The sequence below is a fragment of the Nannobrachium achirus genome (assembly GCF_963921795.1).
Source record: "Nannobrachium achirus genome assembly, chromosome: 12".
NCBI lineage: Eukaryota > Metazoa > Chordata > Actinopteri > Myctophiformes > Myctophidae > Nannobrachium > Nannobrachium achirus.
Window position 1 is genome coordinate 13,790,086 of NC_137832.1, and position 72,089 is coordinate 13,862,174.

A 72,089-nucleotide genomic window follows, 5' to 3' on the forward strand; every position below is an offset into this window, starting at 1 on the left:
ATATATCATGCCTGTTGTTCGCGAAGGCGCGCGTGCAAGACACCAGTCATGTTGCCATAGTATACCTTAGCTTTTTTCTGAACTGACGCCACTGTTTCAGCTTATGGCATGATTTGATAGAAAACAACACACTCACCCACCCACCCGCACGCACGCACGCACGCACGCACGCACGCACGCACACACACACACACACACGCACTCATGTTGCTGCAGGCGTGTGTGTGTGTGTGTGTGTGTGTGTGTGTGTGTGTGTGTGTGTGTGTGTGTGTGTGTGACTGTGTGTGCGTGCCTCTCGTCTTGTCTGTATTAAAAATAATAAATAGGCCTACACTTTTAACAAAGACAGTTCTAGGATGTTGAACAGGGACGTGCAGAGAATGTTAGAGAGACGGGCTGAAATTTCTAAAAGGGCCTTTTGGTGAAAATATCAAAAATAGCAGACCTCCAAGCTCACAACGCGTCGCAGTTGGAGGTCTGCTATTGGGTGAGATTGGAGGTCGGCTATTTTCGGTGCTTGATACCACACTGAACTAAGCATAATCAAGTGAATACTGGAGATGTGGCATAACAGCATGGATCTCTACACAGAGAGGGCCATTCTTTCAACATATTCTGCATTCAAATTCAGGAGAGTTTGGACAAGGCAGGTCTCCTGAATGCTCTCTTGAATGCTGCCTTCAGGAATGGCATGGAAAGAGGGCATTTGCATTTCTTTCACCCTTGTAAAAACTGCATTCATGGTCTGGAGAGGGCACTTTTTTTACAGACGGGTGAAAGGGCATGTCTATGTGTGCGCGTGCCTGATGTTGAAAGCCTAGTGGGAAAACCCCCACCTCAGGTCTAAAATACACATTTGGTCCAGAAAAGAAAATATTTTACTGGAAGTGTTAGCTACTCTACACCGAATCTAGACCCTTGTATCACTTAAACCACTCTCTAGAATAAAAGGTAGACTATTATTGCCACCTACTGGACTGGTGGGCACATATCATCACATCCTCCTTCCTTTAAGATCAATTAAAGATGGCAAGATCACACTAGATCAGTTAAGAGCAGCCTTGGAGATCTACTAAGAGGAAAGCCAATTAGCTGGGTCTAGCAGGGCTAAAACCAAACTAAGGCAGGGCCGTCGTACATATTTTTGGGAGGGGGGTCAAGATCAAAGACCTGGGCTCGGTTTTTCAAGGAAAATTATTCATTTTTTTTTAAGTAAGTTAAAAACAGTTCTACACGTTGGCAGAACCATTTAGGCTTAATTTAATAGGGTTTATATAAAGCATGATATCTTAATCTTACCTTGGGAGAAAGTTATTTCACAGTCACTCAAATCTTTCCTACACAAACTAGACTGCTCCTGAGTCCCGTTCAACAACAACACCAAGTCTGAACTGAAGTAAACAGGAAGCACAGACAGGTAGTATTAGCAAACGAATATAGCAATAATTATGTCAAAAAGACTAAGACTAGGCTCCGATAGAGCTCGCCTAGAGCGGCACTTCAGGCTCCTCCAGCGCTGCAAACAATAATGAATAATACTAATACGACAAACGCGATTCTCTCACTTTCAGTAGGGTATTGATATTGATAACTGAACAGACCAGATCATTGGCAGATGCCAGCTCCAAATCTGTGGACTGTAGCTGATCGGATAGGGTTTTTGTGAGGCTGAAGACGCTTTCCAGCATAGTGACATGAGAACAAACTGTCCATATAGTATGGTTTACATGGAAGTCAGTCAGTTGTCTTTCACATATTCATATATATTTCATTTATTTATTCCATGAACAGAAGAGGAAGTCTGCACACTGTTTACAAGCTCCAGCAACAACTTTATTTACAGAAGAGGAAGTCCGCACACTGTTTACAAGCTCCAGCGACAACTTTATTTAAATAAAGTTGTCGCTGGAGCTTGTAAACAGTGTGCGGACTTCCTCTTCTGTTCATGGTGCGTATTTTTGGTCCAGCACCTGTAAATATTTTGGAGATGTGTGTGCTTCATCCTCTGCTCTCATTTATTTATTCCATCAATATTTTTCATCACAATTTCATTGTGTTTGCTAGAGCCGTCCCTGCTACACACGTATCCACCACTCCGCTCCATAGTGTCATGGTGTACACAGTGTCGTAGTAAATCAGCGTCGTGCATATTCTGAAGAAAACCTGGACACTTCACATTCAGTAACTGCATGGGTCTTGTGATCAAAATAAGAATTATAATGGTGTGTAAAAAACAAAAATGTGCTTAAGGACATGTTGATGACCCCTGCTTATATTTCAGTAGAAGGAGGTTTATGAGTCTCAAGGTAATAGGACAATAAAACCAACCGTTAACTCCACGTTGTTGCAACATCCCTTTTCACTGACAAACACGCGACAAAGGCTCACCTAGCATAACCTTTGAGGATCCTTTCTGACCTGGAATTATTTTATACTTTAGCTATTGAAAAATAGCAGATCTACAAAAATGTTTGCAAAATCTGAAAATGTTTGCAAAATCTGAAAATTGTTGAATATATATATTTTTTAAAGTGAACATTTGAAACTCAAACATTCGCTTCTGGGGGGTCCCGGGAACAACATATTTTGAGACGGGTCGTGCCAAATATACATATATAATTCTAGGGGTCCTTGACAGCGCGGCGCTGTGAGCTTGTATATCTGCTATTTCTTAAAATAATGTTTAAAGTAATAATGCGTCATAATGCGTTCCCGGTCTTAATGGGTTAAATGCCCTTATTAGGACCAGTGGTTCTCAAACCTTTTCAGGCTGTGACCCCCAAAATCATATTTGAACCTGGGGGACCACTCCCCCCCAACCCTGACAAGCACTTGGAATTGTAAAGTTAGGGAGGCATTACATTTACATTTTGACTTAGTTCAACAGATACTGTAAATATTTGGAAAATAGCAGATCTACAAGCAGGTCCAATGTTTCCAAGGTGATGTTTTTTACCTGTGAGGAAGACAATAAATGTTTAAGACGACATAAAAAGTAAGACATAAACACAAGCCGCACTGCGGCGGTAACTTGAAAGCCTTAAACCGCCTTATCGACTGGAGATAACAGTCAAGTGTTAAAATAATGCTCTATTGTCCTTTTCTGGGCGTAGTTGTAAAACACTGCATGGGTTGAAATGATACTGTTGAGGTACGGTACTGTCAAATTCTCTCTCTTTTTTATTATCGTCATGGTATGTTGCAGTGACAGTACCTTTGAGGGCCTCATATACTTGCATTTCGTCACTTTCTTAAATTATGGCATTGGCCTGAGGGTTTTTTTTTTCTTTCATATATTTTTCTTAATCATTGCACCCAAAGAATTTATAACAATCTTTGACTATTAATATAGAAATAACACTGTCTGTCAGTTATGTAACATAAGAGGATTAATTAATAGAATTAAAATGGGATTAACCCGGACCAGATTTTTTTTTTTTTTTTTTTAATAGGACCATTCATTTAAGACAATTTTACTTCTTGTAATGTAAGGGGGCTTGAGCCCCTATATAGGGGCGTGACTTGGGGGCATCACATTTGTTCACACTTAACCTTAAATTCAGTTATTTTGAATAGTCAGGGAAAATGAGCAGAATGCCTGTCAAATCTGGGAATACATTCCTTACCAAACAATTTCTTCACCAATGTGTTCGTAAAGGTGTCTAGTAACATCTAACAAAGATTGAAATTCAACATCCCTAGGAAAATCTTTGTCAGCTAGGGTAATTCTGGGTCTCATTCACTTACTATACACTATACTATAAGGGAAACAATTACTCCCAAAAAAAAATATGCTTTAAGTGGGATGTGAGGGGTCTAACTAGGTGTTTTTAATTATTCTGAATCCTTTGCAAGCATTTGTTTTGCACGAAAAACATTCCTTGGGCTAAAAATGGACCCCCATACCACAGTGGGTAGTCATTTTTTCCCTTATAGTATAGAGACCCAGAATTACCCTAGCTGTCAAAAAATTTCCTAGGGATGTTGAATTTCAATCTTTGTTAGATATGTTACTAGACACCTTTACGAACACATTGGTGAAGAAATTGTTTGGTAAGGAATTTATTCCCAGGTTTTTATTAATATTCCCTGACTAGAATGGCTGCTTGCTTGATTCTCTCGCAAACACCTGGCAACGCTGGTGGCGGTGGTGATTAGTTGTACTGTGACCTGTAAGAGACAGTCATAGACAAGGCAGTCAGTCATAAAGATCTGCTCCAAGGCTAGAATAGTCTTGGATTTTTACATTTTCTTCTTTTCTTTCAGTTAGTTTTTATATATTTTTAGAGCGTATTTAGTCGTTTTTTTCCCCCCGTTATAGTTGTCGTTAACTATAATTACGTTGAATCTGCTCCTCCGCCGCATGGTAACAGAGAGAGAAAGCAGCCATAGGAAGCAGCCATCAGGATGCTGAAGAAGCTGTTTCTAGGGGTGTTGGGCTTTTCGGGGTGCCTGGTGGTGGGCATCCTGCTGGGGCACTACGCCATCCAGAAGAGCGCCCCCCCGTCGCCCCCCTGGCTGCAGGGGGTGGTGCGGGACCTGGACCAGGACATGCTCCGGGACTTTTTGGAACAGGTGGACACCGGGCAGATACAGGAGAACCTCAGGTGAGCAGCAGTGGTGTAAATCAGTGGTTTTCAGTCCGTGACCCCCAAAATAATCATATTTCAACCCCACTCTAACAAGCAATAAAAGTTGAGGCATTACATTTTGCATATTGTTGTTGATGTACTGACCTATTATCTTGCTTATTATAGTGATGTACTGTATTACCTGCTTATTGTAAGCCGCTTTGGATTAAAAGCGTCTGCTAAATGCCTAAACTGTAAAGTAACTGTAACTGTATAACACGGTTCTATTGTGAAAATAGCAGATCTACACGCTTGTGAGCGTGTAGATCGGCTATTTTCAACATTTTTGCCTCTAATATATGACAATTTGGCCAATATTTAATTTGCCGTTTTAGAGGTATTAAAAAGTCCTTAAATTGTCACTTGTGCAGATACCCTCTATACACTTAAACTTTATGTTGGTTTGTTTACTGTTGAGTGAGAAAACAATGTTGCACATTAAGTTAATCATCTGGGGACGCCCCAAAATAATTTGGGGACCCCTCTGTGGGTCACGACCCACAGATTTTTAACCAATGGTGTAAATAGTCCTGACATGTGTTACTTAAACGGGAATACCACTCATTTTCAACTTTGAACTATATCATTAATATAGTTAGGACTATTGTGTGGAAATTCAAATCTGATGACCCCACAAATTGATTGTGGGGTCATGTGATCAGTGACATCATGAAGATGTACTCTTTGGCTTGCAGAGTACACCTTCATGATGTCACAGATCACATGAACCCACAATCAAACACTTTTTTTTTTCAAAGGACATAGTTCAATGTTGAAAATGAGTGGTATTCCCCTTTAAGTAAAAGTATCAACACTGCAATGTAGACATACTTTGTTTCAAGTGAAAGTCTGGAATTCTAAATTGACTTTAGTACAAGTACAAAAGTATTGGTATCAAAATGTACTTAAAGTACCAAATGTAAAAGTAGGCCTACTCATTATGCAGAATCTTCCAATTCAAAAATCTTTAGAAAATAGCAGATCTACAAGCTCGCAATGTGTTACATTGCAAGGCATTGTGAGCTTCTAGATCGTCTATTTTGAAATGGACGAAATGTATAGGGCTGAAGTGGTTACGTTTATTTATTTTGTGTAATAATAATACAAATCTACAAAGTATCTAGTAACTATAGTTTTCAAATAAATGTAGTGGAGCAAAAGTTCAATATTTTGATCCAAAATATAAGTATAAGTACAAATACCTCAATTGTACAGAAGTACAGCACTCAAGTAAAAGTAGCCTACTTACCGTAGTTACTTTACACCAACGGACAAGCCGGCTGAACAGTTGGTAGCCACGCCCCTCCTTCAGCAAACCCTACTTTATCATCAATTCTAAAATAAATAGGACTATAGTTTAACAAAACGCACATCATGGTGATTGAAACAAGACTTTAAACTAGCGACTGGAACCATAACGTTTTTATGACAATGTTTATCATGGTAAGAAAATGAAGTGTAAAGTTCAGCAAAAATGCATTCACTCCAATTAAATGGAGAACATATGCCTTTTTGTACCAGCAGGAGGGAAACAGCTAAACTAGCGGCCATTCATAGGAAGTTGTACTTCCGTGTTGGTCTCATCTTAATTCTGCTGAACTATATAGCATCGCAGTGGGCGTGGTTTACTGGTGCCACTAAAATTCTCCGTTCATTTCCTCATAGACTTTCACGAAAATATTTATAACAATTATGTTAAGCCAAGAACCAAGCCATCCAGAATGTGAGTGAATCATGACCCTTTGTTTCTGTGAAAATAAATTGAAAATAGCTAAACAAAGTGTATTTATTAAATGTAGTATATCAAATAATGAAATATTAAAATATGTTTTTATATAGGGTCAAAGGTTTTATGGTTGTGATTCACTGAGATCCTGGATGGCTTGGTTCTAGGCTTAACATAACTGTTATAAATAATTTTGGAAAAGTCTATGGGGAAAATGAATGGGAGATTTTTTGTGGCACCAGTAAACCACTTCCGCTGCGATGCTCTATCCCCCTGGTGCATGTTCATGTTGTGTTGTTACCATAGACTGTAGAAAAATATGGACGAAATGACGCCATTGGTTTCTATGCAGCGCAAACGGCCCTTTTCCACGCCTTGAAATGGGTGTCGCCATCATAGAAATAAATAGAATTGTAATGCTACCAGAGATGCTATTGGCTGCCAACGGTCACGTGCAACGCAAGGATACTTGGGAGAATGTGTTGAGCTCTGCCGAAAATACAGCAGACGAAGAAGAAAACGTGGATCGCCCACAACAAGCCAACAACAACGCAACAACAACAACACACAGCCTATTTTTCTACAGTCTATGACACAGACGGACCGCAGTGACAGTAAATGTCCGAATAACTTTTTAATTTTGCCACGGAGATTTGAGCACCGAAACGTTTGGACTCTGGAGTAGCCGCTGCAGCCGCCGCTAACCAAGCCTGGGTTCCCGAGGCTACCGCTAACCTGACCGGCCGTCTAGGACTCTGTACCCCGCATGGAAGCCTTGTTGAGGACTCCACTTTTGAAAGTGCCCGTGTAGTTCCGCTGGGTCTTATAATAATCCAGTTGTCCACTAGCCCCATATAGAACCTCACCCGTCGCTGCATACTGTTGTGTCTCGAGGTTATATGGGGCTAATTGTCCACTAGACTTTTCACAAAGCAAAGAGGCATTCGTCCAGAGAAATATGCATGTGTTTATTCATATTTATTAACAGGGATTTGTGATGTTTATAGGACTGAGGTTGCATTCATAGTTCATAGTGCATTCATAGTTCTCAGTCACACCTCTTAACAAAAGCTGACAACAATTTGACACCTATGTTAACAATGCGATTAATGTAGGAATGGATGCAATATGCATATGAATTGTCCATTGTGACTACAGTCTGTGATTGTGACATGCTAAGTAGCCAGCCTACAGTAGAAGAGAAGCTGGATTCACGAATGGATTCATGAACTAATTATTGAGCTGACATGCAGTATCGTGGGTTAATTATTCCGGGAGGCTAAAGAGGTTATTTCAATCAGCGATCGTAAATGCGCTTGATTCATGTCATTTGTTTGATTGAGTTTTTTTTTTACAGTAGCAGGCCTACATCATTCAGCATATTCCTCCTCTTTGATTCAGTCAATTTCATTCTGGTTTATATTTTGGAAATAAAATGTGAGATCAACCTATGTCTATTTGTGTGCGTTCCTATGCAAATTTGTGTGACATTTGTATGTGTGAGTGAATGTAAGTGCTAACTTAGTTTGACGTGCTGCAGACTGTTCTATTGACAATTATACTGTAGCCTCAGTGTTATTTTCAAATGTTTTAATTAATACCATTTGGTGAGGCTAAATGTTGAGTGTTTCTTTTTAGTTTTATATTATATTATAGGCTATACCACTTTATATACGAGTGGTTACTTGGGAGAAATACATTATTACCTAATAGCCGTTCTAAACCTACAAAAAGCCAGATAATTGCCATAACATCACGTCGCCGAAGTCTGCTATGACCAACTTCAAATTCCAAAAGAGCTCCCGACCGAGATCTCCCATCCTGGCTCCAACAACAGGTATATGAGGTATGGCAAGAATTATACAGGATAGCAGGACATGCAACTTCATATAAAAAGTGCTGTTTTCAGTTTCCAAAATGTTACATGAAATATTTGATAAATGGTCTGAAGTAGGCCTATAAAGTAAGTCTGTGGTAGGCATATGATTGACAAATTATCAAGAATGCTATATGCCAATGTTAAAGAGGAGTTTATAAAATAATATAGGCTTCCCTTGGCTTAGAACATAGGCTATTTTGGCTGTAAGTGGCCACTAATATGTTGTCTGGTGTCGATATGTTTATGTAGGGCTATTAGCTTAATGGCATGCCATACTTGCACAAATCAAGACGAGAAAAAACAAATAAAGACGCATTGTTTTGGTGGCATTATATATAGGCTTGTTACACAATCGGGCAGTAGGTAGCCTTCATAATAAATAAATACCAAGTCGTGTATTTGTGGCTGATATGCCTATAAGAGTAAATACATTGTAGGCGAATTAACAAAAACGATGTTTTAACATTTATATAATTATAGAGAATATATGTGTGTTTATTTATGTCCTCACTCATTTTAATAGCTCTGGATTAAGCGTCTGCTAAATGTACATTGTAACCTGGGTTTGTATAATAGATTTATTTTGTAAAAATGTTTACACGCCGTTGTACAAAATAAACCGATCTAGCTAACAGTGCGTCGCATTACGACGAGTTGTTAGATCTGCTCTGCTCTGGGTAACCGAATTGTGCATCAGTGCATGCAGGCTGGCCGCAGATCAGTTTCATCAGAAGTCGGCCCCGCCCCCACCCTGCAACTTTATAATTTATTTTAAAATACATTGGACCAAATTTCGACAAAACGCATATGATGGTGATTGAAAGGCTAGCGATAACTAGCGATAGGAACCATAAAGTATTCATGAAAATGTTAATTAAGGTTAGAACACGAAAGGGGAAAATGAATGGGATCCAATGGTGAACAATTCTTTTTGCTATCGGCCGAGGGGGAAAACAGCGCAACTAGCGGCCAATCATAGGAAGTTTTACTTCCGTATTGGAGTCATTTTAAATCGGCAGAACTTGCCCCTTGGTTGTTACAGAGAGCTGACCAAAACCCCCCACATGGCCACCACGGCCGGTGACGAGCGCACAGTGCAGTACCTCCTTAACAGGTGGAGGGACCCCCAGAGCGGGCTGGACGACGCCTGGACAGAAAACTACCTGGTCTACCTGTCCTTCCCTGACCCCCAGACCCCCAACCGGGTCACTGTGGGTGAGTGCTCCTTAAACTGACTCATAGTTTTCAATGTTTGTGTATGTTTTGTAATAATAATCAATCTACAAAGTAACTAGTAACTTTTATATATATATATACTAGCCCTCCCCCCGTGGTGTGAAGCAGACAGACTGTGATGTTGCTCTCTCTGGAACTGCCCCCTCCCCCTCACTCCATCTCTGCTTGCAGGCAGTTGGGACTGGGAGTGCGCTGCTTGTTGACGCCCATTTGTGATGTAAATCGCATCACAGGACAAAGCCGCCTACAGGCCAAAATTTGGGAAAATATTTTAAACATTTGGGGATTATGAGAAGTAGAGACACATCTGAAGGTGGAAAAGTAGATGGTCAGCAAGGCTCAGGCGTTATTGATTTTTGCATTATGTTTTTTAGACAATTGAACAACTGATGAACGTGGAGTTGCAGATGGAGGGAGACACTGTTTTTGTGGTAACCCATTTCAATTAGGTAGTTTGATATGTGGCGGAGAGAGTCGCAGCCCCAGCCTGAAGCCTCAAAAGTCTAGTATCTGCCCTTGTTCCATAGGGATGTCCCTTTGGATGGATGGTTAAGATATTGGACTTTCACGTGGGAGACCTGGGTTCGAAACCGGGTGGGGAGGTTCGGATCACGTCCGTTACATTGGTGCCGTGACCCGGATCCGGGCTTCCCCGTAGGAGGAGGTCAAAGGGGGGTTCGGAGGTGGGGTTCGGATCACCTCCGTTACATATATATATATGTTACAGGGTAACTGGGTAACTCAGGGAGACTGTGGTAAGAGCGCTCGTTTTGTAGTTCACCACACACTAATCACCACCAGATGGCGACGCAGCCATTCAATAGTGAAGGCGCTGACGTCACTCGTTTGCGACTCTCTTTCTTTATTTACTAGCCTAGCCTAGCCTAGCCTAGCTTAGCCATTAGCTCCATTGTAGTCACTTGGACAGGGCGTTTATCGTGGGCTTGCCCAGGCCTTACGGCCTGGGCATAAATATAACGATTGCATTCACCACGGCTTTGTAACCTCCGCCGGCCGCGCGGCCCTGGCCCGCTCTTTGCGGCCACTCGCGCCTGCGGCGCTCGGGGGCGAAGAGCAGGACCAAGGTCCGCTGGCCTTCGCGCCGCTTGCAATGTCGTGGACAATCGAGTGGCTCCGCCTGGAGGACGTTGTTGTGGCGACCGCTTGTTCCGCCCTGTGCGGCACGGCAAGCGCTCCGTTTCTCTAATTCTCTGAGACGCAAAAAAACCGTGACATATATATATATATATATATATATAAATAAATGTAGTGGAGTAAAAGTACAATATTTGCCTCTGAGATGTAGTGGAGTAGAAGTAAAAGTAAAGGCACTCAAGTAAAGTACAAATACCTCAAAAACTGCTGACAGGGCACGGTGGCGCAGTTGGTAGTGCTGTTGCCTCAGAGGTAGAAGGTGTCAGGTGATAGTGTCAGGTGATAAGAAGCAGCCTGCACACTCCTTATGCATTGAATGACCCATTATTGTGCTCAGTTCGGGGCTTTCCCCAGGTTGTCAGAGGGAGAGTAGCACCCAGGATTACAGCACTGGGTTACAAAGTCATGGGATAAATATTAGGAGAAAAAAAATACATATCAATTTGGGAGCAAAAAAGACATATCAATTTGGGAGGACATGGACCTCCCAAATTGATATGTACTTGGCCGTGGACACGAAGCGACACGAAGCAAGCTTGTAGATCTATTTTTGATAGCCAATGTATGGGTAAAGGGGTTGAATTGAAATGACTGTGATGCTGTATGAACACATGTTGCTGAGGACCCCCTGGAATCCCCCCACCCAAAACATTGATGCTGACCTTCAAAGCAGCCAAAGGTATTGCTCCTCCATACCTCCAAAATCTGATCAACCCCTACACCCCCACCCGTTCACTTAGATCAGCCAACACAGGGATGCACAGTTTGCCCTCCTGGCCCCCAAGCTGTGGAATAAACTCCCTGTTGCACCGACTCACTCGCTAGCTGTCTCCGTGGACTGAAGACTCACCTTTTCAGACTCCACCTAAACCCATAGCACTACTGAAACACTCAATGACCATACATGAAGCTAGTTAGCATTTGTTTTTAGGTTTTTTAGAATCCTTTTTTCTTTACAGATTATATGTTTTTTTAGATTGATATTCATATGCATTTGTTATATTGTTGTTGATGTTCTGACACGTTATCTTGGTTATTATAGTGATGTATTATCTGCTTATTGTAAGTCGCTTTGGATCAAAAGCATCTGCTAAATGCCTAAACTGTAAACTGTAAACTGCAAGTCACCGGACCTCATTTTGAGAACCACTGAGCCAGTAGATCGGCCAGTAGACCCATCTGCACGCTCACATGCAGCACTGCACCGCGTCACATCGCCACTTGTCGTTGTGATCTTTTGAGCGTTGTCAAGGTTAAAGGAGTGAACTGTGTGTTTCAGTGGCTCCGTCCGGCGCTGTGCTCTACACGGCCAGAGAGAGGGAGAAAGGTTACGGACCGGACGCCGATCAGGACCAGCCTGACGTAGTACAGCCCTACGCAGCCTACAGCCCCGCTGGGCACCCCCAGGTACCTAGAGATGTGATGTTTCAACTCTTCACTATTTAATGCTCTTTTCCTGAAAATGAAGGTTTTTCTCGGGTAAATCCCCTCATACTTATCCCTCATACCCATGTTTATAGATACCATCTCTCAGAGGAACATTTGCATATATTCCCCCGGCCAGCCAGCCCCCCCTTCCAGATTTTCACACCATCAGTCCTTGCAGTCCTACTCCCCCCTCCCCACAGTTGATGATCCTTGACAAATCTCAGAGATGGTATCTATAAACATGGGTATGCAGGATAAGTATAATGGGATTTACCCGAGAAAAACCTTCCCATATTCAATGTTTTTCACACCAGCAAATGCAGGTTTCTTTTAGCCTGATTTCAGACTCTGCGCTGAGCTAGAGTCTGACATTGTCCCATTGACAAGAGATTTCAAAGGGGAGGGGATTTGAAATTTGAAATTCCCAATCACAAGAGATCTGGTGGTGACTTGTGTGTACAAAAAAACTGTCCACTAGAGGCCGCCACAAGAGGACATTGTCAACAGATTTGAAATCTGTTTAACATTTGGGCAAATCTAAAAGTGCTGCGTACAATAAGCATCTTAATTTGTCATTTTAGAGGTATTAAAAAGTACTTAAATTATCATTTTAGAAATATACCCTCAGTCTATACACTTAAACTTTATGTTGGTTTGTTTACTGTTGCATGAGAAAACAATGTTTCACATTAAGTTAACCAACTTAATGTGGGGTCCCGATCCACAGTTTGAGAACCACTGCTTTACACCACTGTGTGCTTCTTTCAGGGGAAGCTGGTCTATGCTAACTATGGCAGAGTCAGTGACTACCAGCGTCTGAACCAGACGGTTGACCTGAGAGGAACCATCGCCATCACCAGATACGGAGGGGCGGGAAGAGCCGACAAAGTGGGTGGGCCAATCAAAACATACCGCTGCTGTCCAATCAAAACACACCGAAAACTCACCACTGCTGTCCGATCAAAACACACCACTGCTGTCCTATCAAAACACACCTTTTTTGACCGGTGCTGACCACTCCTATATGTGGCTTTGTGTGTGTGTATCTATGTCTGTATGTCCGTCCTGCAAAGCTGGGCTTTGGCCAAGCCAAGTTTCTGGGACTTAGGTCTCACAATGAAAACTGGTGGACGTTTGTACATACTGTATAGGAATTTTGACCGTACGACAGTAGGAACTTTATGTACACATGGGGGAAGTAATTCAATTGGGATCCATTTATTATAATCAAATTATTGTCTTAGGAATGTAACAAAAACACAAATAAATAAATCTATAACCGAAGTCTCCATGGGGTGACTAATCGATAGAAAAAAAAGTCATTTGGGGGATGAAATATTCCTTTAAATTGGTAACCATTTTTTTTCTTCTTTTTTTTTTGCCCCCTACTTCTCTCTGAAATGACTTCTGTGCACATGCAGGCCATCAACGCGGCCCCCTACGGAGTGAGCGGAGTGCTGGTCTACACCGACCCTCTGGACATCAACGACGGCCTCATGTCCGACCTCAACGAGACGTACCCGTACTCCTGGTACATGCCCCCCTCCGGGGTGGAGCGAGGCTCCTTCTGCACCCACTATGGAGACATGCTCACACCCTACCTGGCTGCCAGAGGTAGCTAACAATATGTGTCCTATGTCCTATATGTCCAATATGACATATTGGACATATAGGACTTAGGACACATATTGAATATATAGGACATTGAATATGTCCAATATGTCCGTCCAATATGTCCAATAAGGAGACATGCTCACACTGCCAGAGGTAGCTAACGTGCAGCTCTACAAGCTCACGATGCGTCACAATACTAACTGAGCAGTTGACGTGAGGTCGGCAGAAAGAAATGAGGGCGAACGTGTTTTGGGGCGAGCGATCTGGTTACCGCTAACGACATCAAGGTTCAAGGTTCAAGGTTGTACTTTATTTTTACGTCTTTTGTACAGGTACATAAGAGTAAAATTCATTTTTGATCGGCATCCTTACAGACAATGCAGTGATATATATATAAAATTTGTTCGGCTAGCGATTCCTTTTGCCCTGGACCGTAACAGGCTATTTTTGACACAGCGTTCGTTGTACAGGGCTTGGATTAACGTTCGGCTGTCCGCACGACCCTCTGCAGGGCCTTGCGGTTTAGGTCTGTGCAGCCGCCGTCCTAACATGTCCTATTATGTCCTATTATGTCCTACAGATGTGCCGTTTCAACTTCAGCATTTACTGCTCTTTTCCTGAAAATGTCCACAGGTTTCTTTCCTTGTTTTGCCTTTCCAATTTTTATGGAGAATGGAGCGTATTTTTGCAGAAACATGCAAATGGTAGGAGAAACCACCCCATTCTCATTGAAAAGCAGAATCCACCTTCATAGGTAAACTTAAACTTCCAAGTCAGAGAAGCTCAAATCGGATGAAAATCTGCTGTCTTGCCAATGGCAGGACGTGTGAAGTTTTGAAATGGCACATCTGTATAATATACAGATTGTTGTACAGCTATACCTCTGTGAGCATGTCTCCATATATTGGACATATCATGTCCAATATATGGAGACATGCTCACAGAGGTAGCTGTACAACATGTCCAATATGTCCATTATGGAGACATGCTCACAGAGGTACCATTGTTTTGGTTTGAGATTGGCACATTTCCTGGGGCAATCTGCCCAGATCATGCATGTCACATGTGTCTTCTTTTTTAATCTCAAAAAACGCCTGCAATGTAGTGCATTTGAAACTACATTGCAGTGCACATCATGGGGTGATCACTGCTTGCCTCCTGTGAATTGTTTTATTTTAATTTTTGTTTATTTTATTTTTATTTCGTTGCTGAGTGAGGTCAGGAGACAAAGTGACATGAGTGAGATGAAAAAACCAGAGTGAAATGTGCCAATGTCAACCAGAAACATCGATAGCTATAACGATAGGCCTATGTCCTTTATGGAGATATGCTAACAACATGTCCAAATGCATGTAGGGATCAAAACAGACCAACACAGTCACACTGTGTCAACTTTTTTGTGTCAAACAAAAGTATTTTATCGTTAGGCCTATACTCTATTTATCACAATGACAGTTCCACATGCAGTAAATGTTTTTTTTTTTTTTTTTTTGATAACTTCTCTAAATACTTTTTTTTTATTTTTTTATTGTTATACTTTCCAAAATCTCATGGGCGCTAGGACCCCACTGCGGCATTTGTTTTGGAGTGGTACTTTTATTTGTTGTTTTTGTTTCAAACTGAATTTTAGAAATGGCAACTATAATGTGAATTCTAGAAATGGTTTTCAACGCGCAACTCTTTAACTCTGCTTTCATCTGCTCCGGTAGGAGACTACGCCGATGACCCAGGCATCAAACTATTGTCTAGGGAATGCTACAAAAACTAAAATATGCTCCATGAATTCAAGGCTTCGTAATTGGTCAAAAATTACTACTAATCTTTTAATGTTAATTAAGGCTGAGCACGGCTCTGTTTTGCAGAGGACACCTACAGAATACCAGTGGAAAACATTACCGGCGTCCCGCCTATTCCAATCCAACCAATCGGATTTGAGGACGCCTATGCTTTGATCTGGTACGTGTACGTGAGAAAGTCTTACTTCTTGGATTGGTAGGCTATAATATGACCCCTCCCCTCCCACCAAACCCCCAAACATAAAGATTGGTTGTTATTGAATTCTCCTGCATGTGATTGGTTGTTGCAGTGCTTTGGGCGGAGCTCCGGCACCCGCTGAGTGGCAGGGAGCGTTCAACTGCACCTACAACCTCGGAGCTCCAGGATTCACCCCTACATCTCCCTTCAACAACAGGTAGAGACATTAGAACTACATCTCCCTTCAACAATAGGTAGAGACAATAGAACTACATCTCCCTTCAACAGCAGGTAGAGACAATAGAACTACATCTCCCTTCAACAAGAGGTAGGCCCTAGAGTAGAACTACATCTCCCTTCAACAGCAGGTAGAGACAATAGAACTACATCTCCCTTCAACAAGATCTATCTATCTATCTATCTAGGTCGTCCTCAGACGAGCCCTCCATCGTTGTTTCCAGTCATCTCGGTTCTCCATACATCTGGCCAGCTCATTGGTGTTCTGTGTCCCTACGTCTTCCTTGAGTACGTCCACGTATGTTTTTGTGGGACGTCCTCGCGACCGGTGCCCATGTGTTGGCTCCCACAGTACCAATTTGCTGGCTGGAAGCTCCTGGTGTCTTTGGCAGTGTCCTGCTAGTCTCATTCTTCTGGTGGCAATTTTCTCGCTTACCTTTGGTATTCCCTCATACAGGCTCCTGTTTGTAACATGTGCACTCCTGTTGATGTTGAGTACTGCACGCAACATTCTAGTGTAGCACCCGTCTAGAGACTTCTGCAGGGTTGGCTTCAGGGTCCAGCATTCACTGCCATAGAGGAGAACAGACTCCACCGTTGCAAAGAAGAAGCTAAGTTTGATTTGGCGGGGGAGGTTAGAGTTCCATACACTGTTCATGCCGTTCAGGGCCCTCCAAGCGAGTGCCTTCCTTACTTTAAGGTCTTTCTCAGTTGAGTCGACCCATGCGCCCAGGTACTTGAAGTCCTTGACTTCCTTCAACACAGCTCCTTCTGTTGTTGTCAGAGGTGAGTGATCAGGTAGGTTATAGGTGATAACCTCAGTTTTCTTAGCATTTAGCCTGAGACCAACTTTGGCACACTCTATCTCCACCCTGTTCAGGAGTTCTTGTGCTTGTTCCATGCTGTCGGAGAGCAGGCTGATGTCGTCCGCATAGTCCAGGTCTGTCAGAACTACTGCGGGATGCCGCCTTGACCTCCTTGGTGTTAGCGTGAAGCCAAGCTCTTGTTCTCGTCCCCCTATGGCTTTCCTGAGCGCATAGTCTAGAACTATGATGAAGAGGTAGGGGGCTAGGGTGTCTCCTTGCATTACACCACCTCCTCTATTAATCTCCTTAATGCCAGGATCTGTGCTACGGTTGTTCTCTCCTCTCGAAAACCATTTTGGTTCTCTCTCAGGTGAGGGTCGATGGCATGCCGTATCCTGTTCAGTATCATTCGGTTGAAGACCTTAGCAGTGATACATGTCAGGCTGATGCCTCTGTAGTTGTCTGGCTTTGAGAGGTCTCCAGCTTTAGGCACCGGGATGATGTTAGACAGAGACCATATTTCAGGTTGCTTGTTGTGCTGTAGAGCATTGTTGCAAAAGTCTAGGATGAGGTTTTCTAGGTCGCAGTTCTTCAAGACCTCTGGGGGTATGCCATCCGGCCCAGCACTTTTTCCCTCTCTCAGGGTGGATTTTGCCCTGGCGAGCTCGCTGATTGTGAAGGGTCCATCGTCGATGTTCAGGCCCTGGAGGACTGTCGGTATATTTTCCTCCTCTCCCTCTTCCACTGATGTTCCCAGGAGCCTCTGGAAGTGGTCGAACCATGTTGCCACCCTCTCCTCTGGGCTGTGTCCCTCCACCTGGCCCTCCTTGGCCCTCTTCCGCCCTGTCATCTCATTTATTACCTTCCAGGCCTCCCCGTATTGCCTTTCACCTTGCGCTGCCTGCACTCTTCGCACACTTTCCATCACTTCTTCCCCTTTGATGGTGTCGTAGGTGCTGAAGAGAGACTGTTTGGCTTCGTTCAGTGTCTCGCGACCCTCCTCTGTTGGTTCACGCTCAAAGTTGAGTCGTGCTTCCTCCATCCTGCCTCGTGCTGCTACAACCTTCGGGTGACTGGACCGTGGTGGTGCTCTTACTCTGTTCAGCACTGGCACGCACAGTCTGGTCGCCTCCTCATTCGCTGTGATGAATCTCCCATATTCACGGCTGGGCTCCTCTCCCCTATCCAGCTGCCGAAAGCGCTTCCTGACTTCCTCTGTGTACCTGGTTTGGAGGCCCGGATTGGTCGTGAATGCCTTCCAGTCATGCCGAATCTTGGGGCTTGGCTTGGGGACCCTGAGGCTCAGTCGCACCCTCATGGAGACCACACGGTGATCAGAGCCTACAGAGCTGAACGTGCTGTATGGCTCAGCGTTCAGGATGGAATTCCTCCACTTTTGCCTCACTAGGATATAGTCCAACTGATATAGCCTAGGTAGCTCCCCAGGCCTTGAGGCTCGGTCTCGGAAGGTCCATCTCTTCCCTGTTCTCTTCCGGAACATGGTGTTCGCTGCCAGGAGCTGGTGTTCCATGAGAAGGGCTGTGAGGTATGCGCCGTTGCGGTTGGTAGACTCATGGTATGGGAATGGTGCATCCTCCTGTCCAATCCTGGCGTTGAAGTCGCCAAGGATTGCTTCTAGTGTCTCTGTCTCTCTCTGGAGGTTGAACATGAAGTCTGCGGCCAAACCGAGGTCAACCTCTTCAACAAGAGGTAGAGTAGAACTACATCTCCCTTCAGCAACAGCTAGAGTAGAACTACATCTCCCTTCAGCAACAGGTAGAGTTGAACTACATTTCATTTATGATCATGGTTGAAATGGAGTTTGAAGTTTCAGTGGGTTTGTATAGGAAGGGGCCGTGTCTGATAAAATTAAAATCAAATATCTAAATACTGAATCAAGCAACTTCTGAGGCGAAATACAAAAGCCAGAGTAGATGTTAAAATGACCCCAAATATGTTTGAAAGTTAAATGTTCTTCTGTTCCAGTGATGTGAAACTGGATGTGTACAACCGTGGAGAATTGAAGAACTCCGCCAATGTGATGGGAGTGATCCGAGGGAGCGTGGAACCAGGTGTGTGATTTCCATACTTTCAGGAATCCCACTAATAGCTAGACTGAAGTAACTAAAGGGGGTCATATTTGCATGTTTGGAATTGGAACAGCGGAAATCAATAATATATAGGCCTATCCGTATTCCGATATTAACTTGCGGGCCGCATTAAGTTAAGGTGGCCCCCGGCCCGCTTGTTGCCCATGTAGGCTATGCTCTAACGCAGTGGTTCTCAACCTGTGGGTCGGGACCCCCAGGAGGGTCCCCAAATGATTTCGGGGGGTCCCCAGATATTGTACTATCACTCAACAGTAAAAAAAACAACATCAAGTTTAAGTGTAAAGACTCTGTTGAGGGTATATGCACATTTCTAAAGTGACATTTTAACCCTGCAAGGCCCACTGTCGCTTTTTGGTCACATTTATGTTTTTATCAAAAAAAGAGTTTAAATACTTTGTTTTCTTTTTTCACATAGACATCACCATTGGATCCTATTGTTTAGTATTACAATGCAATTGGCAACGATATTTGCATTTAATTGTGTTGAAAAATCCAACCAAGTCTCTCTGCGTCACTTAACCATATCAAATCTAGGTTTTTACACTTATTAAATCATCTTTGACATAGCTCATGATACTGTGTGTGTTCACAGACAGGTATGTGATCTATGGGAACCACAGGGACAGCTGGGTGCACGGTGCCATCGACCCCAGCAGTGGAACGTCTGTCATGTTGGAGCTGACCAGGGTGCTGGGGACCCTGGTGAAACAAGGTGAGTTAAAGGTTCTACACCATGCATTTAAAAATAATTAATATAATATTGTTTATGTCCCAAAAACGTTTTTCAAAAGGTTTGAGGCTAAATTACCACTCCTGAAAACAGAGCCCCAGTCATTTCTGCCTGGCTTTCAGAGCATTTTCAGCTGCAGTACCACCTTGTCCTGAGTGGGAGGACTGCGCTAATATGACAGTTTTGGCTCAGCAGTTCTGCCCACCCATCCCCAACCACAGATATAAAAAGCTAGATACCTCCTCCGCCACTGCAGTTCATTGGTGCGACTGGTCAAACACCGCTGGCGGAAGTGCGTAACTGTGGAACTGCGGAAGGCACTCTGCCCCCTCCAATGGGAAAGAGGTAGTCCTGCCTGTCCTGCATCTGATTGGCCTACCGAGCTTCCCATTCTGTGACGCACAAGGAAGCGTCCTTCAGAATTCCCAAGAGCCCCGCCTTAGAATTCTGGAGGCTTGCATAGAGTTATTGGGAGGCTTGCCAGCTCTCTTTGACCAACCCCAGCCCCCCCCCCCCCCCCCCCCCCCCCCCACACCGGGGGGAGGTATCTAGCTTTTTATATCTGTGTCCCCAACCCTCTCCCAGCTCCTCCCATCTCACATAGACAGGCGAGAAGTGAGACCCCCCCCCCCACCCCCTCCCTTACCTTAGCCCCACCCCCTATTTCCCCCTACTCTGTACATATAATGTTTTATAATTGCGATGATATTTGATTTTTTTTTTTTTTTTTTTTTCTATTTGTGATGTCCATGAATTGAATACCAAGGACCTCCGATGTAAATAAGACTGTACAAGGTCTTATTTGGGGTGTTCCTTTTAGGCAAGGTGTTTAACAATACAATTTTTTGTTTTGACTATACTTGTACTGTTCTTCATTTTTTTCTAATAAAATATTCAATCAATCAATCAATACCAGGTAGGGGTGTAACGATACATTTTAATAGCGATTCGATACATATCACGATACATGGTTGACGATACGATACATGGACGATATTGGTTCATTCATGGCGATACGATACGATTCGATTTAATGATTTAAAATCGATATAGTAACTATTAAGCAAAGAAATTAAATCTGTGTGAAAGGTGTGGATAGTGCAGGTTTTTAAGGGAAACATGTATTATTATGGATATAAATAAGTAAACACAGTGATTATCTGCCAAATACATGGACATTATATGTTGACAAACCTGCACCTTGACATGAATCCAGAGATTACACACATTTATCGATAGACCAGTGTAGCTATATGGAAAGAAAAGTAATTAAACCCCTCCTTTTCGTTTTTTCTTCTTAAAAATACTAAATATAATGCACAAGTAGGCAGTATCGATACAATCGATTCTTTGCACTGCCGATTCGATACGATACAAAATAAAACGATACGATTCGATTTTAGCTGTTTTCATTTCGATATACTTCGATTTTTTAAGTTAAAAACGATATTTCGATACAGTTACTATATCGTTACATCCCTAATACCAGGGTGCTGGTGACCCTGCATCCTTTTTTTTTAAAACAGGACAAAAAAATAAGTATTTTCATAAATATTGAACCAATGAAACATTTTAACAAGAAGACCTGGTGACTAAATAATAACTAAATGTTTATCCATTGGATAAAGGAGGGAAAAAAACAAGATTATTTTGTTTTGTTAAGGTTTGTTTTTTCATGCATTTTTAGGCAAATGGAGACCTCGCAGATCCATCATCTTTGGAAGCTGGGGGGCAGAAGAGTTTGGTCTCATTGGCTCTGCAGAGTACACTGAGGTAGTGTTGATTTCCTCGACTAAAACTATGACGAAAAATTTTTGTCGACTACCTTTTTTGCTGACGAAAACTGAATAAAATTAAATAGAAACTAAGCTATGACGACTAAAACTAAGGCTAAATATATTGACAAAAAAAATAGACTAAAAGCTCTGCTTCCTGGCTTTTCCCTAAGAGTGACTGTTTCTACACCATACTACAACATAGCTGTCTGTCTCAAACCAGGGGTCTTCAACAGGGGGTCCAGGACCCCTAGGGGGCCCTCAGAGTTACTACAGGGGGTCCTCCAAATCGTTTTATATTAACAACTTGAACCCTAGTGTCCATATTCTGAGAACTGTAGCCAAAGCTCACAACGGCGTTGTGAGCTTGTAGATCGGCTATTTTCGGCAAAGAGGTTTGGTGTAGAGGGGAAAAAGAGCATACAGAGTAAAAGGTCAAGTTTATTAGGTCATGATGACTCAAGTGGTTAAATATCTGAAAACACAAATTGGCATGAATCCAAAATACACTGATGATCATGCTGTCAGACAATACAATTATATGGAATCTGTGAACAGGTTGTGGGGGTCCCTGCTTCTCTCAACTAAGGGGTCCTTGGCCTGAAAACGTTGAAGACCCCTGCCATACAACATAGCTGTCTGTCTCTGAACCATACAACATAACTGTCTGTCTCTGAACCATACAACCTAACTGTCTGTACCTTAACTGTTCCTTCTCCATCAGCAATATCATGCCAAACTGAGCGAGCGCACCGTAGCCTACATCAACGTGGACATATCAGTGTTTGGTAAGGACCTACGGTATACTGACTTCCTGTTTCATATATGATAAATGAGCCTTAATTAAAATAAATAAACAGAAACACTGACATGCAATGCTTTGCTCTTCAGCCAACGCCACGCTCAGAGCTTCCGCCATGCCGTCGACACAGAGCGTCATCTTCACCGCCGCTAAACAGGTGAGAGGTCACAGGTGAAAGGTCACAGGTCAGAGCAACACACTAAACAGGTCAGAGGGTCACAGGTGAGAGGACATAACCGGTGGTTCTCAAATGTTTGACAGAACTTTTTCAGCTAAGACTAAAAGACTAAGATCTTGATATTTAGTCGATTAAGAAGACTAGTCTAAGACTAAGCAATCTCAGATGACTAAAACAAGACTAAAATTAAAGACTCTCAAATGACTAAAACAGGACTAAAACTAAAGACTATGACTAAATCCAAATATGCTGTCAAAATGAACACTGCATGTGTTCATAATGTCATAATACACGTGTTGTATGTTCATAATGTCAGTAATACATGTGTTGTATGCTCAGGTCAAAGCTCCTGGACTGGATTCTGTGTCTGTCTATGACAACTGGGTCAAAGTGAACAACAGAAGCAGCCCAGAACATGGAACCATCCCCAGGTACTGACTGGTGTCAGGGTATAGCTTTGGAAATGTACCCTTCATGCCAGTGGTACTCCACGTTTTTCAGGCCAAGGACCCCTTAGCTCAGAGAGAGATGAAGCAGGGAAGTAGGACTTCCGACATAAACAAGACCGTCAAAGGACTTATTTGGGATGCTCCTTTTAGGCAGGGTGTTTAACTGTACTTGTACTGTACTACATTTTGTGTTATTGTATTGACTATACTTGTACTGTTCTCCATTTTTGTCTAATAAAAATATTCAATCAATCAATCAAACCCCTATATGGCCGCTGTGCATACAGCCTATTGTTTACTTGTTTTCACAGAATGGGTTTCCTGAGTGGAGCGGGCAGTGACTACGCAGCCTTCGTCCACTACCTGGGGATCACATCCATGGACATTGCTTACACATATGACCGGGTAAGATCGGCAGATTGCCCCGCAGATTTGTTTATTAAGTGTGTTATTTTGCATGCATTTATTGATCCTCTTATGTTTTCTTATTTGCCTACAATGAGTCTGTAAGTATAACTCCCTCTTGTGGCTGTTTGTGGTAAAATGGAATGGAATGGAAACTATTGTCTTTGTGCGTGTGTACCGGTATGTGTACTGAACGTCAAGTATCCAGGTTTCATTCAGAATATGCATGAAACTTACTTGCTATGACACTATATACTGGTAGCACATCTCTATTTTGATTGTCTTAAGTACCGGCTCTTATGCCTTAACTTGAAGGCCTGTCCATACTGTTTCCGACCACCGAACCTTTCGTCGGAAAGGTCCGGTTCAACTACAACACTACTTCACTCGCATCTTCTGAAAAGCATTACCTCGAATTAGAATTCGGAAAGCTGCATGTCGGAAAGTCGCAAACTCTCAGACGAAAAGTTTGGTGGTCGGAGACAGTATGGACAGGCCTTTAAGTTAAGGCATAAGAGCTGGTACTTAAGACAAGCAAAATAGAGCCCCTAGGAGTCCAACTAGTACTAGTGGTTCTCAAATTTGCAAGGACCCCCATAACTTTGAGAAGAGTTACAGATCTGTAATGGTAATTCTCTTCATTTTTTTCTGGTAATATTATTGTCCGGTCATATTTTTGACCAAAATGTCCACCACAAGCCAGCATGGCAATGACCCCTGAAATGGACCTTTGTCTTACACAGACAAAAACAAAGGCTCGAATTTACCCTGCGTACCACACAGCGTATGACACCTTCGACTACGCCTCCAGGTTCATCGACCCCGGTGAGGAGCCATACTTTTATTGTTGTGACCTACTTTTATCGTTGTGACTACTTTTATTGTTGTGACTAGGCATGTAACGATTCACCCAACTCACGATACAATTCAAATCGTGATACATGGTTTACTATACAACTTTTCACAATTTTTAAACACGAAATTGGCGATGCCTGGATGGCGTTGTAATGCCTGATTTTACACTTGGTTGCATGCCGAAAATAGCCGATCTACAAGCTCACAACGTGTCGCGGCACAAGACACGTTGTGAGCTTGTTGATCTGCTATTTTCAGAGCGCAACACCCGAGAGCAACCAAACTTAAAATGACTTGTCTTTTAGTTCTACTGGATCTCTTTAGTCCATCCCTGGCTTTGTATTCTAGTTTTTTATTTGTTGACAAAATTATCAATATGTTTCGTTATGCTAGGATGACTAAAACTAAGTTCAGTCATCATTGCTTAGTTTTTGTTATGTTTTTTTTTTTCTGTAAAAAAGGCAGACATTTTCCGTCATAGTTTTAGTCGACTAAATCAACACTGTGGTTTGTTCGTTTGTTGGTTTGTTTTGCCAGGGTTCGTCAGTCACCAGGCCGTTGCCAGGACAGCAGGGAACGTCCTGATCCGATTGGCTGACAGTCTGGTGCTGCCGCTGAACTGCAGTGACTACGCCGAGACTCTGGAGGCGTACCTGGACACAGCCCTGGAACTCTACCAGACCACGCTTTCTGAAAACAACATCTCCATGGGTAGGAGGCCGTGTCTGAACCAGTCTCTATGGGTACGAGGCAGTGTCTGAACCAGTCTCTATGGGTAGGAGGCAGTGTCTGAACCAGTCTCTATGGGTAGGAGGCAGTGTCTGAACCAGTCTCTATGGGTAGGAGGCAGTGTCTGAACCAGTCTCTATGGGTAGGAGGCAGTGTCTAAACCAGTGTCTATGGGTAGGAGCCTAGGAGGCAGTGGCAGTGTTTAAAACAGTTCCATGGGAGGCAGTGTCTGAACCAGTTTCTATGTCTACACCAAGCTGTGCTCAAACCTTTTCATGTCAAGGACCCCCAAATGTATATGCATGTCTGTGCGTGAAACAAATGTTGTGATTGGTTGCAATGAGGGAGGTACATACAATTTAAAAACCCACATTTGTGTTGACTGTTGATCAAATGTTTCAATAAGACCTTTTTTTCAACTATTTATTTTTTAAATAGCAGGCCTACAAGCTCAGAACATGTTGCGACGTGACACGTTTTTCACCAACTCTACATAATTTAGCTGGGGACCACCTGGAACCCCCTCAAGGACCACAGCTGGTCCCCGGCCCACTGGTTGAGAGCCACTGAGATAGGGTGTTCAGTCATGCCAGACGTTTCCTTTCAGAACCTCTACAGAGAGCAGTGGTCTTGTTCCGCTCTGCAGCCAAAGGTTTGGACCAGCTGATACGAGAGACTGATCTGGCCAACGAAACGTGAGGACACGCACGCAAGCACACACACACACACACACACACACACACACACACACACACACACACACACACACACACACACACACACACACACACACACACACACACACAAATGAATGTGCACGCACAAGCAAGCATACACATGTGTGGCAGTACACACACACACACAAAAGCATGCATTATGTGCACACACGCCTGAAAATGTGCAAATGACACACTTAACACATCTGGTGCCAACCCCGAGTTTCCCGAGTTTGTATTGATACCAACGCTGTGCCAACCCCGAGTTTCCCGAGTTTGGGCCGTTTTTGAATTTTTTTTTTTTTTTTTTTTTTTCAAATTCTTTTTTTTTCCAAAAAAATTTTTGGACCTCCAGAAATGTATTAGGCATGATCGCGATCGCGAAATTGCATGTTTAACCCCCATACCAACCCATTCTTTCAAACATGGCAGCCATGTTTGTTTACATCTGAAGAAAACATAATGGCCCATAAATCATGAATGCCTGAACGGATTTCCAAGCAGATTTTTTTGTTTGAAAGCTGTGAACAGCATCTACACACGTGGTGCATCATCTAGGCATGGGCGTGCACTTTTTACACAATTGCACAATTACATGGAAGTCTATTGTAACCATGGCAACGCGAGACATTGAAGAGAAAAAATCATTGCAACATATCAGCGGGTGCCCACGAGGTGTCTACGCGACAATTTCTTTGATGTCCCAGGAGGCCCACGACGCGTTGACGTGTTTACTGTATTTTCAGTATTAACTTTAAACCTCACCTTTAGGTTGTGGCTGCGCCTGGATGTAGCCGCTTAGCCGCTAGTCGCTTCGAGTCGACGCTGGGAGCTTCGCGCGGCCGTTTTTGTCCGTATACTCCAATGCATTTCCTCATCTTTAAAGCCCTTTATCTCCGATGTTTGTTTTATGGCTAAAACTGTGGCCGCGTGCGGCATAATGTCCAAATTTTGATCGGCAATGAACAGCTATGATCAACACTAGCCCTTACTGTATGTTACACAATTACATCCTGTCTGCGCTCATGTGACCAAGTGACGTCATCGCGCATGCATTGACGCAAAGGGGCCTTGTCTTCTTCTATGGAAGTCTATGGAGTGACTTTGGGCACTTAGCTGGGGCTCTGGTGCCCCTTGTGGGCATCCGATGTGTTAAAGGAGTAGTTCACCCCCCAAATGACTTTGTTTTCTATTGATTACTCACACCATGGAGACTTGAGTTCAATAATATTTTTTGGAATTTTTCGCATTCCTAAGACCAACATTTGATTATAGTAAATGTACCTCCATTGATTCCAGAAGGGGACCCAAATGCATTCGGGTCCCCATCCGGAATCAAAGTGGGTACATTCATTGTAATCACATTTTTGTCTTAGGAATGCGACAAAAAAATCTAAATATTATGTTGCTCAAGTCTCCATGGCGTGAGTAATCAATAGAAATAAAGTCATTTTGGGGTGAACTAGTCCTTTAACATAATAATGACCAATGTTGGGGAGCATTTAACATGTAGCTGAACTGCTGGTAGTTCAACTACAATTCAAGCTACAATAATATGTGACATATAGTAGTACTTTTATTTGATCTTACTGAGTTCTTGTACCAGAACCCTTTTTGAAAGTCAAGACCAAGAATAGAATGTCCAGGTCAGATACAGTATCTGAAAATGAAGCTAAATGTGTTAGTGAATGAAAAGGCTGCCGTTTTCCTGGGGTGTAGTTTGTTCCAACACAACTGTCATGGTTAAGTATACTGTGGTTGTACACTGATACTCATTATGTGTCATACTGTCTACCAAATTCATGCAGTTTTAACATACTGCAGCACTATGTGTTCTGTTTCAAGTTTCAATAAAATGTGATTGTGTCAAGGCTCATCAATATGTCTGTACACGGACAAATGTCTACGTGGTAAGACTTGGCCTCGACCATGGCATATTTTCGATTTTCAGTTTTACACAGGAAAAGAGTGTTTAGGAAATGAGTGTTAGGAAATTACCTGTAACGGTCATTTAGGGCAGTGGTTCTCAACCTTTTCAGGCTTTTACCCCCAAAATAACCATATTTTATCATGGTGATGACCCCTGGTGTGTGTGTGTGTGTGTGTGTGTGTGTGTGTGTGTGTGTGTGTGTGTGTGTGTGTGTGTGCTTGCGTGCGTGCGTGCGTGCGTGCGTGCGTGCGTGCGTGCGTGCGTGCGTCCTCAGACCGCTGAAGGTGCGTAGCATCAACGACCAGCTCATGCTGTTGGATCGCTCCTTCTTGGATCCCGTGGCGTTCCCTCACAAATACGCCTTCAGGTGAATACCAGCAGTCACTGTTAGCTTAGCCTCACGTCACCAGACTTTTCACCGCGGAGGAAAGCATTAGAATGTCCTTATTCTGGGGGTGGTGGCGCAGTAGCTTAATCTGTAACCATTTTACATTTTTTATGCTATCTTTTCTCAATCTTGCACTTGACTTAGGCCTATTTGTTTATTTGGTGCAGGATTTAAAAGGACATTTTGTGTGACCTGTCACCTGACATACTGTACCATGTGACCTGTCACATTGGGTGACCTGTAATATTGGGTGTTCTGTCACATCGGTTGACCTGTCTATTAGGTGTTCCGTCACATTGTGTGACCTTTCACATCATGTGACCTGTTATATTAGGTGTTCTGTCACATCATGTGACCTGTCATATTAGGTGTTTTGTCACATTGTGTGACCTGTCATATTAGATGTTCTGTCACATCGCGTGACCTGTCACGTCGTGTGACCTGTCACATCGTGTGACCTGTAATATCGTGTGACCTGTCATATTGTGGTGTGTCCAGACATGTCCTGTGGGCGTCCAGCGACGCGGGTCAACCCACCTTCCCGGGTTTGGCCGACGCCTTTGTCGCCGCCCGCTCCTCGGGACTGCGTGCTGATTGGCTGGAGGTCCACCGCCACGTGTCCATCCTGAGCCAGGCCATAGAGGGCGCCGCACACACCCTGATGGACGTCATTTAGGAGGCGGAGCCAGAGCAACGCACCAATCAACACTCACCCATCCTATCTAGGAGGCCAGAGCAACGCACTCACTTATCGTCGTTGTCGGGTGAAAACCTTTGCATTTATCATTTTAAAAATTATTCAAACTAGTGAAAACAGCAGATCTACAAGCACACAACGCCTCCCACTGCAAGTCGTTGTGTGCTTGTAGATCTGCTGTTTTCACTACTTTTGGGCGACGGCCTGGTATGATGAAGCAGGGCTTTACTTTGCGAAAGAACATACAAATTTGAAACTTGGAGATACGAGGTTTCCACACGAAAACAACGTTATGCTATATACAAGTGGTTCTCAACCAGGTATCTGTAGTGTAGATGTTAAGAGACGTTATGTGACATATTTAAAATAGCGTCTTACTAGAGACAGATTCACCAATACTTTGTCAATAGTGTATCTCAGTTATTTGATTGGTTAATATTTGATTGATGAATGAATGCATCTGACCACATTGTTATCAGTGTCATCTGATACAAAAGCACATTATTTTGATTATTACATTTGATGATTAGGGTTAGGGTTAAGAAATGGAATAGGCTATATCTCTGAAAATCAATGTTCAAAACAGTTGAATAAGTGAATTGATTCAGTAGTTTTAATTTGTATCCTAGTCTAGCTGTTTCACTTCTTACACAAGCATGTTGTGATGTGTATGTGTTCTAGTTTTATGCCGTTTTATACATTTTAAATAAAAGTGAATTAAAAAATAAGAGGATAGATTGATACCTTTATTATCCCAAGGGGGAAAATCAGTCGCCCGGAGGCAGTACAGCAGTTTAAGGTTTAAAAAAAGTACTGTTGTGTACAGTAAAAATAGCAAGTTACAGAGAAATAAGAATTTATAGGCTACATAAAGTGTCAAAACAGTTAACACTCATAAGTAGGGGTGTAACGATATCGTTTGCAAAAGCAAAATATCGTACCGTTTTGGATTGGTATCGTATTGTTTTAAAATTCGGGAATCGGTATCAAATTATTTTGCAATGCAAATAATTGATTGTATGGAAACTAAGTATTTGTGCCTTGTATTTGGTAATGTTAAGAGGGAAAATGAAAAAGAGGGGTCTAATTACCTTTCCATTCCATATAGATACTATCGTATCGATAAATGTGAGTAATCTCTGTGTTCATGTCAAGGTGCACGTTATTTGTCCATAATGTGTTGAAATATAATGTCCATGTATTTGCTAGATAATCACAGGGTTTACTTCCTTAATAATAGATTTGTTACACGTTTTACACAGATTTCATTTCTTTGCTAAATAGTTACTACATCGATTTTAAATTATTGAATCGAATCGCATTGTATCGCCATGAATGAACAAATACCGTCCATGTATCGTAGCGTTAACCATGTATCGTGATATGTATCGGATCGCTGTTAAAATGTATCGTTACACCCCTAAGTGTTACTCACACACAAATAGCAATACTTAAAGCACAGCTTATCAAAACAGTGCCAAACAAAAGTGTCCATAACGGTCAATGCTAGTCAGTGCTACAAGTATCTCACCGCCATGTCAAACACAAGCAAAATACTCAATACTACTAACAAAATCACAATAGTGCAGAGCCAAACAAAAGTGTCCAATTGGTCAGTGAAAAATCTAAATAAAACAAGAAAGGGTGACACAGCAAGACGCAACATGAAAACCCTCCCTGGAAAGGTCATTAGAGGTCATAGTCAGTACAACTATAGTTCCAGTTAAGTTAGGTTACAGTTGTCCTGAGGTGAACCTGGTGTGTGTAGGAGGAGTCTAAAGCTTCTCATGTGTTGTCGGCACCAGAATACGACCTGATAGAAGAAGAGAGACAGTTACAGACAGACATAATAACAACAACACAATTGATGTGCTGATTTTGTTTTAATCAATGTTTGTGACAATGGTATTGATTGCCATTTTCAAAATGGCCGCCAAGTTCCAGACTGCCACGTTCTTAAATTTCTAGTGCACAGATCAATTTTTAGTGCACGGATCGTGCACGCCCATGCCTAGATCATGCAGTACTTTTTAACAGCTTTCAAACAAAAAAATCCGCTTGGAAATCCGTTCAGGCTTTCATGAGATAATAGCCTTCAAAGTCAGACAAAACAAACACTGCCATCTTCCTAAATTTCTAGTGCACGGATCAATTTTTAGCACACACCCATGCATAGAGCATGCACCATATGTGTAGTACTTTTTAACAGCTTTCAAACAAAAAAATCCACTTGGAAATCCGTTCAGGCATTCATGAGATAGAAGCCTTCAAAGTCAAACAAAACAGCCATTTTTGAAAGATGTGTTAGTTATGGGGCTAAACATGCAATTTCGCAATTGCGATCATGCCTAATACATTTTAGGCATGAAAAAGTTTTTTTTTTTTTTTTTTTTTTTTCAAAATGGCTGCCAACTCGGGAAACTCGGGCTGTGGCAGCCTGGGACTACTGTAATAACTCGGGAAACTCGGGCCTTGGCAGTCAATGAGTTAAAGCAAACTGTGACAACATAGAACACACTTGGACCTCTAACTAGGTCGTCTAAACTGGTCTAAACCGGTTCAGGTTCTGAATCCATAGAAACCAGTTTAGGTTTTTGGTTTACATGTTGTGTTGATTGTATTTCTATGAGGGTTCCATAATATGTCATAATGTGATCCTCAGTTGATCTGACCTCATCATGTGAATTAGCATTTCAACCTCTCAAATGGGGAGCGCAAAAGGTGTGAAATTCTCTCCTTGCTTTTGGGAGGGAGAGGAATGGGTGAGACCTGTCTTTATGACCGATAACTAACAGTCAGAGTGGTATAATGTTATATTATTTCATACTTAGGAAACGTTTCAGAAGGGGGAAAAAAATGAGAACATATGAGTATTTAGGAAAAGTCATGGAAGGGGACATTTCTGAGACCTTCACAGGGAGAGTTATTGCACTTTGCGATCTCAAAATCGGTCAAAATGACCTGTTAGTCACCCGTGTGTTAATTAAACATGTTATTGAAACTCGCTATTAAAAATATATATAATTACACAGGTTCTGAACCTGGTGAGAGCAGGAGAGGACCTGGTAAGACGTAGGAGGAGCCCGGCCAGGAGTCAACCCATAGAGCCTAGTTCTTCCACGCGCCAGAATGGCTCCCCAATCCTGGCAGAGTATTTCCGGTGCTGCACATTGAGTGACCCTGTCTTTCCCTAATAGGACTGATCGTGGATAGCTACTGGGACGTAAGTCGGGACTTGATCAACCCCGGCTGGGTCACCTGGGCGAGGGTGTATGATGTTGCGAGACCCGAAACACCCGTCGACCCCAGGCTACATCACTGATGATACGTCCCAGCTGCATCCTTGTGATGTTTTTTACACTATTAGTTCTATTTATAGTGGCTCATAGGAATAGACTATGTGACAACCAGGAATAGTTTGGTGACCACCGGAGACTCGGTTGACGGCCGGAATTTAGACGGCACCCGGGAGCAGGTTGGGTTAGCGCCCCAGCCTGTGTCTTCCGTGAGGAAGAAGCCCAACAAATCCACGGTGAGGCCTTTAGGAGGGCCATTCAACTGCAGCAGCTGAATGGAATGTTTGGATTGGGGTCTGGTGCAACGCACAGGTTCTGAACCTGGTGAGAGCAGGAGAGGACCTGGTAAGACGTAGGAGGAGCCCGGCCAGGAGTCAACCCATAGAGCCTAGTTCTTCCACGCGCCAGAATGGCTCCCCAATCCTGGCAGAGTATTTCCGGTGCTGCACATTGAGTGACCCTGTCTTTCCCTAATAGGACTGATCGTGGATAGCTACTGGGACGTAAGTCGGGACTTGATCAACCCCGGCTGGGTCACCTGGGCGAGGGTGTATGATGTTGCGAGACCCGAAACACCTGTCGACCCCAGGCTACATCACTGATGATACGTCCCAGCTGCATCCTTGTGATGTTTTTTACACTATTAGTTCTATTTATAGTGGCTCATAGGAATAGACTATGTGACAACCAGGAATAGTTTGGTGACCACCGGAGACTCGGTTGACGGCCGGAATTTAGACGGCACCCGGGAGCAGGTTGGGTTAGCGCCCCAGCCTGTGTCTTCCGTGAGGAAGAAGCCCAACAAATCCACGGTGAGGCCTTTAGGAGGGCCATTCAACTGCAGCAGCTGAATGGAATGTTTGGATTGGGGTCTGGTGCAACGCACAGGTTCTGAACCTGGTGAGAGCAGGAGAGGACCTGGTAAGACGTAGGAGGAGCCCGGCCAGGAGTCAACCCATAGAGCCTAGTTCTTCCACGCACCAGAATGGCTCCCCAATCCTGGCAGAGTATTTCCGGTGCTGCACATTGAGTGACCCTGTCTTTCCCTAATAGGACTGATCGTGGATAGCTACTGGGACGTAAGTCGGGACTTGATCAACCCCGGCTGGGTCACCTGGGCGAGGGTGTATGATGTTGCGAGACCCGAAACACCCGTCGACCCCAGGCTACATCACTGATGATACGTCCCAGCTGCATCCTTGTGATGTTTTTTACACTACACATGTTAATCACCTTGTTTACTCTTCCACTGGTAGTAGAAGAATCCAGACAGGAACAAGACCATACCCAGAACCAGACCTGATGCTCCCATGGCCAGCTTGTTCTTCACCGACTGTGGCATGGAGTCATCTGTGTGTGTGTGTGTGTGTGTGTGTGTGTGTGTGTGTGTGTGTGTGTGTGTGTGTGTGTGTGTGTGTGTGTGTGTGTGTGTGTGTGTGCGTGCGCGCGCGTGTGCGTGTGTGTGTGTGTGTGTGTGTGTGTGTGCGTGCGTGTGTATGTGAGAGAGAGAATACAGTTGAGTAAGCCAGTGTAGAGAACAAATTACAGTATATTAGCCTACTGTAAAGCCTCTATCATAGTCAAGGTGAAGAGCTATCACCTCACCGCGGTGTAGTTTTCTAGCTATCATATATGTATAACAAAGCCTAGGTGATAGCTAGTAAACTACACCGCGGTGAGGTGGACTATGATAGAGCATAAAAGGCTTAACTGACCCCAGTCCATCATGATAGGCGCGGTCAGGCTGGGATGTTCCACCATGCATGAGATCTTCTCTCCTGATCTGTAACACACACGCACGCATACACACGCACCCGTATCATAACATAACAGGTCTGACATTTCATTTACAATCAATGTGCGACTGAAGTTTCCCAGTGGATCAATAAAGATCTTATCTTAACTCATACTCTGCGATCCCCGTCGAAACCGGAGATTTCCCGATGTACCACTCTGTGATGCCCGAGGAGCCTGAAGATTTAATTAGCTTTAATCATTATGAAACGATTAAAAGTATGATCGCTGTATATAGCCGCTTCGGAGAATTTAGGCCCGCCCCCTAACTGTATCCGGTCGTATTTCCCGTTTGGACCGGATCTAGGTTTCCATATCCGGTCTGACGTCCAATCACAGCTCCGTTCACATAGCTTTTCATTGTAAACAAGTGAGCTGACTGCATGGCCATAGAATGGTATTTTTTCACACGTTTTTTTATTTATTTTGTAGCTGTTTGATTCCTCTACCCGCCTGGCATACGATCTGCGCACATATCGTCTGCTATGTGCGCAAACGTGTCCACGTGTTACCATAGCGCACAGCTGGCTTTTTCCAATGTTTTTTCATGTAAACACTGGCGGATAAGCAGGGATACAGCGTGGCAACGGATATGTCTATTTCAATGGGGTTTTTTTTATTCGAAAGCTGTCACCGAGTCTACTAGATGAGTCGCGCACAGATTGTGCACGATGCGTGCGCGTGCCCACGTTAAAAGGTCAGGACAATTTGGCAGCTGCTTAGTACAGCTATGTTTAAAATGGCAGCAAATTGTTAATATATGATATTATATTATTATGATGAGTACTCATCTCAAAGGGCTTTTACAATGGTTCATTCATTCATGCATTGGGAGGTGAAGTGGCGAACAGTTGACGCCAGCGTCCTAACTTATAGGCCAGGTCAGGGGCGTAGCCAGGATTTACCAATTGGCTAGGCCTTTCACAATGTGGGTGGGCACAGATGCAAGGTTGTACATCGGCTATTTTAAAATAGCAACATTTTAATATTTACAGGGACACAATACAGTCATTTGTCATGGAAGTGGACTTCCAAAGCAATGGGGACGTTTTAATTTTAGAAATCGCTTTATAATTGACTGAGCTATGATCAAATCAAACTGTGGTGTCTTTCTTTGCTTCCTAGATAGCCGTGCATCGCTGCATCTTTGCAATTTTTAAGTTCTTTTTTGGGTGGCGAAATGGGTGGGCCTAGGCCTATAAAGGCCCACCCTTGGCTACACCTCTGGGCATAGCAGTGGGTGTGGTTAAAGGACAACTTTCGTTTTTTACAACAAAGCTTAATATTTTAGATTTTAATTAAAGAATATAAAAGATGAGTGTTAAATTGATTTCATTTACTTCTTTCTATTGTTTTAGAGATTCTTATTTCAGTGGTTGGGGGCATGTGTACACGTCACTAAATATGTCATTTTACACAGAATAAGCCCATTCCCAAGATAGTCTAGTGGAATTTCTGAAAAATGTTATTGTTAGAGGCATTTTGGGGTAAAAGTTGGGAACCAGTCTATTTTACACAATTCAAGGTTGCTGAATCTGAAAAAAATGGTTCCCAAGCAATTTTTTTTGTTTTTGACCTTCTAATTTGCATAACAAAATAGTTGCCGATTTTAAACTATTTCTTCAAGGGATATTTCATTTTCAAAAAACCTTTAGTAATTTTATCGTCTAATCAAGCTTTTGGGAACACCCAGGATAGTTTTTGAGTTGTTTGATTCAGTTTAGATTTAGATATTTGATATTCATTTTATCAGACACGCCCCATATCAAATATCTAAATCTAAACTGAATCAAGCAACTCAAAAACTGTCCTGGGTGTTCGCAAAACCCTGATTATATGATAAAATGACAAAAAGTTTTTTGAAAGAGAAATATTGCTTGAATAAATAGTTGAAAATGTACAATTCGGCAGCCACTTTGTTATGCAAATTAGAAGGTCAAAAACTAAAAATTTTGATTGGGAACCAGGTTTTTCAGATTCTGCACCCTTGAATTATGTAAAATGACCTGGTTCCCCACTTTTACCCCCAAATGCCTCTAACCTGCTTATAGAAGGCCTTTTTTTCCAGAATTACCGCCTGACTAAGATACAACGCAACCTTTCATGGTTGGATGTGACTTATGGTTGCTAGAAGTGTTACTGTATAGCAATAAAGAAACTGCTGGCCTATTGTGTCTAATAAGAAATACAGTATTTATCCACTTGTATGCATGCCCCCATGCGTACGCATGCCCCACATTTTTGCACGGTAAACGCAATAAAACAATAGAACGAAGCAAATGAAAACATTTTAACACTCACTTTTTATTTTCTCTAATTACAATCTAAAATATGAACCCTTGTTGTAAAAAGACAAAGTTGTCCTTTAACTGATGCCACAAATATATATACAGCATATATGTTACAGTATGTTTAGGTAACTCAGGACGTTCATTGTAAGAGCGCTTGTTTCGTTCACCACACACTAATCACCACCAGATGGCGACGACAGCCCATAGACAGCCATTCACTAGTGCAGGCGCTGACGTCACTCGTTTGCGACTCCCTTTCTTTATTTACTAGCCTAGCTGGGTGGTGTTTAGCCATTAGCTTAGCCATTAGCTTAGCCATTAGCTTACTATGAGCGTTTATCTTGGGCTTGCCCAGGCCTTACGGCCTGGGCATAAATATAACGATTGCATTCACCACGGCTTCGTAACTCGCGCGGCGCTCCGCCGGCCGCGCGGCCCTGGCCCGCTCTTCGCGGCCACTCGCGCCTGCGGCGCTCGGGGGCGAAGAGCAGGACCAAGGTCCGCTGGCCTTCGCGCCGCTTGCAATGTCGTGGACAATCGATGGGCTCCGCTTGGAGGACGTTGTTGTGGGCGACCGCTTGTTCCGCCCCGTGCGGCACCGCGAGTGCTCCGTTTCTCGGCCGTCCTGTTTCTCTAACATCCGGTGACATATATATAGGCCTACATATACTAGCACCTTTCCCGGGGGGTGTACAACACAGTACATAAGGGATTGAATGTAGTCTCAGAAGTAATGTTGGAGAACCCAGACATATCAGACGTATCAGCTATGTCAGTCATCTACAAATTTGGGCATTGTTTCAGCATGCAGATCCCATGGTGGCGACAGGCGGACAGGCGGACAGGCGGCGGTATCAGTGATGTCAGAAACTTGGACACGGTTTCACCCGTTTATGCCCATATATGGTGTCCAGGCCAGTATGTGACGTCAGTAGGACGCCCTAAGGGCGAGAAGCGACCCACGCAAATGGGTGCGCATGGGTTTGTGCACGCATCCGCCTGGGTGGCAGCAGACTGCTGGGCGAGCACTGGTGCTTTGGCATGGGATCAACTTTGATCAAAAAAAGAAAGAAAAAATGCACAGACCTGGTTGGTTGTTTAAAGGGATATTCCACTTTCAACAGGGATATATATCTATAATCATGATAGATTCATAAAAAAAATCAATAAGGTTTTTAATTTATTTTTATATTTGGGAAAATGGAAAAAATGAAATACAAAAAATAATTATTAAAAATAAATGAAAAAAGTTATCGAAAAACCACGACCTGCTCATGTATTACGAGGGTAATATGAGTCACCAGAAAAAAATAATGGGTGTTTTTAATGAATCTATCATGGTTAAAATGAAGTTTGAAGTTACAATGGGTGTGTGTGGGGAGAGGCCCTGGGCCTGGCAACATTTACATCAAATATCTAAATATTGAATCAAGCAAATTAAAAACTGTTCAGGGTATTCATAAAAGCCTGATTAGACGATAAAATGACCAAAAGTTTTTTTGAAGGTGAAATATCCCTTTAAGTTGTACAAAATGTAGCCAAAATGTGCATGGCCATATTTTCCCAAATATGGAGATGACTGACGTCTGACATCATAGATGTTTGATGTCATAGACCACAAAACACAATATTTCCATATATGGGCATTCCCAGATATGGGCTTAATATTAGGTACCTGCCTACCTGGGTGTGAACTCTAGGTAGGAGTGGTACTGGTAGTACCAGTCTCCATCAGGCAGCTCAGAAGAGTAAGTGACATCAGAGGTGGTCTCTTCTCCGTCTCTCAGCCAGGTCACCAGGATCACCTTAGGGTAGAAGTTGTAGGAGCTGCACCTCAGCATGTGAGTGTGTTTACCACCACCAGGGGGCAACACTGACCTCAGTCGCACATAGGGCTCCACTTCAAGAACATGAACAGTAGAAGTAGTTAGTGTTAAAGGCAAGCCCCCAGAACGGCTTGTAAATATTGAAGCAGCCTCCCTACTGGCCAAAGCTGGAACAGCAGGCGGGGGGGGGGGGGGGGGGGGGGGGGGGGGGGGCTACATGCACGAGCATAAGAGCGCGCCACTGAGGTCTACACAATAGACTTTCGAGTGACGTTTGTGACTCGGCGTAACACATTTTGGCACATGCCAATTTCCCCCACAATGCACCTGGATTCACCCACAATGCACCAGAATTCAGCTACTTCCGCATGCTTCAGAACGCCAATGAGCACTTGCATTGAAATAAATTGCTGGTGTGGTACAGAATGACTCATATATGGGCATAAAAAGGATGTCACGTGACATCACTTCCTGTACTGACAGTCAGACAAGCTACGAGATTTCTCAGGGTATAAAAGTCCATATATGGTCATTCCCATAAAAAGAAAAAAAAACTTTTATGCCCATACATGGCATAAAAAAAAACATGAGAATGTTAGGGTACCCCCTTATGCCCATATATGGAGATCCACAGGCATCAAACCAAGGCCCTAACTCACCAAGGCCCTGCTTGGCATTACTTACGTACGTTTTATGCCAATATATGGAGATTCCTATATTGTCAATATTAAGGACATTATTAAGGATATTATGTTATCAATATTAAGGACATATATGGGCGGCGTGTTGGCGGGGTTGGCGATAGGGCCTTTCTGCGTGGAGTTTGCATGTTCTCCCTGTGTCTCCTAGGGTTGATACCTTCACAAAAACATGAACAAACTCCCCCCCGAATGACAACAACTAGAATCGTCAGAGAAACGCTGTGGTTGGCCAGATGGCCAAGAATTGGCGCGACCTCGCCCTTTAGAGCAAGGTCGCATGTCACCCTGAGGTCGCAAGTCACCCTGAGGTGTCTTACTAGTATATATACTTGGTTAAAGGGATAGTTAGGGAACAAAGCAGGCTAATTGTGTGCTGCTGTGACAAGAACAAAATAATCTTGTTTAGAGGGACAGCGAATACAATTCCCAGCACCGGCGGGTGCCGCGACACTGCCGCGGCAGTGTCGCTAACACTAACCCTAACCCTAACCTTAACCTCAGTAAAACTATGCTCCAACGGTCCTACCTGCCGGTCCGTGCGGCGGCCGCCGGTCCTATCTGCCGGTCCTTGCGGCGGCTGCCGGTCCTACCTGCTGGACCTGCCGGTCTGTGCGGCAGCCACCGGTCCTACCTGCCGGTGAGTGCGTTCGAACTGCCGGTCCTGTTCTTGCCTGACGCGGCAATTCCACGGCAGACGCCGGTTCCGGGAAGTGTATTCGCTCTTTCTGCTTGTTTAAGTCCCCATGGAGTGAGTAATCGATAGATTATCGATTTTCTTTTTTTAAAGGTGATACACCATGAAATTTCACTTTTCCTATTTTAAAACCTTTTTTTGGGGTCCCACTAGCACCTTCTATCCTCACAAAGTCCCATTTCTGACCATTGTGTCTTTCTCTGGTTTTGGGAAGGCGAAGGTTAAAAGGTTATCCCACGGGTTCTCAAAACAGGCTATCCAGATTTGCTGCTGTCGTTGACGTCATCGACGACCGTTTTTGAAGATTTTGTTTTTGTTTTTCAAAAATATATAAAAAAAAATAATCAAAAAGATTTTTTGGGGGGGTGGCGCAGTTCAGGCCAAATGTGGTACTGCAGCTGAAAATGCTCTGAGAGCCATTCAAAAATGAGAGAGGCTCTCTATTCAGGAGTGGTAATTTAGCCTCAAACCTTTTGAAAAACGTTTTTGGGACATAAACAATATGACATGAATACTTTCTAAATGCATGGTGTATCACCTTTAACAGTACAACTAATGGCAGTACTAACAGTAGTATCAGAATCATCTCTATTGCGAAATCACAGGTTTACAAGTGTACAAGAGTTGGTGAAATATGATTATTATGATATTATTATTGTTATTGTTGTTTGATGTTTACCAGTAAATTATATTAGGGTTAGGGTTAACCCTAACCCTTATCAGTAATAGTATAAGGGAATAGTACATGTCAGGTTTTGGTCATCAGATGGCGCCAGAGATTACTGTTTTTTTCTGAATATTGCAGTGTACATTATTATATAATTTGGTATAATGTTTAATTTAAACAATCCATTAAATACATATCATAATAAAAGTGCTTTACATACAATAAACAACAATATAATTAATTGAAATTAGAATGGTATAAAACAAATAAAAATCAAGTAGTTAAACTTAAATCACATGTAGGCCTACTGTATGGAGGTGAATTTTAGCTGCTTCTTTGAAAAGTTAATGTAACTTTTTAAAGAAGCAGCTAAAAAGATGAATTAACTTAACTACAATATTTTGGACATGAAGCCTGAGGCCTAGTATATAATTACTTTTTGCTCGCCCAACAACACTGTCGAGAGATGTGACACGTTGTGAGCTTGCAGATCTATTTCCACAGCGTGACACTGTCATACAACAAAGTATAAATCAGGCTTAAGGGTTTAAGAGAATTTGAAAGGTTTCTCCGCAGATAGAGTATTGTTTTATAATCCTTAAAAGAACACCATTAATCATCTATAAATATCATTATGATTTCATGTTATAGTCTTGACACCCATTTAAAGCACCTTTACTTAGAAAACGCTATACATTCCAGACATTATTATTATTATTAGTAGTAGTGGTAGTAGTATTAGTAGTAATCAGTGGTGTAAGGTAACCAAGTACATTTACTTAAGTAATGTACTTAAAGGAGTAGTTCACCCCAAAAGGATTTTTTTCCTATTGATTACTCATGCCATCGAGACTTGAGTTCAATAATATTTTTTTGTATTTGTCGCATTCCTAAAACAAAAAAAGTATTATATTAAATGTACCCCCATTGATTCCAGATGGGGACCCAAATGCATTATCCGGAATCAATGAGGATACATTTATTGTAATCAAATTATTGTCTTAGGAATGTGACAATTACAAAAAAATATTATTGAACTCAAGTCTCCATATTATGGCATGAGTACTCAATAGAAAAAAAGTCATTTTGGGGGTGAATTACTCCTTTAAGTACAATTTTGAGTATCACTTGAGTATTTCCAATTTCCACTACTTTTACTTCTACTCCACTACATCTCGGATCCAAATATTGCAGTTTTACTTCACTACATTTATTTGAAAACTATAGTTACTAGTTACTTTGCAGATAAAATTATAATATTAAAAAACATACATAAACCACTTCAACCCTATTTTATACCTTGGCTATTTGAAAATAGCCAATCTACAAGCTCACAACGCGTCGCATCATGACGCGTTGTGAGCTTGTAGTTCTGCTATTTTCAAACATTTTGTGCTTTTACTTTTGATACTTGAAGTACATTTTGAAGCCAACACTTACATACTTTTACTGAAGTACATGTTGAATTCCGGACTTTTACTTGTAAGGGTGCCCTCACACCAAAACACCTATGAGAGTGGAATCCGCGTTCCGCCAATGCATTTCAATGAGAAGGGAGCGTTTTTTTGCAGAAATCCTCTGCTGGCATGAAACCGCTTCACTCTCATTGAAATGCATTGGCGGAACGCGGATTCCACTCTCATAGGTATTTTGGTGTGAGGGCACCCTAACGGAGTATTTCTATATTGCAGTATTGATACTTTTACTTAAGTAAAATATGTGAGTACTTTTTCCACCACTGGTATTATTATTAGTATTACTAGTATTATTATTTATTATTATTGAGTGCTGCTCTAAGATCAGCTCACCTCTCTTGTCCAGAATAGTGCTGTAGTCGTTATGAATGTTGTTTTGGCAGAATGACAATCGGTCTGCTCTCGCCCCAGTCACATAGATTCGGTCTGCAGATATATTATTCCAACGCACTGCAGTCTTGTCACCGAGCTTAGTGTATCCAATCCACTGATCCACTCTGCTGTCCCACCTGAGTATCTCCTCGCTGTTGAAATAATACGAGTGTATGTACTGTATGTCCTTCAGCTCACTGGAGTTGAACAGACAGCGGGAAGCCGTATAGTATAGATATCCATCTGGAAATAGAAATGCACGGATGACATTAATGTTCGGTTTTATCATCTGTTTAATATCAACACAGTTTGGATGGTTAAGTAACGTAGTATAATCACCTGATCCATAGAAACACATGAAACACAGTGAAACACAGAGCCAGAGCTTAGTTGAAGTCATGATGTGTTGAGATGTTTCGGAGATTTAGTTGAAGTGCTGATGAGTTGAGAGGGATATGAACACTCACTTCTCCAACTGTCTCTACAACAACCACTGAAAAAACGCTATTCACTCTCATCACTAGTTACCAGGAAGACAATTAACAAAAAACTACAGCAGCTTGTTTGATTTAAATAAGTCAGTTTAACAAATAAAGTCATGTCTGTATTTAGTCATGTATGGATTTGGTCATCCTTTTGAATACCAGAATGCTTGCCCCAATTCACACTCGCCTTGTGCGTCTATCCGGCAGAACGATATAACGCTCTCTGCCTGGTATGAGTAACCTCGGTAAACTACAGTATGCCTGCGTTATACTTGTGTGACTGTTCAAGGTTGTACTTTATTGTTACGTCTTTTGTACAGGTACATAAGAGTGTCAATTAAAGACTCTTGTTTGTAAATGCTTGTTTCTTATCTGCACACAATTATTCCAAACTACTTCATGTACAACAGGGCGACTGTGGCTCAGGAGGTTGCGCCTGCTGGGAAATGATGTTCTCACTCAAGAGTCTGATTCAGGGTCTAATTCGGGAGCCACCCCAAATAAGTCGAAAAGCTTAGTAAGATTTCCTTTTAGTTGAGCTCGTGCCAGTGAATGGTTTTCACATACACACTTCAGAAATGGCATTCTAAGTCTCTTATTTTAAAGTATTATGCCATCAGAATTTATGGTCATAGCAACAGATGGCACCTCCACAATTTAACATGGTTGCGACCGCCAGGTCGCAGTTACTAGCGACCTTAAGCAACGCTACGGCAACGGCAGATGACAATGGTAACGGGAAATGATCCGCACTCGATAGATAAACCTGCCGTCGCCGCAGCCGTCTCTACTACGGCAGAAGGTCCCTTCCCACGTAGCGCCTACTCCGTCTGCTGCGTGTACGCGTCGCCAAGGGAACCAAAGCGTTCAGTGAAAGGGGTGGGGAACCTTCGGCGCCGAGGCTTTGCTTAACCAATTTGACCGCTACGGCGATTACGTCATAGCAGCCGTGGTCCGCCTGGCGTTGCCGTCCTGAAAATCATCGAGCTTAAAGTCGCTACTATCACAACCTCCACTGATTGTCAGTCTGTCAGTCACGTCACATGTCACACTTTTCCCCTATATCTCCGCCACCGTTGCCCCTATCCATGCCAAATTTTGCACACACTCCTTGGCTGCCAAACAACAACCTCCACCCCTCATTTCTCACATGGCCCTCTTCTAGCGCGCCACCACGAGATTATTGCAAAACACATTGTTGGACACTGCTCCTACGGATTTTGCCCTAAAATCACGCAAAGCGGCACACAGTATGTCTAGAGTCCTGTCATCAACATGGATCTGTCCCATTTTATTTAGCACCACCATCATGCCGATTTTTTTAAACACATTTTTGGACACTGCTCCTACAGATTTAGCCCTAAAATCACGCAAAGTGGTGTATACATGTGACCTGACGGTCGCTTGTCTCCCGATTAGGTAGTCTTCCTGGTCTTACTTACCATTTTAATCTTAAAATCTGTTATCATTAAATAGAGCCTATAGATATAGGCTATTGTCCTTTTCTTACACTCTCTCTGTGCGTTTAATAAACTTCATGGGCCAAATAATATCAAAGCAAGAACTATGCTGTAAGAGTTCACAGGTGACATCCAGTGCTAGTTACTATCAAAACCTCCACCGGCTGTCAGTCTGTCTGTCACACGTCACGTCACACTTTTGCCCTCTGCCACCGTTGCCCCGATCCATGCCAAACTTTATACACTCCTTGGCTGCCAAACCACAACCTCATGTATCACATGCCCCTCTTCTAACGCCACCATCAGGCCGATTTTTGGAAAACACATTTTTGAACACTGCTCCTACAAATTTTGGCCTAAAATCACGCAAATTGGATGACAAATCACAACCTCTGCCCCTGATTTCTCACATGACCCTCTTCTAGCGCCACCATCAGGGAGATTTTTGCAAAACACATTTTTGAACACTGCTCCTACAGATTTTGGCCTAAAATCACGCAAATTGGATGGCAAATCACAACCTCCTCCCCTGATTTCTCACATGAAAAATCAGGCATCAAGTCATGTCATCAACATGGATTTCTCATATTCCCTCCTGATTGGCTACGATTGCCTTCTAAAGTTTGTGTATGTGACGTGACGGTCGATTATCTCCCGATTAGGGAGTCTTACTGGTGATGAACAAAAATAAAGCTTGATTGAGATAATTAAAATGTAATCCCAATCCCAATGCTATTCTTAAAGATCACAATGAGTTCTTCCAACACCCCTCAATATGTCTTATGAAACAAACAATATATTGTGCACGTTTTCAAAGGAATAGACCGATGTTAGTCTGGTGTCTCTTCTCAGACCTGCCTGCCCTGGTTGATCATAGACAGTATAGACCAGGGGTCTTCAACGTTTTCAGGCCAGGGACCCCCAAACTGATGGGGAGATGAAGCAGGGACCCCCTACCTCATAGGGTGGGGATGGGGCTACAACATATATTGTATATTTATGTATAAAATTGTGTTTCTATATATATATATAACATTCTTTTTTTCCCCAACAATTTCAGGGGACCCCCTGCAGTATCCCCGCGGACCCTGTTGAAGATCCCTGGTATAATCAAGCTTCAAATCAAATCAAGCTTTATTTATATAGCACATTTTAAAACGACCAAAATCGAAACCAAAGTGCTGCACAAGAACAAAGATAAAAATCAACAGATTAAAAAACAACAAGGCAAAAGAAAACAAAGCAAAAAAAAAAAAATATATATATATATATATAGACAGTATATACACACGCCCCCACATCACAGAGGCGGGTCATGCCGGATTTGAAACGCAGCGGTCCTGCCCCGGAGGCCCCCGGGTGGCCACGTGGGGGCAGGGGTCGAAAACCCGTAGAATGGGCAGGGTCCTGGAACCTCGTTCATGAATAATGTTAATGTCCAGAAAATGTTGGATGCATCAAAAGCCATTGTGAATGACGCTTCGTCCATCCTGGGGAAATCCCCCCTGTCAGGTGAAAAGAAACAACTTGGACTACTCAGTCCAAGTTGGGGTCAGTCCGTTGTCTCCCCAGGCGCGGCAGAGGGAGAGCAGAGCCCAGGATTACATAGACAATTCGCACTGGGTGAAAATGGGTTGCAAAATCGTGGGATAAAAATTATAAAAAATATAAATAAAAAATGTACCTCTTATTAAAAAAAAAGATTCTTACTAGGGTTCAGAATAATGTCATGCTCTAGCAGTCCAACAGCAGTCCACGCAAAACTGGGGGACTCCAGACACTAACCCATGAAATAATTATTGGTCAGTACCAACTCCATCAGCTCATAATAGTCACACTATGTGAATGAGGCTGTAAAAGACTCTGTTCACGTGCATACAGAAAAAAATCAGCTGCTCTTAAACCACCTTGTAATAAGCAAAGCCTTATCATCACACAGTCTCTTGTATAAGCAGGCAAAGTGGTAACTATGGATTGAAGAGAGTGGTCAACAAAGGCTGATATATTTTCTGTTAAAGAGCCTATAGCAGCCGCAATAGGTCGCCCTGGTGGAATATCAGTATACGTTTTGTGTATTTTCGGTAGAGTGTAAAAAAAACAGGTAAAATGGGGAACTTAACCAGCATGAAATTGTGTAATTTTTTTGTTATCTCTCCTCTTTCAAGTAAACCTCTATACCTCTATACTAGACTGGGATCAATACCATTTTAACTACCTCTATACAGTCTGGGATCAATACCATTTTCTGATCCGGTCTGGTACAGAAATAATGTAATTTTTAGGTATGATAATAATTGTTTGTTATGTCCATCTTTTATTGGAACTCGTAGCGTGACTAGGCGAGACTAAACTAATTGATGATTTGCATTGTTTGGGTAACCAACCGGAACACGATTGTTTTTCTTCCTTTTTCCTAAACTAGATCAGTTTTCCTCCAACACACACACACACGCACACACACACACACACACGCGCACGCACACACACACACACACACACACACACACACACACACACACACACACACACACACACACACACACACACACACACACACACACACACACACACACACTAATAACTACTGCACTAGTACCGTATATCGTCATTGTCGGGTGAAAACCTTGTATGTTCAAAACCATTCGTCTTTTATATCATTTAAAAAAATTAACTAAACTACAACACCTCGCGGATCTGCTGTTTTCACTACTTTTGTGCGACGGCCTTGCCTGATAAAGCAGGGCTTTACTTTGCGAAAAAACGTACAAATTTGAAACTTGGAGATAAGAGGTTTCTGCCCGACATTGACAATATTATAGTATGTCGAGCAGAAACCTCTTATCTCCGAATTCTAACTTTGTAATGTATTTTTTGTAAATTAACACCCTACTTGTCACACAAAAGCATCACAAGTAGCAGATCCACACGCTTGACGCGTGGTGCGAAGCCATGCATTTTGAGCTTGTACTGTAGATCTGCTACTTTTGCTGCTTATGCATTAGAATGGTGAACAGTAACATTTTTGGACACATGAGGTTTCTCCACCCAACAGAGACAGAGATATAATATGGAATCTGACCTCTAGCTTCAGGGCAGTTGGTGTCATATTGTCAGTAAGAGGAAATGTTTAGGGGCCGCATAGCTGAATGGTTGGAACCAGAGCCCCTGGTTGTCCCAGGTTCGATTCCAGGCCAGGGTAGCAATGTCGATGTGTGTCCCTGAGCAAGACTCTTAACCCCTAATAGTAGGGGGAAATAAGGGCAAAAAATGGCCAAACCGTTACGCGTTGGATAGAAGCACCAAATTTGGTACAGATGTCCCTTGGGTCGTCCTAAAACATCCTAGAAGGGGTGCCCAAAAAAATCTTAAACAGGAAGTGAGTTATGGACAAAATTCAAAATGGCCGTCTAAGCTGTTGACCGTTGACTCAAAAGACACCAAAAGAATCTCCAAAAAGCATGACATTTGGCACACATGTCCCTTGGGTCATCCTAAGACATCCTAGAAGGGGTGCCCAAAGAAATCTTAAACAGGAAGTGAATTAATGACAATATTGAAAATGGCCACCTACAGTATTGGCGATTTACTAAAAGACAACTAGAATCTCATAAAAGCGTGTGTTAGCTGATCTGAGTGAGGGGCGTAGGGTTCGATCATCGTTTTGAAGGCATGGAGGATTGGCTGCTTTGAAGGACAGCATCAGTGTTTTACTCTGTGCGGGCAGCAACATGGAGTCAAACAGCCAAACAGCCAAATTACTTCAATATGGTCCATTCTCAAACAAATAAATAACCCCTTCTGGGATGTAATAAGGAACAGTACATGACAAATAATTTCCCTTTATGTTTTCTTTTGTGTCAACTGCTTTAGGTGCATGGTCATGGTCAGACAAAAACTCACTTCTTGTTTAAAACGTATTTGGGCACCCCTTGTAGGATGCGTTAAAGGGATATTTCACTTTCAAAAATATTTTTGGTCATTTTATCGTCTAATCAGGCTTTTATGAACACCCTGAACATATTTTAATTTGCTTGATTCAATATTTAGATATTTTATGTAAATGTTGTCAGGCCCTCCAGGCCCAGAGCCTCTCCCCACACACACCCATTGTAACTTCAAACTCCATTTTAACCATGATAGATTCATTAAAAACACCCATTATTTTTTCTGGTGACTCCTAGTACGTGAGCAGGCCGTGTTTTTTTCCAGAAAGTTTTTCATGTATTTTTAATAATTCTTTGGGAAAATGGAAAAAATTAAATACAATAATAATATATTAAAAATACATGAAAAACTTTATGGAAAAAACACAGCCTGCTCACGTATTAGGAGGGTAGTATGAGTCACCAGAAAAAATAGGAAAACCCTACTAGTATGTGTTAGGATGACACAAGGTAGCCTGGCGGGGCCCGACGTTATATCTGTGTTCTGTGTTCATTATACTGTGGAAGCCTGGAAGGAATGAACACAGATATAACGTCGGGCCCCGCCAGGCTAGACACAAGGGACATGTGTGCCCAGTTTTATGCTTTTATGAGATTCTAGTTGTCTTTTAGTAAATCGCCAATACTGTAGGTGGCCATTTTCAATATTGTCATTAATTCACTTCCTGTTTAAGATTTCTTTGGGCACCCCTTCTAGGATGTCTTAGGATGACCCAAGGGACATGTGTGCCAAATGTCATGCTTTTTGGAGATTATTTTGGTGTCTTTTGAGTCAACGGTCAACAGTTTAGACGGCCATTTTGAATTTTGTCCATAACTCACTTCCTGTTTAAGATTTTTTTGGGCACCCCTTCTAGGATGTTTTAGGATGACCCAAGGGACATCTGTACCAAATTTGGTGCAACGCGTAACGGTTCAACCCTTATTTCCCCCTACTATAAATGCTCACACGCTCCGTGTGGGCAGGCACGTGCAGAGAGAATTGGAACGGCAGGTGTTCAAGTCTGAGAGGGGGCACCATGATCTGTGGGTTGCGCTTCGAATCCTGGCTCCTCCTGTCTACATGTCGAAGTGTCCTTGAGCAAGACACTGCCTCCAATGAGTTGGTCGGTGTCGAACGTCGCGCCAACGTCAGTGCTGGGAACGCTCCCGTTAGGCACGTTGACGTGGATCTTATCCATTGAGAACCAAAACCATTACCAAACAGGATAGTGTGAGCGAGAGAGGAGCATTTGTGAGATAACAGAGGGTGTTTATATTGCGATGGGACAAATACGGTAGGCCTATATTATAATAAATAGTTGTTATTTAAATAGTGAGTGACAATGCCACCGCAACAATCTGCGCACTGGGTAGCATGAGAACAAACGAGAGAAAGAGAGAGAGGGAGAGAAAGAGAAACTCCACGTACTGTACTGCTGCATGCGTGCGCTGTCCTGAGGCTCAGCAGGGGAAATTACGTTATCTCTACATATTCACTGCTAAAGTATAAGCTTATTGCGGGAGAGTGCGGGATTTTGCAGGGCACGCTGGCTTTATTTTGACCGCCTGCTCCGGCCCGCCCGCAAGGATTAAATACCACCCGCGCCGCAATATATGGCGGCGGGACCTGCGGGTCTCGCGGAAGCGCACTCCCACTGCAGATCTCTACCCCCAGACCCCCCTAGCCCAAGCCCAAGTACCCTATTCATATGGATACTTTAACACCTACTGTAGGTTTCCAGTGGTGAATGCATGTGCATGTGTGTGCGTCCTCATACATGGCTCCATTACTGTGGTATAGGCTACTGTTTCAGATTTTTTTCAAAGCAAACTCAAAGAGCTGTATTTTCTAATTGAATTAAATTAAACTAGAACATAAAATCTTAATTAACAATGCAAATGTAATTAAGACTAGAAAATCGTTTTAGTTTTCCCACCCTTAGATCTAATAAATAAAAATAAATAGCATCTAGAGGCGTGTGCGTGCGCGTGCACGTGACGTCAATAAATGACTCTCCGCCCTGAAAAGAAAATACCAAAGCATTGAAGGCACCACTGATTGTAAAGCCCTTTGAGTACTTAGAAAAGTGGTCCATTGGTATTCTAATGGCCTACGCAAGCTTTGGTTCCACGTTAGTCAGCCTCCGAGCAGCTTGTAGATTGGCTATTTTCAAACAGCCTAGTTATGAAATAGGCCTAAAGTGGTTTATGTATGTTTTATAACATTATAATTTATACCTGCAAAGTAATCAGTAACTAAAGTTTTCAAATAATTGTAGTTGAGTAAAAGTACAATATTTGGATCTGAGATGTAGTGGAGTAGAAGTAAAAGTATTGGAAATTGGAAATACTCAAGTAAAGTACAAATACTTAAAAAAGAGTAATTGTACTTAGTTACTTTACACCACTGGTGAAACCAACCATGCCCTTGGACTCACATTCAGTGGCAGGGAGGACACATGGGGGTTCATGCTGGCAGTGGTGTAAAGTAACTGAGTACTTTTACTTAAGTACTGTACTTAAGTACAGTTTTGAGGTATTTGTACTTTATTTGAGTATTTCCAATTTCCAATACTTACTAGTTCCTTTGCTGTTAAAACGTACATAAACCACTTTAGCCATATTTTATACCTTGTCTAATTTGTCTAACTTTTATTACTTTAACTACATGTTGATGCCAATACTTTTGTACTTTTACTCAAGTACATTTTGAATTCTGGACTTCTACTTGCAACAGAGTACTTCTGCAATGCAGTATTGACACTTTTACTTAAAGGGATATTTAACTTTAAAAAAAACTTTTGGTAATTTTATCATCTAATCAGGCTTTTATGAACACCCTGAACAGTTTTTAATTTGCTTGATTCAATATTTAGATATTTGATGTAAATGTTATCAGGCCCTCCAGGACCAGGGCCTCTCCCCACACACACACATTGCAACTTCAAACTCCATTTTAACCATGATGGATTCATTAAAAACACACATCATTTTTTTCTGGTGACCCATACTACCCTCCTAATATGTGAGCATTATTTCTTTGTATTTCAGTTTTTCCATTTTCCCAAATAATTATTAAAAATAAATGTAAAAGGTTATCGAAAAAACACGGCCTGCTCACGTATTAGGAAGGTAAAATGAGTCACCAGAAAAAATAATGGGTGTTTTTAATGAATCTATCATGGTTAAAATGAAGTTTGAAGTTACAATGGGTGTGTATGTGGAGAGAGGCCCTACCACTGCTCCCTGTTGAAAGTGGAATATCCCTTTGAGTAGAAAATTTGTGTATTTTTTTTCCACCACTGCTTGCTGGTCTCGAGGAAGAGTCCGCTAGAACAGTGTCTATCAGGACAGAGTTCTTACCCCACATCCTGGTCTCAGGTGTGCTCAGTGATGGGTGGTTGACTGTACAGCAGTAGACGTCTCCCTGCTCTGGAGTGATCTTCAGTCTGGAGAACTGGAAGAAGGTTCCATTCTTAACGTTGAGCTGTGGAACGGTGTCTGTGATGTCATCAGTCAGGTTGAGGTTGTTCCTGGTCCATGTGATGGTCACTGGAGCAGGGTAGAAACCAGTCACATGACAGATGAGGCCAAAAAACAGATAAAATGGGGGACTTAACCAGCATGAAGTTGTGTTAATTTTTTGTTATCTCTCCTCTTTCAAGTAAACCTCTATACCTCTATACTAGCCTGGGATCAATACAATTTTAACTTTCACCACCTCTATACTATCCTGGGATCAATACCACTTTAATACCATTTTAACTACCTCTATTCTAGTCTGGGATCAATACCATTTTAACTACCTCTATTCTAGTCTGGGATCAATACCACTTTAATACCATTTTAACTACCTCTATACTAGTCTGGGATCAATACCATTTTAATTTCCTCTATACTAGTCTGGTATCAATACTAATTTAATTAACCATATACCACTTTAATACCATTTTAACTACCTCTATACTAGTCTGGGATCAATACCATTTTAATTACCTCTATTCTAGTCTGGGATCAATATCATTTTCTGATCCGGTCTGGAGCAGAAAAAATGTAATTTTTAGGTATGATAATAATTGTTTCATATTTCCATCTTTCATTGGAACTCGTAGCGTGACTAGCGAGACTAAACTAATTGATTTGCATTGTTTGGGGAACCAAAACAATGCGATGCCAACCGGAACACGATTATTTTTCTTCCTTTTTCCTAAACTGGATCAGTTTTCCTCCAACACACACACACACACACACACACACACACACACACACACACACACACACACACACACACACACACACACACACACACTTACTAATAACTACTGCACTAGTATATTATGTCGTTGTTGTCAAGCAGAAACCTCTTATCTCCATATTCTATTCATATTCTTCTTGTTATATATTTTTCATAAATTAACATGCGTCAGACAAAAGCATCACAAGTAGCGTGGTGCGAAGCCATGAGCTTGTAGATCTGCTACTTTTGCTGCTTATGCATTAGAATGGTGAACAGTAACATGTTTGGACACATGAGGTTTCTCCACCCAACAGAGACAGAGATATAATATGGAATCTGACCGCTAGCTTCAGGGCAGTTGGTGTCATATTGTCAGTAAGAGGAAATATTTAGGGACCGCATAGCTGAATGGTAAGGTTGTCCGCCTGGGGAACCAGAGCCCCAGGTTGTCCCAGGTTTGATTCCAGGCCAGGGTAGCAATGTCAATGTGTGTCCCTGAGAAAGACTCTTAACCCCTAATTGCTCATGCACTCCGTGTGGGCAGGCACGTGCAGCGAGAATTGGAACGGGAGGTGCTCAAATCTGAGAGGCAGCACCATGATCCGTGGGTCGCGCTTCAAATCCTGGCTCCTCCTGTCTACAAGTCGAAGTGTCCTGTGGGCAAGACACTGAACCCCACGTTGCCGCCAATGAGTTGGTCGGTGTCGAACGTCACGTCACGTCTGCGCTGGGAATGCTCCCGTTTTAATTAATGAAGGGTGCTCCACTGCCGACGTCGGACGTCGACGCCGACTTTTTGGTGGAGCCCTAGCCTTAGGCCGGTTGGGTTAGCTTGCCACCATTGGTGTGTGCATATGAAGTGAGGACGCACCACTTCACCTCCCAATGAATGAATGAATGAACCATTGTAAACAGTAGTTCTTTGGAGGCTGGACGTACCACCACGGCGTCCGGCCATTAATTTTCCCACATTCACCAGCAGGAACAGCGCTATGCATGCTAGAATGTGTCCCCATAGATTTAAGTGACGATGCGCCATGTAGCCTATCTAATCAAATGGCTATTTGCATAACAAATTCAACAGGTTTACCAGTGTGTGTGTAGTGGTGTGCAGCGCATACCCCCAGATAGAGATCTGCGCAGGACTGATTTTTTAATCCCATTACTGCCTGCTCCCGCTTGATTTCTGACCACTCCCGTCCGCAGCCGCAATGATTTCATTTTTGACAGCCCGCACGGCCCGCAGACAATTCCTGTCCGCCCACTCCCGCCCGCAACAAACAAATTATGCACGTCCAACAGCCTCCCTCTCCCAAGAAGGCACATTGAGATCCAAAACCATTACCAAACAGAATATGCAAGCTTTGGTTCCACCTAAGTCAGCCTCTGAGCAGACTTGATAAAGAACGGACCTCCAACAGAAATCACAGACACTAAAACAATACTATCACTACTAACATAACGTGGGAAGTTGCGTTCAAAATACAGGCCTAAATTGCTTAGTGAATCTGGCCCACATATCTCACATCTCATATCACAAAGAAAACAGGAGATACAATGTTCAGCTCAGGTTTTATTGAATTTTAATTCATTAATTTATGAATATATGTATATAGTCAATATGTTGTTTATAACTATCATCCAGTCAATGAAGATAATATTTAATTTTCATTAACATAGTGAACTGTGTTCAGACAATGTTCATTAAAAATGATTAAATGAACACAACAAAATACTATATAGTATGATGTATGACAGGGGTCTTCAACAGGGGGTCACATTCTGAAAACTTTAGCCAAAAAGGCGAGGCGTTGTGAGCTTGTAGTCTGTACTCTGTAGATCAGCTATTTTAGGCAAAGACCTTTTGTGTAGAGGGGAAACAGAGCAGACTCAGTACAGAGTGAAAGGTGAAGTTTATTAAGTATTGACGGTTCAAGAATCCAAAATGCATTGATGATTGTGCTGTCAAAAGATGAAAATATATGGAATCTATTGACATGGGTCGTGGGGGTCCCTGCTATCTCTCTCTTAGCAGAGGGGTCCTTGGCCTGAAAACGTTGAAGACCCCTGATGTATGATGTCTGTTTGACACACATCACAACATGGCTATGTCTGTCATTAGGTGTCGTTTAGTTCCTTTGATGAAGAAGACGGTTCCCATGGCAGCCCCCAGCAGACCCAGGGTCAGCCCCAGCCCACAGAACACATCTGGACCTACATCCACGGTGGGTCCATGGTCCTGGTCCACATCTGGAGAGAGACACACACACACACACACACACACACACACACACACACACACACACACCCACACCCACACCCACACCCACACCCACACACACACACACACACACACACACACACACACACACGCACACACACACACACACACACACAAAACAATATAACTATACACAGACAAACACACAATGTGCTATGTGCATATGTTTGCATGTGCTATGCCCCTCCCAAAAAGCTTTTATCCAATGCTAGCTTAGAATAACTTCCTGCTTGCCAAGGTTTGCCTTGGCAACAGCCTTGGCAAGCTGCTGGTTGCTAAGCTAGCATTGGACAAAAGCTTTTACGGGAGGGGCATAGCTACTGGCTAATTGTCCTTGAGATTTTGCTGTGGGTTTGATTATAATTTATTTTGATTATACTTACATTTGCTGTGATTTTGTTTATTACTTATACTGCATGTTGCGCTATTTTGAGTTGTTTAAATTGTTTGATTTATTAGTGTGGTTGCCCAACAGGCCAACACATTATAGTCCTGGGGAAACTTTATTTATTACTAGGGTAACATTTCCGCTGCCATTGGAAATTGACAGACAGACAGACGGACATACTTCTGTCCGGGAATCAATGTGAGTGGAAATCAGTAGGGAATCAATGGGAGTGGGAATCAATAGGGAATCAATTGGTCGAGCTTCACATGAAAATTAGCTTACTGTCAGCAACCGTCAGCAACCACACTTGTAATTTCCAATTGCATCTTTTCTAGTTAGTGTGGTTGCAACCCATTATAGTCCTAGGGAAACGTTATAGACTTCTAGGGTAACTTTCTAATGACTTCTGGGGTAACTTTTCCGCTGCCATTGGAAATGGCAGGGATAGGGAATCAATAGGGAATCAATGGGAGTGGGAATCAGTAGGGAATCAATGGGAGTGGGAATCAATGGGGAATCAAATGGTCGAGCTTCACGTGACAGTTAGCTTACTGCAGAATATAGTCAGCAACCGTCATCAGCAACCACACTCGCAATTTCAAATTGCATCTTTCTAGTTAACCCTTAAGTTCTGTTCGGGTCATTTTGACCCATTTTGCATTTTCATTCAAAAGAAAAAGGTAGAAGTCACTCATGTAAAAAAAAAAAAAGAAAAAAAAAAAGCACTACACCCATGCTACACCCCTCCCATTTCTTTTGACCCTCTAATGCTGTTCGCGGGTCATTTTGACCCGGGGGATATTTGGTTTAAAAAAACAATGCTAATATAAATTTGAACTTAACAACTTTAACATTGACTTTGTCTCAAAGTCAATGTTAAAGTTGTTAAGTTCAAATTTATATTAGCATTGTTTTTTTAAACCAAATCCAAATGATAGAAATGGTAAAATAAACAGTGAGCATCTGGCAAGAGAAAAAGCTGTTTGGTGTGTCCTAAAACAACAGACAGGAAGACAGACTGCTTGCAGGAGGTGCAAGAAGCTCATCTGTGCCTCACATGCAGTCCGTGTTTGTTCATAATAAAATAGCACAATTGTTTTCTACTCGGTCCAAGTCTCTTAGGAGAGCTGTGGGAAGTTCAGAAATCCATCGTCTTGTGACATCATCATTTTCCAAAAAAGAAAAATTAATCAATATTTTTGAAATAAATATTTAGATTTTTATTATCGCGAGAACAATGGCTTCCACTTTAACATTGCAACTTTTCAGGAGTAGAAAGCCTGCATTTTCTATTAGCTTGGATTCCCAATCGTTGATGTCACAAGACGATGGGTTTCTGACCTGCCCACAACCCTCCAATGAGAAAAAAAAGCTATTTTTTAGTGAGGACCAATTATATGAAGATAGATTGAAAAGTGGTGAAGTACTCCTTTAAGGGTTAATTGCGTTATCAAGAAATATTACACGAGAGGATGTGGGTTATCATGATTATTTGGCACGCCTGTGTTGCTGCAGGAACAAGCCGAAGACGAGTTCCGATGGGCAGTGCAGAAGTGCTGCTGGAGATGACAGTGTGTACACTGTACAGGTACATATGTCAAAGTGTGGATATGGCGATGTAGGACAGGTGCAGAATGAACAGTCACAGGCAGAGCTGTGAAGACGCAAGGGAATTTATTAACGACGAAAGAATATAAGGAAGGCACAGGGAAAACTATACTGGGAAAGCTAGGGGAAAATCAGAGGAAATAAATCAGACTCTTGTATGGCATGGGCATGGGCCCTGTAGCCCATGCTGTGCATAGGGGTGTAACGATATAGTAACTGTATCGAAATATCGTTTTTAACTTAAAAAATCTAAGTAGATCGAAATGAAAACAGCTAAAATCGAATCGTATCGTTTTATTTTGTATCGTATCGAATCGGCAGTGCAAAGAATCGATTGTATCGATACTACCCACTTGTGCATTGTATTTCGCATTTTTAAGAAGAAAAAATTAAAAGGAGGGGTTTAATTACTTTTCCTTTCCATATAGCTACACTGGTCTATTGATAAATGTGTGTAATCTCTGGGTTCATGTCAAGGTGCAGGTTTGTCAATATACAATGCCCATGTATTTGGAAGATAATCACTGTTTACTTATTTATATGCATAATAATACATGTTTCCCTTAAAGACCTGCACTATCCACATTCCACACCTTTCACACAGATTTAATTTCTTTGCTAAATAGTTACTATATCGATTTTAGATAATTAAATCGTATCGTATCGTATCGCCATGAATGAACCAATATCGTCCATGTATCGTATCGTCAACCATGTATCGTGATATGTATCGAATCGAGTAGAAATAATTGGATAACTTGAAAAGGCTACACAAGGAGCACAAGGATTTACTACTGTCTACTGCAAAGGCCTTCAACAGGGGGTCCGGGACCCCTCGGGGGTCTTCAGAGTTACTACAGGGGGTCCTAGAAATACACAATATCAACCACTTGAACCCTGCTGTCCCTATTCTGAGAACTTTAGCCAAAAATAGCAGATCTACAAGCTCACAACGCCTCGTGCTGCGAGGCCTTGTGAGCTTGTAGATTGTCTATTTTTTGGGAAATAGCTTTGGTGTATTGGAGAAAAAGAGCAGACTAAGTACAGAGTGAAAGGTCAAGTTTATTATAAGTATTGACGGGTCAAGTGGTTAAATATCTGGAAACACAAATTAACCTGAATACAAAATACACTGCTGATCGATTGTGCTGGTAAACAATGAAACTATATGGAATCTATGAAGAGGTTGTGGTCTACTGGTCTACTGATTTGTGTGATTCACTCATGAACATCCTCTGGGCCTTTCTGTTCCTGAGAAGATGCAGATGATTGCATCAAGCTATAGTGGAACTCAGGTTAATGTTTTGACGCAGGATGGTGTGAATGAAGAATGTGAGATACCCGCAGCAGGTGTCCTATAGGTTGAAGAGTTTTTTAGCAGAAATCCTCTACCTGCATGAAACCGCTCCATTGAAATGCATTGGCGGATTCCATTCTAGGTATTTTGGTGTGGCTGCAGCCTTAGGGTGCCCACACACCAAAATACCTAGAGTGGAATCCGCCAATGCACCCTTACAAGTAAAAGTCTGGATTTCAAAATGTACTTGAGTAAAAGTACAAAAGTAATGGCATCAAAATGTACTTAAAGTACCAAAAGTAAAAGTACAAAATGTTTTGAAAATAGCAGATCTACAAGCCAAAATTGAAGATCTACAAGCTCACAATAGCAGATCTACAAGCTCACAATAGCAGATCTACAGGGTCACAACGCATCGACGCGTTGTTGTGAGCTAGTAGATCGGCTATTTTCAAACAGCCTAGTTATGAAATAGGGTTTTATAACATTATAATTTATACCTGCAAAGTAATCAGTGACCTATGAGAGTGGAATCCGCGTTCTGCCAATGCATTTCAATGAGAAGGGGCGGTTTCATGTCAGTGGAGGATATCTGCGCTCCGCGCAAACCTTGCGCTTATGCTGGAGCAAAGAAATTCTCCATGCAGATTCTGGTTTCCCCCCACTGTCCAATAAAGCAAGGGCGAGCACCCTTTGCCTGTCCATTATAGAGTTGACACGTAAAGATGATGATAATGAAGCCTATTAAATTGATAACCTTGCAAGTCGCAACGTAACCTGGCTAACGCACCTCTGCAGACAAAGGATCGCTACACTAGTCTACAGGCTACAGGGAGGGAGGGCGCAAACCTTGCGCTTTTGCTGGAGCAAAGAAATTCTCCATGCAGATTCTGGTTTCCCCCCACTGTCCAATCGGGAGTCGAAGGCGTAACATTCCGAGAATCAGGAAGGGACTGGGAGATGTTTTGTTTTGAAGAGTCTCATGCACCCAAACCCCTCTCTTTTTAGCTTGTTGCATCTCCTCTTCCAATAAAGCAAGGGCGAGCACCCTTTGCCTGTCCATTATAGAGTTGACACGTAAAGATGATGATAATGAAGCCTATTAAATTGATAACCTTGCAAGTCGCAACGTAACCTGGCTAACGCACCTCTGCAGACAAAGGATCGCTACACTAGTCTACAGGCTACAGGGAGGGAGGGCGGTGCGGGAAGTGAGTGACAGGTGCGTCACTGGCTTTGGGACAGAATACACTCTCTGCGTTTTTAGTCAGCCGTGCACCAAAAGAGTTTATCCGCTGCCGACCATATTTTGGTGTGGCTGCAGCCTAACAGAGTACTTCTACATTGCAGTATCGATACTTTTACTTAAGTAGCAAATGTGTGTACTTTTTCCACCAGTGCATGCTGGTCTCAAGGAAGAGTCCGCTATACAGTAGAACAGTGTCTATCAGGACAGAGTTCTTACCCCACATCCTGGTCTCAGGTGTGCTCAGTGATGGGTGGTTGACTATACAGCAGTAGACGTCTCCCTGCTCTGGAGTGATCTTCAGTCTGGAGAACTGGAAGAAGGTTGCATCCTTAACGTTGAGCTGTGGGATGGTGTCTGTGATGTCATCAGTCAGGTTGAGGTTGTTCCTGGTCCATGTGATGCTCACTGGAGCAGGGTAGAAACCAGTCACATGACAGATGAGGATGTTGGCCACGCCCACTTCAGCCTCATCTCTGGGGTAGATGGAGCTGCGAGGTTCTTCTGAATACACAAAATACACAAACATACAGACAGTGGTGTAAAGTAACGAAGTACTTTTATTTAAGTACTGTACTTAAGTACAGTTTTGCGGTATTTGTACTTTACTTGAGTATTTCCAAATTCCAATACTTTCACGTCTACTCCACTACATCTGGGATCCAAATGTTGTACTTTTACTCCACTAGCTCGATATCTCGATAACAGATTTATTGACTACCCGTTATCAATAAGCTTTGGGCTTATCAAGCTTGTTATCGAGCATATCGGCCCAAGATGTCATGTTTAAACAATCAAGACAAGAGACATTATTACAGTACTATCCATAATATAAACCATTTAACACTTATTGCACACTAATGAATAATTGTTTTAATGATATTTGTTACACTTGTTATTTGTCATCTTCATAGATTGTGGTCAGCAACAAACTCAGTCACAACAACTGGCCAATAAAAAAAAGATACCAGTTATGTTCTGAATTTGTCGTCTCATATATTTCCACAACATATTAGAAAACGCTCAATAGTGGGCTCGATAAAAGCCCGGCTCGATAAGGAGGATAGATAAGGTGCTCATTATCAATACAAATTTACGAGCTCCATCCCTAGTTGGAACTTTTACCCCGGCGACTCGATTCCAGATAAGCAGTTGAAGACGGATGGATGGATGGATGGATGGATGGATGGATGGATGATATACATGAAGCATTTTTTTTTTATTATGATATGTAATAATATAATAATACATTATTTAGATCAGGGGTGGGCATTTTTTTTCCATGGTGCCACATGAACAACAGAAATAAATATAAATAAATATAAAATAGCAGTCCCATTCTTGTTGAAAACCCAACTTTTCTTTTTTTTGCCGCTTTAGCCATTTTTGATGGGTAATGTAAGACAGGTCGTCTTGACATGTGACCAGTCTGACCACCTGCTTGTTATTGAGACAACGTCCAATGATCACGCACACGTGCTGCTGTACGCATTGCGTCCATATGTACGTGAATAAAAAACTTCAAAATAAAAGAAATGCAGCTTTAGTCCATGCATGAGGTAAAATTTGAAAATGTGTTTATTTATGTAATTTGCCATTAACCCTACAAGGGTCGGTCAGAGTGAACCAAAGGGACGCATACGGCCCCCTGGCCGCACAATGCCCAGGTCTGATTTAGATATTTTCAGTTCAACAGTTGTGTAGTTAATAACTATATTTGTGTTAGTTATAGTTAAAGGACAACTTTAGTTTTTTTATAACAAGGGTTCATATTTTAGATTGTAATTAAATAATATAAAATATGAGTGTTAAAATGATTTAATTTACTTCTTTCTATTGTTTTAGATATTTTTATTTCAGTGGTTGGGGGCATGCGTACAAGTGGCTAAATATGACATTTTACAACGAATAAGCCCATTCCCAAGATACAACGCAACGTTTCATGGTTGGATGTGACTTATGGGGGCTAGAAGTGTTACTGTAAATAGCAATAAAGAAACTGCTGGCTTAATGTGTCTAAAAAGACATATTTAGCCACTTGTACGCATGCCCCCATGCGTACGCATGCCCCACATTTTAGCACGGTAAACGTGATAAAACAATAGAACGAAGCAAATTAAAACATTTTAAAACTCACTTTTTCTTTTCTCTAATTACAATCTAAAATATGAACCCTTGTTGTAAAAAAACAAAGTTGTCCTTTAATACGTACTTTGTTTCACTGGTGGGTTGTTCAAGGCAGTGCGCAGGTCGTTCAGGTTGACGTGGCAGACATGCATATCATCCATAGCTCTTTCATAAGCTCCTGGCCGGTGGCCGGTGGCATCTGCAAACAGAGGACGAGCACCAAGCCACGTCCTGTCGTTGAAGTCTGCGTACCACAGCACTTCACCATCCAGTCCCAACATGCGCACCTTATGGGAGTCTTTAACTGTGTCAGAACAGCCAACGACTTTAATATGCTCGTGGAACACTGGGAATAAATAAAAAATGACATTAAATTCAACAACAAACGTAGTTAAAGCAACAATGACATCATCATCATCGTCATGTTAAACAATCAATGGTTCTAGAGTTGAATATTAAGTGAAAGGTTGGATAATTTAAAAGTAGCTTCTTGTCCATTATTATTCACACTATGTCATGTCATATAATGTCATGAAAATTATTCAAATGGAATGATTTATTTCAACAACAGTTAAAAAAATGTGTGTGTGCGTGTACGTGTGTGTGAGAGAGAGAGAGAGAGAGAATAATGTCTTATTTTAAATGTTATGAATATATATTATATAACCCTATGAATGTATATGACAATAGTAGATATATATGTATATGTTACCATAAATTATATATATATATATATATATATATATATATATATATATATATATATATATATATATATATATATATAATATAAATATAATATACTTACTTCCTGGGATCGCTTTGACATGAAGCACAGAGGAAAGGATGAGGAGGGTGGCTGTAATCTTCATCATCACTGATCAAAACTGAACTGAATTTAATAGATGATACCTCAACAGAAGTTCTGGAGTCTGAAAGAGAAGGAAGGATGATTCGTTCTGTAGATTAGATGAATCAGCCAATCAGATTAAAGATAATGATGTTACATCATCTGTTTCCAGGAAGACAATGTTCAGGTTTATTGCACATAATACGGTAGGCTATATAGCTGTTGCTTATGCACCTTATGCATCTTATGAACATACTTTGGGCACAAGTTTTTGTATTTTTTTACTTTCACCACCTCTAAACTATCCTGTGATGAATCCCATTTTAACTACCATTTTAACTACCTCTATACTAGTCTGGGATCAATACTTGTTTTTATTTAAAGGTTTTTCCCAGGTTTGCTCCCCTCATATATTTGTTCCATGCTAGAACCAAGTGAAAGCACATATCATACCCGCTCCAGTGATCTCCTTATGTTAAAGGCTCCTCCAGTGCACACAGTACTGGGCGAGGCAGCTTTCTCCATCAGCGGCCCAACCTGGAACTTACTTCAAAAATCCTTAAAACTGTCCTCCCTGCCATCTCTTGGCAAGTTCAAAGGATTGATCCTTACAATCATGATTACACATGTTTCACTTGATTTATTAATTGCTGTTCTTTTGTAAATTACTACTAATTTATAATGTTTTAATGTTGTGTTTTTATTGTTCTGTAGTGTGACCTCGGCTAGATTGCAATTTGCAAATGAGGGCTTGCCCTCAATTGTACTTTGAGTATAAATAAAGTTGATGATGATACCATTTTAACTACCTCTGTACTAGGCTGGGATCAATACCATTTTCTGATCCGGTCTGAAGCAGGAATAACTTTAACGTTAGGTATAATAATGGTTTGATATGTCCATCTGTTATTAGTGTGGTTGCCTAAGGGACAACACATTATAGTTCTTAGTGTTACGTTCTAGATAAACAATCCAGACTATTTACTTGACCTTAAGGTTATCTTATTTCCTCTTATTTGACGCTTTAATTATTAATTACATGAAATGATTGATGATTAGGAATTATTTCCCATGAATTATTTCACCATATGAATGATTTCTTTATGAATATTGATTCCTTATCTCTTATTGCAATATTTGAATATTAATTGAATTTGCCATTTATTTAATGGTTTATTGGATATCTTTATTGATACACTATTGTATTTCTGTTCCTTTGTACAGCACACACCTGCTGTGTATCACACGCCCACCATTGCCTCAATATGGCGTTGAAAGGCTGAAAACGTAGCTCTCTGTGTCCTGCCTCATTCATTCCTCTCATTACCTGACCAGCCTGATACGTGACTCTTACCTGCTCACCCCCCTGTCAGTCACTAAACCTGAACTTTACAAAGAGAATCTTTCAAAAAGAGTGTTGTCATGATAATGAAAACTAAGTAGGAACAAAAGGCAGCTTTCCCTACTTTTCAGCTGGCCGACAAGGTTGTGAACAAGGTCAGACATCTGGGGCACATCATTAGAGACGACCTCAGTGATGATGATGATGATGATATACAAAGAGAATACTGTAAACTATATGCACAGGCCAATATGCTCTCACGTAAATTGTACATGTGTACTGATGATGTAAAGATAGCCCTTTTTAAAGCCTATTGTACACCACTGTATACTGCCCACTTGTGGTGCAGCTATAGCTAAGGTAAATATAATAAGTTGCGGGTGGCATATAATGATGCTCTCCGAATCCTGCTGCGGGTCCCGGGGTGGACAAGTGCCAGCCATTTGTTTGTGGATGCGGTAATCATGAATCTGATGATGAGGTTGAAGGACTCTAAAAATGAAATTATAATGACTCTAATCATGCCTAAGAAGAGCAGCATTAGATACTCCTCTTGTCTCTGGGGACATTGGATTGAGTGGCTGTATGTTTTTAGTGCCTTTTCTGTTGTGCCCTGTTGTTGCTGTTGTTTTAATCTCTGTTGTCTCGTGTATTGTTGATTGTTGATATATGGACCTGTAGAGTCTGAAATAAAGATTGGTTGACTACAGTTGTCTCTCAGTGGCTCTCTCTCTCTCTCTCTCTCTCTCTCTCTCTCTCTCTCTCTCTCTCTCTCTCTCTCTCTCTCACTCTCTCTACTTCCTCTTCCTGACAATAAGACACCAGCTGTCCTGAAGCTAGAGGTAGGAGGTCACATATTCTATCTGAGTCTCTGTCAGATGGAAACCTCAGATGTCCAAACCTGCTACTGTTCACCGTTCTAATGCAAACACAGCAAAAGTAGATCTACCAGCAGGGTGGCTTCTTGCCATGCTTCGAGTTTGTAGATCTGCTACTTGTGATGCTTTTGTGTGACGTTGTAGTATGAACAAGTATAGTGTTCATTTACGAAAAAAGAAAAGAAAGAAACACACACACAACAAAGTTAGAATATGACAACAATGTTATACTGCAGTAGTTAGCTGATGCCGTGAGATCCAGTTTCGAAAAAAAGGAAGAAAAACAATCGTGTTCCGGTTGTTCTGTTCCCCAAATAATGCAAATCAATGAGTTTAGTCTCGCTGGTCAGGCTACGAGTTAGAACTAGAAATAATTCAATTCTGGGAAATTGTAAGTGTGGCAGCCCCGTTTCGAAACGGGTCCCCATACGGAATCAATGGGGGTAAATTTACTCGAATCCAATTTTTGTCTTAGGAATGTGACAAAAACCAAAAAATATTATTGAACTCTACTCTCCATGGCATGAGTAATCAATAGGAAAAAAAATCATTTTGGGGGTGAACTACTCCTTTAATGAATCGAACTGCACTTTTGAACCGAGCTACAGCCTGCTTTTTTGCCTCACATACAGGACCATTCCTAGGTTTGCCCGCATTAACCCACATCTTAAAAGTTTCTCTGGCCTGCTGGTGTAATTCCTCTACAGTACATGCTCATTCCAACCCGGCCTGAGTTTATGCAGATTTCTTCTTCTTTGGCAGAGTACTGCACTAGACTTGTTTAGTCCTTTTACAATTCTATCATGCATTATGCACAGTTCATCATTATGTTTAGAATTATCACAGTTAAAGGGGGCGTGACACGGCCAAAACAGCTAATTATGGCTATCAAATTAGCCAATTTTTTTAATGATGTCATGTACCCCCATGTTAAATGACCCAATCAAATTAATTTATTGTAGTTACTGTACTGAAAGTAGTACTTTCTGTACAGTAACCGAAATAAATTAATTTGATTGGGCTAATATGGGGGGAGGGGCGGAGTCGATTATCCATATCATTATCTTTTGAACCTGCCCCAAAAAAAGCTGTCCGAGGTGTCTTTCCGACTTTCTAAACCAACTTTAAAACTATCAGTTCTAGGGGTAAAAATGATATAGCATTCGCTATAAAATCAATGGTTAGACCGATAAAAAAGTACATGTCTTCTTCAAAAAAGGTGTCAAAAAAGGTGTACGAGGGTCAACACGCTTCTCCCCGTCTATGCGACGGTTTTATCGGCCATATACCCTGCTGTCTCTTGCCCTAACCTGACTGGAGCACCCGGGACACCGGAGCAACCGTAGAACGAGGGACCAGCGATCTCCTCCTCCTCCTCCGCAGAGGAGGTCCGCGGCTCATACACCCTGTGTGTGTGTAGCCTGTGTGTGTGTGTGTGCTTTCGTGCGCGTGTGTGTGTGTGTGTGTGTGTGTGTGTGTGTACACACGCAATAGCTCTCGCAAATAGCCGTGCGGTGCAGCGCTAGCCACGCTACACGCTAACAACAAGGTTGTGCGCGGCACCGCACAACGGACGAAGTATACATTGCGCGGCACCGCACGACGGACGAAGTATACATTCACTACTAACTGATACGGCCCCGCCTCCTTTTCAGACTGTTTGAAGAAACACCACGTGACCTACTGTATCATAATGTTAATTTTCGGCCGGTGTCGCCACTCCTTTAATATTGTCACACAGAATAGCATTATATGGGATTTCAATACACCCAAGATTCTTCTCAGTATGATCATGATAAGACGTCATTCATCCTCTGAGAGCCTAGCCCACTGGAGTTTGCCACCACGCTTGCTTGTGTCACTACTACTAGTGGTCAACTCTGGAACTGTTAGGTTCTCCACATTTATCTTCATAGAGACAGGGTCAGTTGCTGCCAGCCCATATAGGATCTCAATTTGCTCCACACAGTCATGAGCATCCGCTGTACATATAATATGGTCCAGCCAGGATGTTGTGTTCCAAGCCTCACTGACATAATTATGTAAAACTAGCTGCTGGCAGCAGGACCCTACTAGATAAGATTAACTTATTGTCAATATAAAACTGAAGCAAATGCTGACCAAACAAGGACTTATCATCACTGATATCAGCATTCTGATCCCCCATTATGTATACACATATATTCATTTTCCTCTATGAAGGCGTTTATAAAGGCAAGTCTTTCAACATATAGATCCTCATTGCTGTAGCTTTCATATGGTGGGTATACATTTATTATTATAAACACATTGTTATTATAGACAATTTTAACTGCTATGCACCAGTCAACCACCATCCTAATCACACTTATCAGGGGGTCATATTTGGCAGAGCCATGGGCTGCGTTGGCAAGGACAACCTCCGATCCCTCCTTGATGAACAGAAGTTGAGAACGTAGGTAGAGTAAACAGAGTTTCCACCAAAGATTAAGTCCTTAGGTATTATTTTAACTCATATAACTGCACGTCTTTTCACAGCTATTTCAGAGAACTGGATGGACAAGGCCTCCAAGCCCAACACAGTAAAACAATACATTTTGAACTTCGGCAGTTTCCTCAAACACGTGCAAGGCGTCCCAAGTTTTAGGAAACAGTCAAAACTAAGTCAAACAGAGTTCAGCAGCCTCGAGTACGTACTGAAAGGAATGACGAAGAGCCGCACAGCGCCCCTGGCGGAAAACCGCTATGACGTCCTCGCCAAGAAAACGAGTGAGTGTATTTACATACCGTTATGCCATTGAGAACACGGTGTCTTGGACAAACCAAAAGACTATCAAAAACAATGCCACAGCACACAGTAGGAACTTTATGTTAAACTAATTGTATGTATTTCTATCTACAGATCAGGAAGTGAACTGAGATTCCTGAAGATGGCGAAGGCTCACCTCCCGGCGCTGCTCATTAAGTAAACTTGTAAAGACATAAACCTTTGAAGAAAGAAATAATGATACTTACCAGTGGACCTTCAAAGAAAAAATATATATTCAACACAAGTTCATATGTGTACCGGTTGTTAAAAAGATGCCAAGTTTAAACTCTCTTTTCTTTTTAGAGAAACTCAGGACGAGATTCGGATTTGATAGGAAATGGTTTGCCCAACTTCTTATGATATGCATTAATTTTTACACCTAAAAAGTATCAAATTATATTTTCACCAACTTCCTGTGGTCTTATCGACATACGGTTTTCACTGCTAGAGTCTATATCCCCAAAGGCAGTAACCAAATGGGTCTCTTGTGGGGTCCATTTTGGCAAATATATTTATTTGAGAGAGAAATACATGTGGGTCAGTTTTTGGGTGAAAAAATAATGGATTAAGGAATGTCAGTCACACAATGAAAGTCTTCACACAATGATATCCATCTGTCGTAGGTTAAAAAACACAAAGCCCTGACAAGCCACGGCCCTGCCAGCCGAGGAGGAAAGGTCAAAAACATCGGAGAGAGGATCAGGAAGTTGTGGACCAGCCTCGGCCTCCCGGGGAAGCCCAGCTTCAATCTTATCCGTTCCTCAGCGTCCAACAAGGTAAATCTTTCAGACCAAGCACGTTTAACAGACAACTCATGAAGTTAAGTAGTGTTACTTATATAATTTCTCTTCCATTCACAGTCAAGGAAGTCCCTGGACGTCACCAGCCGGGCCAAGGTGACCAAGGTGATGAAGCACAGGGAGAACACGGCCGACAAATACTATGTCAGCATCGCCGATGAGGAGGAGGTGTTCGACGCCTGCCACCTCCTCATGGAGGGCTACAAAAAGTTTGAGGCTGCAAAGTTGCGTTCAGAGGAACAGGAGGAGAGCCTCGATGAGGACCTTACAGACGGGGACACGAGCAACAGTGATTGCAAAATCATTTATGATGATCGATCCGGTGAGTTCCAATGCTGTAGACGTATGCAATATCTTTTTTTTATGTAATTACAGAGTCCTCAACGTCTCATTCAGAGGAAGAGGAGGAGAATGAAGAGGAGGAAGATGAGGTGGACACGGAAGAGGAGGAAGAGCCAAGAAGGCAGGGCCGAAAGCAGCAACACTCTCCCTCCCCTTCCCCTGTAAGTGTTCAGTTCACACCGAACACTAAAAAGGCCCTCCGGAGAGTAAAAGAAGAGCAGTTGAATCCAAGGACCAAACTCCTCAAAGGGTTAGGTAAGACATTTACAATTACTCTTCAAATTGTAAGAATACTTGTGTGTGTGACTAGATCAATAATGTTTGTTCCAACACCTCCAGAAAAACGTATGCATTCATATGCGACCTCCCACTGTGCCTCTGCAGAGCATGAAGGTGAGACAAATGAAGGTGAGTTATTGGCATTTATTGGAATATTTAAAATAGGACTTGATATGACATTGGCCCTGACAACCTTTACACACGCAAAACAATGGACATTGAATAATAATGGTGTCTAACATCCATATTTGTAATGTTTGTTTCAACAGCTCAACCTCCTCAGGCCAAGAGTGCCCCCTCAAGCATTAAACGTAAGGACAATTATTCTTCCAAATTGTAAGGATACTTTTGTTTGACAGCAATGACATCCATAATAATGTTTCTTTCAACAGGGCAGCTTACCTCCCTAAATGAACCTGGACGGAAACTTCCTCCCTGGTTTCATGAGGTTTGTCCCTCCTCCTGCCCAGCAGAGTCAAAAGGCTACGGCTCATAGGGGACCTCCATCACCCCTCCCATGGCCTTTTTGACCTCCTGCCCTCCAGGAAGAGGTACAAAAGCATCAAGGCCAAGACCAGCAGGATGCGGGATAGCTTCTTCCCAAGTGTAGTGAGGACTGTCAATGCGCTTAAATTGTTTGGCTTGTGATGGTCTGGACATGATAGCACTTTTAAAATGCACAACAGCACTTCCTGGTAATGTTTTAGAAGATTGCACCATGGCACTTAACCTACAATATAGGAGTGTTCTGGTAACTTTTTAAGTTTTGGATAAATTGCTCATTTCATTTCATTTTATATACTTCTTCCTAAATGTTGTGTATGCTGTTTTTAGTTTTAGGACCTTTTATGTTTTTAGACAGGCTTGATGTTTTTATGTTGCACTGCAAGGGACTGAGGGGGAACGTTATTTCATTTTCTTTACGTATGCATGTATATGAAGGAAGTGACAAATAAAGTGATTCTGATTCTGATTCTCCTCAGGCCCAGCGCCAGCCTCCCACCCCTCCGGCTCCTTACAGTGGATCCCTGCCCGGGCGAATATAGAGGCAAAAGGTTTCCACCAATCTAACATCTGGCCTAAGTGCCATCCTAAACCTAAACCTAAACAAGAACTGTTGTATAAGTTCTTAATCTCATCCCCTCATCTGTCTTTCCCTCCACCTGCCCCCACTGAGGCCCAGCGCCAGCTGCACACCCCTCTGGCTCCAGTGGATCCCTGCTTGGATGATGATGAAGAGTCCCTCATCCCAGAAAAGTTAACCCCTTTGAAAGAAGATTGAAGAGGACAGCTATTTATGTCAAAAAAGTGAAATCTTATCAGGGGTCACAACAAATTATTCAGGGTTCTAAGGGTCATGGAGCAAAACAGAAAAAAGAATATTGATCAGCTCGGCGAGCTGATCAAGAACGTGGTGTCCACACCTTTCAACAGCCTCAGGACCCTTCGTATAGGGTTTCAGGGATCTTTTGTAGGTATTTGGGCCATAATAAAATGAATTTTGGTTAGGGTCTTCTCGAAATGGGGTCTTTTTCGGAGGGGCCGGACAGCTTCTGAACCGCAAGGCCGAGCCGAATCCGTCTGTATCAGCCTCGAGTCTGTGGCGTACACGGCCGTTGTGTGGTTTCAAAAAAGAAAACACTGCCCCTAAACTAGGCTACTGCTGTCTAAAGGCTCAGAAGTCTGTGAAAGACGGTCAGGAGGGTCTCTCCTTCGAACTGCACGTCCCCTCGGGTTCAGCGAACACATGTGTCGATTTGTACATGTACATTTGGTCATGCTCCACACTTGTTTGAGACTTTAAAATATTTTCAAAGTCGAAGGTCACCCGTAACAGCATATCTTTAGGGCTTATCTTTTTAATGTTCTGGAGGTGCTATGAACACCAAACAGCAGTCACATAAGCATCTTTCAATGCTCTATCACAATATGCAGAGCTTGGATTAGTACAAAGAAAGACAAGGTCAGACAGGTGACCTTGTCTTGTCTACATTTGACCATAGTCTGCACTTGGATGACACTTAGTCTCTTTGGCATTGACTGACACGAGACAACCCCCTCCCCCACCCGAGCAAATGGTAATCAATTTCAATCAGTTACAGGTGTGCAATCCACCCATTCACTTTTCAGACACTTGGACAGCAGACATTTGGTTTCTTGCAGAGGCCAGAGAGAGAGAGAGAGAGAGAGAGAGAGAGAGAGATCTTTTTAAAAAAACAAAAAAACAATTCAAGTCATGGAGAATCTCCAGCATGTAGGTACACAGTTTTGTTGATATTTTTTTATTTAATTTTAATGATTTGAAGAAACCATCAATAGAAGTTAACATCCACTTGGCATGGCCCTTTTTCCATGCCAAATTGACTGATTTGCCATGGCCTCCCGTGAATATGAAATATTAAATGTTTTATCAATTTATAGGAGTCTAACCGCCCCCTGGTGAGATGGGCCGGCCTCGAGGATCTTCCAAGTAAAGATCCCACACGTAAGTATCAATATCATTGTTTCTATCTCAACAATCTAGAACTTGAAGAATGTGCAACAGGGCCCGAGCCCCACCCCCAAACACACAAAACATTTTATTTGTTTTTATTTGATTCCGATGTGTGGAATAAAAAGGGACTCTTAACAAAGTAGTTTGCATTGAGTTTTCTGTCCTACACAATGACTTGACTTTAATACTGCTATGGTATATAATATGGTGTGTGTTTAGCATATAATTCTATGCACAGGTAAGTGTCCCATCCCAAAAGGACAGTCCATTTGGCATAGGTCACACAGGTGGCATAGGTCACAGGCGGTGACCTTTGTCTTTTTGGCAAGTGTGCTATGTCCATCTTGCATGTCCATTTAGCCGCATATCTTATTTGGCCAAAAGGACCCACTGTCTTTTTGGGCATGGCCCTGTTATGTAACTCCAGGAGGCCAAAACACATTCTTAGAGCTTTTGGAAAGATCATGGGAGGGGACTGCCCTTTTGGCGTGTTCATTTGGCCATTGTCCACACATCTTATGTTGTGTTGGGCGGGGGAGGGGATTGTCCTTTTTGTGTGTCCATTTGGTCATGGTCCGTACATCTTGTGGAAGCAAAACTGTGGCCAAAAGGACCCACTGTCTTTTTGGGCATGACCCTGTTATGTATAATATATAATCTTGAGTACGGCTGTCCGTACGGCATTTTTGTACTTTTGGGCAAGAGAATGTCTATTTGACCATGGATTTTTGTGTACATTTGGAGGGATTTCCATTACCTTTGTCCTAACCTGTCAGGAGTCCAAGGAGCACTTGTCGCCAATGTGTCTTGGACTTGTGGAAAGGTTCCGGCTGGCCAGGCAACCTACCCCCAAAATATTATATGTGGACCGTGGGTGTTGCAGCATGGAGGGTCCAACATCATATGAGACTATGTTCCAGCCCTGGGTGGACGATGGCATGGTTCTCCGCATGGATATTACCACTGGATCCACCGTTTTGATGCAGCCATACGCACAGAGGCACACTCAAAATATGCTGTGTTCACGTCTGCACTTGCTGGGCAGTTATGCCCTATAACCGCTCAGATCTGGACCTACTTATTAAGGCAGTCAGAGCCAAGGACCCAGACAAATTTAAGCTTGTCTCCGATGAAGCTGTTGTCCAGTGCTTCATTTCCAGGGACCAGCTGAAGCACCACGTACGGAGGGTCACACTCAGGGCTCAGGAAACCTTCCGTCTGGTCCAGCTGGCTATTGAGGAGCTGAAAAGTCCTGCTGGGCTGGACGAGAGTGGAGTCAGCCTCTTCAAAACACCTGGTATAAAATACCTCATACTAAATAATTATCGCAACATCCATATGGATAACGTAGGTCACAAAGGAAACATACTGTAACACACCATATGTTTATTTGTGTATTTACAGAGGCCATTGATAGGATGTGGACAGCCCAGCAGCGACACCTGGAATGCATCCAGGATCCACCAGGCATGCCTAAGTATCGGGTTGCACGTAAAAACACCATCAACAAGGTGGAGCTGCCCTATTACAAGTGTCTGCGAGGAACATAGTGTGGAAGGCTTCCATAAAGCTCTGCCACACATGATTCCAGGTACACAAGCGTAGTGTTTACGCTTGTTTAAAGCTGCCGTTATGTATGTGTCTGTGAAAGACGGTCAGGAGGGTCTCTCCTTCGAACTGCACGTCCCCTCGGG

The 72,089-nt window shown here is 42.3% G+C and overlaps 1 protein-coding gene across 1 annotated transcript; it reads left to right on the forward strand.

Annotated features, from left to right (window-relative positions):
- Positions 1–4,407: 4,407 nt before the first annotated feature.
- naaladl1 (N-acetylated alpha-linked acidic dipeptidase like 1) lies at positions 4,408–28,430 on the forward strand (the record flags this gene model as incomplete). Its single annotated transcript, XM_080738463.1, has 19 exons — positions 4,408–4,607; positions 9,279–9,451; positions 11,907–12,034; positions 12,824–12,943; positions 13,477–13,669; positions 15,532–15,625; positions 15,756–15,860; positions 18,673–18,758; positions 19,390–19,509; positions 21,215–21,300; positions 22,027–22,090; positions 22,194–22,261; positions 22,622–22,713; positions 23,043–23,136; positions 23,880–23,961; positions 24,529–24,702; positions 25,328–25,415; positions 27,641–27,733; positions 28,253–28,430. The coding sequence occupies 19 exons, from the start codon at positions 4,408–4,410 to the stop codon at positions 28,428–28,430; spliced, it is 2,238 nt and encodes a 745-aa protein (XP_080594589.1).
- Between the last annotated feature and the right edge of the window lie 43,659 nt (positions 28,431–72,089).